Source organism: Aphelocoma coerulescens, chromosome 2, assembly GCF_041296385.1.
Source record: "Aphelocoma coerulescens isolate FSJ_1873_10779 chromosome 2, UR_Acoe_1.0, whole genome shotgun sequence".
Taxonomy (NCBI): domain Eukaryota; kingdom Metazoa; phylum Chordata; class Aves; order Passeriformes; family Corvidae; genus Aphelocoma; species Aphelocoma coerulescens.
In genome coordinates, this window is record NC_091015.1 from 153910752 (window position 1) to 153982840 (window position 72089).

Consider the following 72089-nt stretch of genomic DNA (forward strand, 5'->3'; position numbering starts at 1 on the left):
TGTCATAATTAGCACAGAGGGTAATTAGTTTTTGCATAGGCATTTTCCTTCGTCTAGATAAAAGTCATCTAAATTGTTTTCATTTGCTTATGGAAATGAGAACACCACATTTTTATTTCTCCTTCAATTGCTCCCTGGTGATTACCTTAATTGGAATTACTATTTCTCTACCGCTGTTGTGAAGTTGAACCCTCCAGGAGCTGTCGTGGTGGACAAGGAGCCCAGAGCCTTTGGTGGATGGCAAATGAACTGGTCCTGCATGGACCTAAACATTCAATTGCCACGTCAAATAGCCATGGCAAGATTTTGGGGGTCACAGGGACCCCTGTGACTGTGGGGTAGTCTCTGGGGAGGGAGCACAGCTCTGCAGCCCCGTGTGCTGCCTGTGGGAGGCAACTCGTGTCCATCACTGGTGTCCCAGGATTGTTCTCCTGACTCCAACAAGGGAAATCACAAGACCTGAGCAACAGCCATTGTTCTGCCTGCTTCAAATCCATTGCCGTAGAAACTGCAGTCTTCAGGATGCCCCAACTCACAGCACTGCATCTGTAAACAGAGCAAGAGGAGAAGGTGAGGTGAGGCAGCAAAGGCTTTACCCAGTGAAGGCTCAGCTCCACCATGGGGCTCTGTTTGCCTTCAAGGGACTTTCAAGGGACCTGTCTGCATTGCTGCTGAAACACTCTCTGTTTGCTCAGGAAGATTGTTGTAAAAATGAAAAAAAACATATACATATATACCTCCAATTCACAGATTTTGATATAGTTTCACATGTAATATAGTGTCACATAAAACCCTCTATTCGCATTTAATAAATATCTATTTTCTACAATGTCTTTTATTTGAGACAATATTTGCACAGAAATATTAAGTAAAATAAATTAGAATTGAATTATAAATTGCAATAAAAATTATTATAAAATATGATTATTTATTTAGTAACAAGAATATTTAAATTTGCATTCCAGTTTCTGAACCAAATGGGCTAAAAGGAATTCAGGACCCAAATTTATTCCTGTCTCTTTCTTTTGATATGAAATGAAAATTTCTATTTTATCAAAAACAATGTAAAAAATTTTCAGATTTCAAAAATATTTTTCTTTTATTATGACCACTTTTAATTCATTACTAATATTTCAGGGACACCAAGTCCCTGATTGTTGTTAGTACAATTTTGCTGCTCCTTCATGGCATTCTGCAAACTGTGATATCAGAGGCTCCAAGAGAGCAGAAAGGTTTGTGGAAAACAGGAAAGATAAAATTGAAAAATATTGAATAATTTAATTTTTTCCACACTTTTAAATAAGAATTTGTTTTAAACAACACAAGATATTACCTGTGTGGGATAAATATAATCTGTCATTGCAGAAAATATATTATTTAATCTTAAATGTTTCCAAGACTGTTTACTCTCACTCTTAATTTTGAGTGCATTGCCTGAGACTTATCATAATAATATCTTTTGCTATTTTAATTTTTGAACTCATGTGATCTGTCAGGGCTTTTTAAAGACATGGATGCTTATTCAAGTATTTCATTTAATTACTAAGGAGCAAGTAATTTTCTGTTCTTGTTGAATAATGAAGATAATAAAATGTTACTTCTTATGACTTGATTTAACATCTATTTGACATCTTTATGTCATAGACTTAGTGGTATCTTTTCTTTAATATTAAGGTCATTAGAAACTCACATGTCGACCCTTCTCACATCAGGAAAAACACTTCCAAAGTTAAGGTAGTAAAACCAGGAGTGCAAGAAAAAAAAAGACCTATAAAAATTAGGCACAAAATTAAAAACCTGGGCAAGCACATTTGCTCAGAAACCAGCCCTGGTGTGTACCCAAGGGCACATCTAAGAAAGGAAAAGATTTTCCAGGTGATGGCCACTATTAACCCTTCACTATGGAACAAAGCTAGCTGTGATGCATCTGCTTCATACTTACAAGTCCAATGAGTAGAAAACAAGTTATCAATGATTGAATCCTATAAACTTTGTTGCTGAGGAAGAAGAAAGGGCACAGATTTCAAATACTCAGATTTCAGATGTTAAAAAACCTCTTCTAAGATGTTAAAACCTCTTCTAAGATGTTAAAAAACCTCTTTCAGCTATGAAGGTGAAAACTCAATAAGGAAACCAAATAGATACAAAAATTTGGCATATGGAATAACAGCTCAGAATCACCCCTCAGAGCCAAACTTCACTTTGGAGACTTGTCTGCTTATAATTTAAAACAAACAAACCCAAACAAACCTCCAAATCTATCCTGAGTATTAAATATTTAAGCTGTGTAATCACTGGAATATCCTATTCTGGATTCCTGCACACTGTTTCAGGGACCAATTAAAAGCACAACATCTTCATTCCAGTCCTGCAGGTTTCATCATCTCAGCCACCAGGAGTCAGGGGGTGCCAGCTGTCAAACACACAAAGCCAAATACTGAATGGGATACCTATGGCAAGAAGCAGGCAAGAGAAGGAGGAAGTGAAAGAAACATGCTTGCTGCAATTATTCATACAAGTAAAGCACTTTAATATTCATCTTCCTAACTAGAATAACTAGCAACATTCCCGGCCAATGCACAGTGCAGTAAGAAATGGGGAAGGCCAACACACAGAGCTAAAAGTGCTTCATCCCCTGTATCCTTGGGTAGGAATGGGTGCACTTAGAGTGATGATGTGTTTCTGTCACACCAGTCAAAGGACCCGAGGAAATGGAATGAAGTTGCATCAGGCAAAGTCCAAACTGAGCATTAGGAGGAAGTTCACTGGGAGGGTGGTCAGTCACTGGAACAGGCTCCTCAGGGAAAGTGGTTGCTGCAGTAAGCCTGTCAGAGTTCAAGGGGTGTCTGGACAATGCTTTTAGTCATATGGTTTAATTTTAGGAAGTACTGTGAGGAATAGGGTGTTGGACTTAATGATATTTATGGGTCCCTTTCAATTTGAGATCTTCTATGACTCTAGAAGAATCATGGGTGGAAGAGCTAGAGAGACCAGCTTGCTACCTACTGCACCTGCCTCGAGTCAGACAATCTGCATAATAGGTCCTGTTCCAGATGACAGCAATGGATCATCAGTTGTCAAATATGCTATGTCTCAAACTCATGGGTTACTTCATAACCTTATCTTCAGACAATTTACTTTCTGATCCTTCTAAAAAGTCACAAGTTATTTCAATACATGACAAAAATCTATCTTACCCAAAGCCCATCCAACATCCACTACTTCCATTTATCTTTATGAGACACCCTTCACACAGCTGCATCTCCCCACGCTTCATAACAAAAATCACTTTCCATGTCAGCATCTACTAATGAATCTTCTTTAATTGCTTACAGCAGAATATGCAACATCAGTTTCTTCTGTGAAGCCAAATCCAGCTCATGTTGCTCATTCTTCATAGCTGCTAAAGTAAATGGCAAACACAGCAGCCACAATGATTTGGTACATCAAGTTTAAGCTGATGTGCCAGGTAATTTTTCTGCTGCAACTGATTTGGTATTTTCTTGCCTGCAAGTAAAAGTCTGTTTTCCTTAGACTTTTGTATGGTAACCTCACTGTGTCAGGGATGCTCTAGATGGTCAGAGAGTGCTAAGACAAGGGGCACTGTGCAGTTTCTGTGCACATACAGGAATAGCTGGATATGAAACCTTTAAAGCCCACCTCCCCTCCCAGACTGCTGCTCAATACACCTAGCAAAAATACATATTCATAGGAGAAATGCAATTGATCACTGCTGTGCAGGATGAGTCTGTTAAACAAACAAAAAAAAAATTAAAAAAAAAAAAAAGAGCAGTACTTGGGTAAATTTAATGTAAAATTCATATACTGTAATGAAGGAATATATTTGAGTTACTGAATAGTAATAGTAACGTCCATGGACTTCCAAAGATGATCTTATTTCTTCTTCACTCCTTTGCTAGTTCTATTATTTATCTCTCTGACCCATCATTTTCATTTCATGTGGTCTCCCCCTTCTGTCTTACTGCTTTATGCAATTCAATTTCCAGTCCTCTATGTAATTTCAACAACTGCCATTCCCACTTCCCCGGTTTTCTGCCATATAAAATATGGATTTTCCATAGATAAAGATGTTAAAAAACTTGGAGTACATTTCTTGATCTCATTGTGCCCTGCAAGTTTTAGAAATGTAGAAAGAAAACTACTAAGAAGATTTTTCAGTCAATTAATTCAATATTGTTGAAGTTTTCGCTCCTTTCTCTTAACCTTTTCTAATATGTAGCCATATAGAAAAGACACATTTTGGTGAGCTTAATGCAAAATATTTTTACTCTGCCAGAAGATGATGTTTCAATATTTTTTCATTAAAAAATCTAAGCAACAAATACATCTAATTAGCATTATTATTTCCTAAAATTAGCACATTCTAATAGAAACTATTGGCCACGTCTACATATATTTAATATTACCCTGTTGGAGTGTCGTCAATAGCAACAGTAATTTATTCTCTTTTAGAGACTGGAACCAGAACCTGAATAGCAGGTGTTAAGCCTGGATAACACCATGACCCAACCAGCGCAAGCTGGAAAACATGGATGTTCTGTACTTCTTCAGGCCAAATCAAAGCTCTCTGAAGTTTTCTGCTGTACTTGAGGCAGGCAGATCACAAAGTTCAGAACTATTCTTATTTTCCTCAGCTGTTTGCTTGCTAATTGGTGTAAAATCAACTTTGTTTAGGATAAGATCTTGACATCGGAGACTCGGAGGCAGAGATTATACCTGGAGATTTTCCTTGTTTTGAGGCTTATGTGCCGGTGTCTCATACTGACTTCAAATTAGTTAGGAAAATGTTTAGCTCCTAAAAGCCTTTCATAGCTCGGGTCAGGAAGGAGCAGCTGCTGCTTCCGAAAAAAAAGAAATTAAACTCGGAGGGGTTGGACTTCTGGACAGCAAAGGGATTTTTCCTACACGCTGTTTTAGTGAATTTATTTTCATTAAGCTGCTGTTAGGCTGCTGGGTGACGTGCCCCGCCGCCATCCCCTCGGTCTCCCGAGGCATCCATGCCCGTCCCGATGCGGGCAGGGCTGGCACCAGGTGGCACCACCGGCCCGCGGTTCTGCCGCCGCAGCGCTCGCCTCCAGCGCGGGGGCTGCGGGGCCACCCCGGGGCTCGGCCCGGCTCGGAAACAACACTTAGGTTCCGGCAAGGTAATCGCAGAGAAGCCTGTACGCTAATTCAGATTACTGTTCTGTATCTCAGTGTGAGGGTGTAAAATACACAATGTATATAACTTGCAAGGACATACCAGTGAATAGGACCTCATACTTATTTCTGCGGTTATTATTTCTCTTTGTACTACTGTTAGACGTTCATCCCTAAAGAGGAGAGAAAAGAGACACACTAACAGTTTTCAGGTACATAAGAAATTCTTACAAAGCACTGCAGGGATACACTGCCCTTTGCATTCACTGTTGATGCCATGAAGATTTTTGCCCTTTCCTTTATACTCCTGTTATACCTTTTTACAACTTCTGTATTCCTAGTGCTTTTTTGCCTACATTCTTGGACTTGTTTGTTAAGCTAAGAGACTAAACATTTTAGAAGCTTCGTAGCCAGAGATCAGTGTGCCCCAGACCCCAAGGTCCTCTCCAGAACACATTCTGTAAACCAAGATAGAACCATCCAGGGGAGAGTTCCTTGGGGAGGGGGGCTCACTTGAGCCTCTTATTGGGGAATCTTTGATAGATATGCTAATTAGTAAAACCTATAATGCTATACCCAATGCTGGGGGGGGGGAGAGAGAGGTGTGGAGACAGAAGACGAAGACAGAGATAGACTCAGTGGGGTACATCTCGATGTATATGACCTGGACATGTACACCTAAGGATCCTTAAAATAAATACCAAGGTAAAATCCCTTTTCCCCTTCTAACCGTGTGTGACTCCTGATTTTAAGACCAGGAAAAGGCATCACTGTGAATAGGAAAAAAAAGTAACATAAATGGATATTTAGGTTAGACAATAACGAAAATGCTGTAACAAAGAGATTAAAGCACTGGAAATTATTGCACAAGGTGACTCTGGAGAACTCATCACACTGGTTTTCAGGAACAAGTGAGGCTGGTTTAGGATGAAGAGCAGTGAAGGAACGTCTGGAGGACTTGTCAGGGTCTCTTCTAGTGCTGTTTTCTATAATTAGGTGAGATAAAAATTATACTCAGGTACTCAAACAGCATCTTGCCCAATGGTACAAGTTCCATAAAGCCTGATAAAATTTTCATAAGCTTTCCTCAGATCCAAAGGCACTGATTGAAAAGCTAACTCTGGTATATCAATACTAACGGCAATCACTCTTTTCAATTGCACCGTTCTCACCCTTAGATTTGACATTCAAAGAGAGATTGGAGTAAAGAAGCATCTCCTTCCTCTTGTAAAGAGTTTCTACCTTTCCCTTTGGAGATGTTTCTTTTTTAAGAGCATATTTTAAAACACATGCTTGCCTTATTGGGTTGGTTTGTTTCTTCAAGCCTTACAAGCTTAGAAAAAACTTTGTTGTAATTAGAAAAGACTCATATTTCACGAACAATATCTTCTAACATTCCTACATACCACACGTGGACATTTTTCATACAGTGACAAATTTGGAAATAGTAAGATAATTTTCCGAGATTAAGGAGGTAAAAGTATCTTCATTTTACTACATGATTGTGATGTTTCTGGATTGGATAGAAATTCAAGATTAACTGATAGTTTCTGGCTTATTTTAAAGGGTGGAAGGAGGCGTACATCCTCTTAAAATTTGGTAGAGCCTTCTGAATTGAGATCCTTGGTAGCTTTTTCACACTGTTAATGACTTTTATTAAATGAGAATCTGAATTTGCTTTCAGTGGAGAGTTTTCTCTTTTAGCACAGTGACTTTCCAGCAGGCGTGCGTCTTTCCTCATGGAGAAACTTCCAGCACTGTGATGCCCCTTCTTCTGTGAGAGCTGCTCTGTGGTACCCCAGGAATGAACCTCATGTTAAATATTTCTGTTTGTGACTGTCTTCTCCTTAAAAATGACTGAATAGGAGTGAGACAAAATGATACAATATAATATGAATCTGCAAATAGCAAAATGGTGTCTAGTTTAAGGTATTGGGAATTCTGATACTTCCAAGTGCATTCAAGATATTGACTAATCCACAGCAAAGTATATGACACAGATAGAGACTCTAATTTACAAGTTGTAAGCCTCAGGCTACCTGGAGTAAAATAGTCACTACAGGCTCTATGTGCTCCAGTTACATTATGTGGAGCTACAATGAGTACTAGAAATCATGCCTGGATCTGTCCACCTTTCATTTCTGCTGTCTTTCTGGGTGTATGTCAAACTGCCCACAACAAAGTGAAAATACCTCTGTTCCTCTTCATGATTTATTTCCCCACAAGCACATGCATGCAAGGAAGTACAAGGTAAAGCTTCCTCCTATTAAAGATGCTCTCATGCTGTGTTTCAGTTCTACACATTGGTTTTCTTGTGTGTCCTTCCAATTTCACCTTAGTAAACTGATCACTACTATACTTCACTAGGCTAGGAATCAGCTCCAGGTTGACTGGAAATCTGCAATAAAATAAAAAGTGAAAAGCATTTACTTTTATTATGAATAATACATTTTTCATTAAGATTCCTCCCATCTCTCAGTTCCCTTCTGGATGGATTAACCATGTCACCCATGTAGTTTGCTGATATGTTGTCTCTGATATCTGAAATGGGAAGAAATGTAATAGAGCGGTGCCAGGGAACACTTGACTACAGTAAAGTGGCAGATTACAGCTATCAAGAGATTTTCCCATCAGATGCAGTAACCAGCCACCTTGAAAATGGTTAATAAAAGGACTTGACAAGAAATTCACATTAGTAGATGGACTTCAGAGAAGCAAGCACATTTGCCGGTATGCCTACAGCCATTTTAGTCTTAATTCTGAAGTCCCACATTCTGGTACACCCTCCCTCACTAACATTCTTGTATCTTTTAAGAAAACCATCTCACTTTCTCACCTTTCTTAACACTAGTCATTCCAATAGTCACACAGATAAAACTATAGCAAGTTTATAAATTTTTATGTACTGTAGAAGAAGATAAAGTTCCTTGGTGCAGACTAAAAACATACTGGGAAAACCAGTCTGGATTATTCCTGGTTCAGGCAAAGGCAAACCCATCCATGGGATTGCTTTTGCTCGCAAACCTGGGTGCACTTGGTGGGTAATGCAGGAGGCTGGGGAAGTCTGGTGTACTCTCAAGGGAATTTGATTTTGGGTGAAAATGCCAAATTAAACTGTATTATCTTAATAATTATCCAACACTGTGTATTACCACTTTAGTGGTGACTACATGTGCATCACTTCACTGAGCACCTCACGGCATCGATCTTAACCACAAGCGTTCTGGGGATCCCAGCCTGACTTCCCTCTGACCACTGCACCCACACCAATGGAGAATGAACTTTGATAAAATTGAACAGCAGCAGCACTGGAATCACAATGAAGTCAAATGTGCAGCATGCCACAATCCAAAACCTTACACCATCTTTCCTGCTTGAAAGACTGTTACCAAGGATAAAGGCCAAAAATCAGGTGCTAAATGAATTCTACAAACATTTTTTTTGGCATGTGTGAATGCTTTATGAACATTTGACAGAGGCCTTCCACAGACTAAGAGAATGATGTTTGTATATCTATCAAAATAGATAAATAGGAAAGGTGATGGGATATTGAGGAGTGTGAAACTTGGTATGACATAAATGGTATGGAGTAAAGGGTGGATATTGTCCTGGTTTCAGCTAGGAGAGAGTTAACTTCTTCCCAGCAGCTGTTACAGTGCTGTGTTTTTGAATGAGAATGGTGTTGATAACACACTGATGATCTGGGTTTTCCTACATCATGTTTATTCTAAGTCAAGGACTCTTTTTTTCCCTTGCCTCACACTCTGCCAGTCAGGAAGTACACAAGAGAAACTGGGAGGGAGCATAGGCAGGACAGGTGATCCAAACTGACCCAGGGGATATTCCACACCACAGAACATCATGCCCAGGATATAAACTGGGGGGACTTACCCAAAAGTGCAGCTGATCTGGGTTAGGGAAGGGAGGTCAGGCATTGGTCAGTAGGTAGTGAGCAATTGCATCGTGCTCCACTTGATTATTTCCTTTTTACTGTGATTATTTAACATGATTATTATTGAATTTTACTTAATTTTCAATTATTAAACTGCTCTTAACATACAAGTTTTATGTCAATTCTCCTTTTCATTCCACCAGGGTGGGGAAGGAGAGGGGAGGGAGTTAAATGAGTGGCTGCATGGTGCTTAATTTCCATCTGGGCTTAAACCATGACAACAGCACACCAGTTCAGATTTTTAAATAAGTAGAAGTTACCCATATTCGTCAGTGAATCAGTTTGCAAGGAGATGTAACAAACTTTATTAGACCAGATGGTGCAATTAAGAAAAAAAAAAAGAAGCCTGGGTACAATGTAAAAATTGAACATTTCTCATTTGGAGCAATAAATGCATTAGTTTTACTTTTCAAATCACACTGATCTTTAAACAAATTCTGGAAAATTAAGATTGTCAAAACTCACATCATATTTCTTATTTCACTGAAAAGAGATGTGTTAGTGGACCAAAATAAAATATTTTTTATTAATGGAAACTTTTTTTAATTTGCCATTTTTATTCTGATTTTAAATTAAAAAATAAAATACCTGGTAAATCAATTCTGTACAGCTCTACCTATCCTCATTCAACAACATCAGGAAATTTATAGGCAAAACCCACTAAACCTGAAAGGAAAATTATTCTGCTTTTTAGTCTTAAACAATAAGTAATATTTCGGTTGAAACAGAGTGATAGGTTGTTACTGTTTTTAAATGAAAGCAGTGAAAATTTAAGAAAAGAATCAGTAAGGGAACTAAGGCCTGGCAAACAGATTTTCAAACCTGTGGAGAGGCTGCAGAGGAGGAGGAGTAATAGTAGTAATAAAGTGATAAGCCACATTCTGAAATGCAAAAGGTGAATCACTTTTGTTGTCAGTCAGCAAAGTGATAAGGACAAACAAGACATTCAATAGCACCAAACTTCTCTGAAAAGTTTGAAAGATCTGAAAATTGATGGTGCTCTGAGATTCAGGCTATAGGAAACTGAGAATATTTAAAACAAACAAGAATAGAAGGCGGAGGAGTTTTGGCTGACATTTTCAGAAATGCACTTAGTACAGGAACGAGTCCCTTTGGAGTAGAAAGTAACTAACATAACCTTTTAGAAAAAGAGTCAAGGGACCCGACAGGAAAATACAGAGCAGTCACATTCACAATCTATTTTCTGAGATCAAAAGGAAGAATAGTTAAAATAGCCAGACTTCCCTTGCTTCAAATGCATTCTTTGTTAACACTTCTTTGAAGATCCCTCTGACGTGCTGCTCATGAGAGATACAGCCTTTAGCTAAGATGTCCTAGTGCACTTGATAACACAGCCCACCAGCAACAAATGTCTAATGTGAAGAAAGAAGTATCAACAGATAAGGCAGAAAGTGGAACAATGGGGTAAGAATAACAGGTTGTCATAAACAAATCCTTTGCCTGCTGAAAAGAATGCCTGCATACCTTAGAGACCAGCTTTAGAACCAGCTCATTGCTTTGTCAACTAGTAAAGAGAAAAATAAAGAATTTAAATAGTTTATGCATCTTGTATGATAGCAGAAGAAAATGCACATTAAGACCGAAAAAAATAAAGTATATTAACAGTGATTTAGTCTCTGACCTAGCTGTCCTGGAAATGGTATGCAAGGGGTATTTCACCTTCTTCTGCCAGATAAATTACAAATAAACCCTAGTGACATCAGATAAAACGGCACAAATGTTTGCAGATGTCTCTTCAGAACTCAGCTAAGGTAGGTAGTTTGTGGGTTTCTATTTTTTGGGACAGATCCTCAGATGATGTAAGCTGGCTCAGGTCTACTGAAGTCAAGATGCCAAAAGTTAAAACTGAGCGCATAGTTAAGACCTTATTTTGCAGCACAACAGCAGTACACACTATGCACTGTTAAGGCTTGAACAGAAGATCTGTTGAGGACTCAGCTGTTAAATCCAGCTCTCTGGGGCTGCAGTCCAAAGACTACCCACAGTCACCATAAAGGACATCCTTAAGGCCAACAATGCTGTGTCTTTGCTGCTTCCATGAAACCTTGTCTGACTCAGTTCCTCTTCAGTGTTATTTGCCCCTACACCTGGATGTGTCCACGAATTTTTTATACATCATAGCAAACTAAACTAGCCACTGCAAGTGGTTCAGTGGAGGGCCTTAATCTGCTAATTTGTTAGTAAAGTGCTATGTGTACCTTTAGTACTATATAAATAATTAATAAGGCTAACAAGGATGACTCTAACCACAGGAACCTAAAAGTCAGACAATCTTAACATTAACATCAATCTTCCAGTGAATTATTAGCAGCCAGTGAAGCTTGCAGATTCCTGGCCTAATGTACATATGCCAGCCAGTTTCAGTTGGCAGCTTGGCTGCAGGTGACAAAACATCTTTTCTGACTTGCATAAAAATATGTCTGGAAGCAACGAAAACCCCAAGAAAATAATATCCACTGTAAAGAAAAATGATACAGAACAACAAAGACATTTAGAAACTGGGAGGGGGGTGGTTTATGAAGTCCATGATGATTCAAAAGTGCAGAAAGATGTTGGGTTCAGTGATGCTGATAGTGATAGATCGGGCATTTGGCAACATGTATCTCCTGTTTTTCCAAGTTGCTTGTCTGAATTCCTGTTGCCTTGGCTTTGTCTCTTTCATCTGAAATGATCTGTCAATACAGGGAGCATGGGAATGGAAACTGAATCCCTTACATGACTGAAAGTGCACTGCCAGGAGAGGGAAGAGGCAGGACAGGCAGGGGGTATGCAGGCTTTGGTGGGGTGCATCAGTTAAATAATAAAAACATGCTAAAAAACACAAACTGTGTCCTTTGTTTAGCACCACAGGAACTACACTCAAGATCCTGTTTCAAACTTCAAAATTCATCAAACTCTCAGAGCTGGCTTTTAGAATTACTGGATTTGAGGACTTCTAACCACTGGCACACAAAAGGCTAGTACACATAGAGAGGAGCACTTCACCCCTCCTGAAAGAGATTTGAGGGTGGGTGTATTATCAATGAATCAAATCACACCCTTAGACCCCTTAAGACATCCTTGAGACAAAACATTTTGTGATACAAGACAAGGGAAGTGAAACAAAGGCTGGACAAGGTACGGGTAATGACACTGGTATAAAGGAAATCCTCGTGTGAAAAAACCTGTTCCACAGAAAACAAAATTGAATGTAAGGACATGGCAAGGCAGACAGTACCAGAAAACAAATAAAATTATATCAAAGAAACCATTCCTGTCTAAAAATCAAATCTTACTCAGATATGAATTCCATTAACTTCAGCTCATGCAGGAATTTACGTTTTTCAGATTAAAGAAGACTGCTGTAGACATTTCTGTAAATAGGTTCTATTTTATCACAGATAAACCTAAAATGGTTTACTAATTCTTTTCCTTTTGTTACTCTTTCATTGACATTTTTATTTTTTGACATCTTCACTCGCCTTTGTCCTGCCTACAGTTCATCCTGAGAATAGAGACTAGGTAGCAAAGTGCCTTTTTTCCTTTGGTACGACAGCCTTTCACCTTTGCAATCCTTTGGAGGACAACAGGTCTTATGTTTAAATCACTAATCCCCTTTGGATGAAGTCTCACTTTCTGGGTGGCTTCATCAGTCAGACTCACAAAGCAACCGCTTCTCAATTTATATTTTTTCGAATGACACTCCCTTATCTGTCATTGTCATATGGCACAGTGGGACATCTTTGGAAGATGAGGTGGACTGTCTCTTTTGTCACATTCAGCTCTCTGCTGAAATTAAAACCTGCTTGTCTGCTAACTAATCACACTTTCTCTTCGTTACAGACACATTTTCACTTCTTCACTTTCCATACAGCCTTCATATTAATTTCAATCTTTGAAATGGATATGATTTCTCAAGATTAAGCTCCAGATCTAACTGATGAACCCAGTTTTTCCTCAGCAGAAATCTTTCACTTTGATCCTTCTTTTTCATCAAACATTCATCTTTAAACATAAATAATGGTATTGCACACAAGACACAGTATTCTGGATACCTGCTTCCAATTTTTAACTATGACACAGCCTTCTCCAGGAGGTTTGCCTCTGGCACTGGGAATGGGGCATGGCTTCCCTGACTCAGCTGTTCAGTCTAAGTTCTTCTCTACAATCAAGACAGATGCATGACAGTGGTCCTAGGGACATCATTTGCTGTAGGTATCTTTCACTCTCCTTTGACACGTGGGAGAGTCTGGACAACAGGGTTGGCCTCCACATCACGGCTTTCAGATGGCCAATATTTACAAAGGAATGCTATCCCTACCCGCTCTCCACCCCAGGTCTCTACTATGGTAATAAAAACCTATGAACTTCTTCCACCTGTTATCAGCCATCTCTGTTCAGGATATATAATGTTGTAACTCTTATATTCTGTGTTCAAACAGCGCCCAGTTAGATAAATCAGGAACCATGCATGCTTCCACCACAGGAAAGTTTGCAGCACCACTCCAGGTCCTGTTAAACATCAGGCCAAACAGAGGAGGACACATCCACCCTCCAAGGGCAGCTGGAAAGCTCTGCCAGCAGCTGGCCACATGCATCCAGCTTTCTTCTGTTAGCCATTAGGAAGGTTACTTGAGAATTATTTTCAATGTCCTTTCAGTTTGGTTATATTCAGCTTATATTCTGAAAATCTTTCATATTGGCTTAATTTGTTAGTATCACAGTACAGATTCAGCATTCCAATGTATGGAATTGTTTGGTCTGCTATGCTCAACTGTCACTCTCACCACTTTCACCTTCTAGCCTCATATTTCCTCATCTTGACATTAAGATCTTGAGCAGAAGAAATCCACAAAGGACGTTCAGAGACACCTATAACTGAGCTTTTTAATTCCAATGATGGTGAAAATTGAGCTTAAAAATGAAATTCATATCCACACCAGGTATCTGACTGTAAATATCCAAAATTCAGAAATGCCCACATAACACATTATTAAGTTATTCAAGAGTTAGTTCCTAAGAACAAATCCAGAATGCTTTGGATTTATCCACCATACCTTAGAATTTCCCACTAGCTCCTGATTTACCCTTTAAATCAGAAGGTAAGAAGGTAGGGTAGATCAGATCTTGAGACCTGTTAATGTCACAAGGATCAGGAGCCTCGGGCAGTTTGGCCTGAGCTGACCTCCACTCTGGGTCCAGTGTTGAGAAGACATAGGAATCCAGAAACAGCAATTACCACTGCAACAAAGTTTATGGCAGCAGGAACAACATAATAAGGAGAGGCTGCTGAAGCAATGCACTCACTTTTTGCCAGGAAGACAATCTGTTCCTGGCTCATATGAAGGCTGTGTTCAAATTTAGGTCTAGCCTTATATGGTCAAATAAGGATTCTGTCCGTGCCTAAGGAACATTTAGTCTGAAGCTATTTTCTACTCTTCCTTTCTTCTTTAGCTAAGGAACACGTCAGTTAAATTCATTCTGAGAATGTTCTCCCCTTTATAAACACAACCAGTATGCACTGGCATCTTCTCATGATACACACATCACTGCATGGGCATTACCAGCAGTACCACAATTCTTATAGACCAATTATCCTTCTGACATTTACTAAATAATCACCAGACAAGATAAGAGCTGCTATCATTCTCCTAGTGTGAAGACAGATGGACAATTCTCAGAATTTCAGTCAAGCAGTTGAAATACATGAGGTGTCAGAAAGCATTATTTATTTCATCTACATTTTTAATACAATGGTTTGCAACACATAGATGACTGGATGACTGGGCAAATGTATACATTTCATATGGATAAAGTTACATACAAACAGGTACAGACACACATACATACACATTTAGCATGCTACACAGAATATGAAATATTAACTTATATGGTTCATATGCTTTTATAAACATATTCTCCTAAATGTAGATTTGTGTATTGTATATATTATTAAAATGTGGCATTCAGATCCCTGTAACTAATTTTAAATTTATTTATGTTGTCTGTTTCTTCCGTTTTTTCAGAAATCACTTTTGTCCTGAATGACTTTACAACATACCTTATTTAGTAGGTCAATACTAATCAAAATTTTGTATCAACCTTACACGACAAAGCATGTCAATTTCAATAACAAAATCGGTTATTATTTTTACAGCTCTCCAAAGTGTGATGTTAGTCTGAGTTTGGAATGTCAATAAACTCAAAGCTAAGAACATGCTTCAGTACTTGCCTGGATCGGAGCCAACAAAACCAGCTGAGATGGGGGATTCATTAAAGGTAGATTTATAAATCATTATCATGGAACTGGCCACTGAACATTTTTTAGTAGATTACATGGAGAGACTGGACACAAAGAGAAGATAAGAGACACCAATAACTGCCCCTGTTGGACATGACAGGAAGCTGAGGTCAGGAGAAGGATCTGCCAAAGGCATCCCAGTAAGAACCTATCTCTGTTCTGTCAGACCATATGTAAAAGTAAGACTGTCACTGTTATCTGCTGACCTTCATATGGCCCTAACAATGGGGAAGGGGCCAAGCTGGGAGATTCAGATGCAGTCTTGCAGTTTTGGGGACTGCATATGTGTTTCCACCACTTATGTCCATATTAAGGGACTGCAGAAACATTAGCATGTTGACAGAAACTAAGTCTGGAGTTCCCTCAGAAAATAAAAACCCACTGCAGATGTGCAGCTGGAGTGATGCAACAGCATCACCTATCAGTCAATATAAACAGTTTTGTAAATACATGTTATAAAATTATCAGCTATGTTCTCCAAACTGGTTTAACAGATTAATTATGGTTTAACAGATTAATGCAGCATTAATTCAGTGTTTTCAGTACAACAGCTGCCAGCACTGCCCTTAGCCTGGATTCCTGCCTTGTGCTTAGAGCTCCCATGTTCTTCCTGTTGTAAATTTACTGCAACACTGAAAAGCCCAGAGTTAGGGATATGCATATTAAAAAAATGGTGAAAATGATGGCAAATTGAATGAACTAAAACATGCTCTTCCCAAAAGATCTGTTCATATGAAACACAGCTTCTTGATATTTAAATTCTAAGGCTAAAGACTGAGGCATAGCAAACTACGGACTCCTAGGATATTTAATCTATAAGGATGAAAGATTGTTGGTCCCTGTGGGATTATGAGTCTGGGAAGTGCTGTTATTTCAGACCTGATGTTTAGACCATTAATGATTCAATGCAGTCTTTTCCTTTACTTCAGTAGCAGCAGTTCTGTCCCTAATGTCATTTTTTTTCCCATATAGCCTGAGGATTTGATGTGATTAACATCTGAAACGTATTACTTGGGTTGGTGCTAATTAATTTAGCTGAAATACTACAACTTTTAAACTCTACTGGTCATGGAAGGCTGAATGATAATTAATTCTGAACAATTTTAACAGTAAACAAAAGTATTTTAAAAATAAAAGAATGTAAAATCAGAGAAAGACTTTTCTCTGCCAAACTTTATTAGGATTCACCAGTGGCTAGATGCCCTGTAAAGAATTATTCTCCCACTAAATTTGTGTTAGCTGGATAATATAGGAAGAATGTGCTCTCAGTCTGGGTTTCAAATTGTTATCCCGGCAAAGATAAGCATCTTAAAAATGGCCCTGTATTTACTGGAGCTGGACCAAGTTCATCAATCCCACATTCCAAAATCTCCCACACTAAGGCTTAAATTCTGCAGTTCACATTTTGAGTCTGTGTGAATCAAATCTTTTTAAGTTTCTCCCTCATTAGTTTTCAGTCAGGATTGTCAGTTAATAAAATACAGGATGGCACAGATGCTCAACTCATGTAAATTTTCTCAACTCCTGCCACTTGATAGCTGTCTCTTTGACGTCAGTGGAACCATGACAATTGCCATCAACCCAATATTCATTTTCTTCCCTCCTGTTATCCACTTCCCTGAAGACATGAATCACTAGATGCTGCCACTGCTGTCATATAGTGCCATGCAGACAAAAGATAAGTCACCTAGAAAACTTCACATTTCATGCTATCAGAGGATATGGATTTGAAAAACTAGTTTGGCTCAAATGACAAATGATGAAATACTGAATTGACCTTTGCACTGTAGTTTTCTTCTTTTAATGTTTGAGTATAAGCTTTTAATTCTCATGCCTGCAGCTTTACTAAGCAGATATCAGCTGCTGAAGGACCTCTTCCCACGCCCTCAATATGCATGTTTACTCTGTCACTTCTGGTACTAATGGGAGCAGTATCCCTAAGTACATTTTTATCATTAAGACCAAGAAGAAAGATAGGATGGCAGTGTTGCATCTCCAGTGGGAAGAAGAAAAAAGAATATTTGAAAGATGTATGTTTACAGGTCCAAGGGAAGGACTATCCTAGAGTGTGTGGAACACATGCAGGTAAATTACAATCTTTCTACATAAAACTAAAAATTCCTTAAACTCAGCTGCAGAAGTAGCAACGGGACAGAGATTTTATCTGTAAGCATTCTTTCTAGACCCAGACTTCCATTCTGTAAAGGCTGCAAAAAGGATTTCAGAGATTTTTCTGAATTAAAATAATATAATCCTTTCCGTATTATGTAACCCTTCTTTCTATACAGTAATTTGTCACCTATACATGAAAAATAAAGACATTTGGGTCTGAAGATCTTCAGCTCAAACAATGAGAGCTAAGGATAATACCTCTAGAAATTAAAAATAGAAAAAAATGTCTACAAAGTCTACAATAACATTACTTTCATCTTTTCTGTTTTACAACGATGCATGGATTGTTATTATTGTTGCCAGCCTCACACCAAGAGAGCATACTGAGTCTTTCTTCTGTTGATAACACATGGATGATATTAGCTAGTGCTTTCTAAAAAGGCATTTTCTAAAGGGCTAGTATTGGTTAAAATACTAGCCCTTTAATACATTATTTAGAAGCCCCATTTCTTACTCCCAAAGCTGCAATACTCTTTACATGTGCCAACAATGCCATTATAGCATTAAAATGGAAGAGTTTTCAGATTTTTAGTTGACCTATAAATTCTAAGCTTGGGGAGTTTGGTAATCTTGCTTTATTGTGGTTTCTTTGCTTGAACAATCAAACTAATCAGTCATGTTCTCCTTTTCAGTCTACTACTTTCTGGTCTTTCAGACTTTTTCTCTTATTATTATCACAGAGCTATGTGATATGTCATTCAGATAGTGCTGGCCATAAATTTTCCATCAAAAATGTTCATTTAATGAAAAGCTTCTATTCAGCTAAATGAAAACATCTGTAGCTATTCCTCACATTATATATTAAAAGATGAGCACTTTCAAAAAGAAACCTCCCTCTTGCACATTTCAGAACTAAAAAACAAATCCTTGAAAAACAAACAAAAATAATTTTAACCATTTTACTGGAGTAACTCAAGATCAGTTGGAAGGAGCTGGGAATGAGGAGAATATGTTTTTTTAACAAATTCTGCTTGCTATCACCACATATGCAGTTCTCTCTAAATATTGAAAATACCTGGTGGAAGCATCTTAATTGACTTTTGGCATAGTTTGTTTTTCTAAGGCCTACATTTATGGCCTTTATAATTATTTTAATGGTTTTTTTAATGATGTCTTTTAAAATCTAGATCAAACCTCCCCATGTTATCAGAAGCAGGTAATTGCAGCTGAAGAGCCCCATGATGGTTGTTTTCAGTTTGATGAAGGAGGCACAGGAGGGTAGCACCTTGCTGCAACAGGCACAGTATACAGTGATGAAGCCAAGGTGATTTGTCAACACTGACAGTGCAAATAAAAACCATGTCATGCCACCTGCTAATGCAGCAAGATTTCAGGTAGTTCTGCAGAGGAGCTGAAGACCTGTTTGAAGGACTCATAGTAAGGCTTTACATGAGAGGAGACTTGTGCTTTTCTGTTTCTCCTTGTCTTTGACAATTCATTGCATTGGTTTAAAACAGTTGCTTTTCTCAGAATCCTTTACTACAGTACCATGTAATTTTAATGTATTCTGCCTCTCCACCCTTACAGTTTGTCTGTCTGCACTCTTGCTTTTCACATATCTGTAAAGACAGATGCAGCCATGAGTTTTCTTAGGTTTGAGGCAGCTTCTCTGCTGTGCCTGTCAAAGCACTATAACCCGCAAGTCTGTGGCACCTCCCTTCAAGGAACATTACTGTACTTCTCATCTGCAACAGCCTTATACAGCAGCAGACTGATCTGTGAGCTCTGTAGAGCTGACACTCCTTTCTTCCTCTTCTTGGAATTATTTTCAGTAAAAGCATTGCTACTAGCTATGGTCGAGTCTCTACTTACAAATGACTGGAAGTAAGCCATCCAAAGCAGGAATTCTCCAAATTCTGCGAGCATTACCATGTTTGGAGATCCTAATGCTGTCACATGGCATCTGACAGTATGTTCACTCTGCTAATAAGCATTTTTGAGCTGTAACCCCAGAACATGCTTAGATCTCAGATCACTAATTATCATCTTCATTCCAGGAAAAGTCTTGTTCCAGATACTGACAAACTTGTGAAACTGAAATAACACCAGACTTCTCACTCACTTCACACAGTTCATGGAGAAAGCACTTGCTCATGCCACATTTCATGTTAAAAAGAACTCACTATAACAATTAAAAAAACAAACAAGTTCACCAAATTCCATTATCCTTTTAAATATGACATGGATTACAAGATTATGAAGTTTCTTCTTTAGTAGCTTGCTTCTCCTCCATCCCATTTTTCTTGGTCTTAAAAGAAAGTTTAGAAATGCATTTGTTATGGTGCACACAATGCTAAGACTGCATTGCAAAAAGAACAGTAGACTACCCTGGTGAGTAGCACTCTACCACCAACAGTCTGGGAGGCACCAGGAGAGAGCAATCCTTTCCAGTAGGCAGCATGTCTGTTGCTACACTTTTCCCAAGTTTAAAAGAGTCAAATAGTATTTATATGAACAGTTCAACGCAACTGGCCTTGCACCCAGAGAACAGCCTGATAAGAATTTATTTTATTAGTACAGCTGCAGCCATACAGAGTCTATTGAACATCTGCTTCACAACATACCATACCCAACAAGCTACAAAAAACTTTCCAATGTGCTGTAATAAAATTAGGATACACAGTGTTTAAGAGAGAAGTTTAAAAGCTAATGTGCAATTAGTACAGGTCCAGCAAGATGATGAGTTTTGCCATCATCCAAGCCTGCACCAAATGGGAATGGGGTCAGTAAAAGTGTCCAGATGTTGTATATAGATTCAGGTTATAATGACAAATATACTGCTTCTAGTAATTGTGATATACATCTGGAAGGTTATATAGGAACAGGATGGAAAACTCTGGGGAAATAGAGGACATCCTCCATTCTGTAATATATTGCTTGTAATATTGCACAGAGGGAATGTGGCCAGAAGTTTTGCATAAATAATGTCAGTGAGTCAATCCAAGAACCCCGCAATAATGCATCAGCCTAGAGGGATGATTTGTGTTCTAACATCTGCCTCCAGCTATGCTTTTTTCCTATCTATTATTCCATTCCCTATTTCACATAGTCTTATATCACTGGGAAGACACAAATGGCATTTGACTTGGCATCGAGCGATGATGGCTTTTGTGGACATGACCTGCACTATACATCTTTCATGCCCTTATTATTTTTTCTGCATTGTCATCTATACTGCTGATGACTTTCATGGTAAATTAGGACACTCTGACCTCCTTATCCAGGAACTATTAGGTCCCTTTTTAATCTATAAACATCTTTGCTGTGAAATATACAATCTCTGAATCGTAAACCATCAAGGACAAGGACTGTTTTCTTCTGCACTCACACAGCAGAATGAGGTTATACTCTTGCCTTAAGTCTTCTGCTGCTACCATAATGCATCTGACATGATCACATAATGTATATCTGTGTTTGTTTAAATTATTCTAAATCTACTAAGAAGAAAACAAGTAAAGCAAAATGTATCTTGGGATGAATAGATTGTATGAATGAATGTCCAAATGAGGGAGTGAAGGACACAGAATGAGTCCATGAATGGTCATACACATAGGGGAGCTACTGACCAGAAAGCAAAAATTCCCAGGACCAGATTTGTAGCACCAGAACGGCTGATCTTACCACCTCATTAATACCTGTTTTACATGCCATCCATGTTTACATGCAATATCTGATTCACAGGCAGAAAGGGTTGTGGAACCTTTGAATAAGAAACAAGGCTAGAGAATATAGACTGACACTGAATAAATCACAATTTTGCTCATAAGAAGGAAGTTAAGGCGAAAGAAAACATCTTTTGCCAGAGATACAGGAAACAAAAGTGAGCATTATAATACTTCAAGAATACAAATGTTCTTTGCAATCAGCTGATGGGTACTCAGTGCTCCTCCAAATAACAGTGGGGTGGGTTTGTTTCTATAACGTCACAGAGGAAGTTTTCATCTACTGCTAGGGGTTTACAGAAAGAGAAATAAAACATCAACAGAGGCAGATGAAGAGAGAAATCCTGGGCTGCTGCACCTTTCAGGATAGAAGACAAAAAAACATGTACTACAGAGCACAGCAAGGATCCCCTCACACATGTTTTAGGAAGGAAACAAACACAGGACCTCTCTGTCTGTCCTACTATGCATCGAGTTACAGGAATGTCATCTGTCAACACCTTAATGAGAACTATGCCTCCAACTGTGGAGCAACAATGGGAAACTGCATACTGGCAATGACCCCTGAAGGGAAAAAACACCCTTGCACTCCTGATTATAATGCTAATAGCACATAAGCAGTTAAACCACAGGGCAGACTAGCTTTTCTCCGGAATTAACTACTGTGAAGTCCACCACAAAGTCATTTGTCACCAACATACTTTCAGCATTGTAACAGCTGTGAAAATACAATTAGTCCCTCCATCTCTATCCCACTGGGTACCAGTCACTGCTTCAGTGGCCTCTTTGGATATGTTTCTGTCCTCTGCTGGCCAGAGGTCAAGTTTTCCAGAAGCTAGTTGCCTGTATAAATTACAGTGCACATATTTTACATCTCATTGTAATGCTTTCTTTTGCCAGCATCCGCTTCTTTGCAAATGTTCCATTTCCAAGCCATTTTTCTGCAAGCCCCAAGAGAAGTCATCAAACAAGCAGGCTGAAAATTTATCCACAGGCATCAAAAATGCACATTTGGCTGATGAAGACATAGAGTTCATATAAACTTCAATTTGGAATGCTTCTTCTTCCAAACAGCTAGTCCCATATGACACCATGTGCTCAGGAAAAATAAGACCAGGGGAAATGTCCGAAAGCCCAGTACAAGAAGACACAGACTGCCCTCAACTATTTTGGGGCAAGGAGACAAACTTGGTATTGTTTAAATAATTTTCAGTGTCAGCATTTGGAATACCAGTACAATTGAAGGCTGCAGGAGAGGTGCTGGGTAGTGAGAGACCAAAGGAGACATGATATGTCTGCTTCTGGGTTTGGGTCTGAAGTCACAATGCCAAGATTATGCTGAGACTTCCAGATGTCTCTTTAGAGACAAGCAACTGAACAACTGCAAAAGTGGAAAAATTATCAGGATGATGTTTCTGCATTGTGATACCCTGGAATAAGTCCCGTTACTCCTTCTTCTTCTGTCACAGTTACAGGGAGAGTACCAGCTGCTAGACATAACAGCCCATCACAGTCTTCAAGCCAGAAACAACTGACTGCGAAACTAGTTCTTTGGTGTTTAAAGGAATATGAAATGGGCCAACGGCAACGTTCCTGTGCTGAATGTCAAGATGGAAACTCCAGACAAGTAGAGAATTGATGATACAACATGCCTGCCAAGATCAAAAAGTGGTGTGTAGGACCCACTGCAAAGTGAGAACCAAAAAGCCACATCATGTTTTAAGCACCTCACATGTAGGCTGGACAATCACACTGCACCTGACTTCCCCATATTCTGTTAATGCTTGTTTTTATACAATGGGAAATAGTAAACCCATATAGTTATTATAGTAACCCACACACTAACCCTGGCTTATGGAGGCAATGCGAGTCCCAACAGTGTCTAAGCTGTTACAGTGCCATTTGGATCAGTCAGCAGGAGGACTGTGCTTCCACATGCAGGTCTCAACCCATGAGCTTTTCATCCTATTTTCTCCCCGTGTACTGCTCAGGAGGGAGAGGAGGAGAGTGAACGAGCATGATGGTGGAGTGGTGTGGTGGGCACCAGGTGGCCACCACACCACACAAAGCCATTCTGAAATCGGTGGTTTCCTGATCAATTTTTCTGTTCACTCTGTGAACATTCACAGGTTGGGCTGTGGCAAACTGCTGAAGTTGGTTACTACCTGTATGAAACCCAGCAGGTATGACACCCCGCTTCTCTGTGCCCCAGCAGACTGTGCCATTAACACATACAACGTATAGACAGTGTTACAGTGACGATACTGCAACACGTGTATCAGACAACGAGGCCCATGGAAAAGAAATATATATGGACCGATTCTTGATAGATGTTTCAGAGATGTTTATTTCTCCAGCCGCATGGCCGGGGCTCTGCCGAAGAACTCTTACAATCCCAGGACCCGAGGGTCCCTCCCCGCACAGGGGAACACAAACCAACCAATGGGGAACGAGGCTGACCAGGGACAGGGAAACCCCGTGCCTCCCCCCCAGGGCCCCTCTCCCAGGACCACATGGCAGGGGGGAAGGGACCCCGACATTTCACCCGTTTATTTTTAACAAAAGGTGGTTTAAAACTTAACATTGAAAACAACTGGATAAACATAACAAGAACAGTTTCAAAACAAAACAAGCCACCCCCCTGAGTCTTTAAATGTCCAAACAGATTCTCTGGAACATCTTAAGGCTGACAGAAGGGAGACAGGACTCTCCAAGCATGCTTTATGGGGAAACTGAGGCAGGAGAGGGTTTCTTCCATTTGTACCTGTTGGAACTCTAAACAACAATAGTTAATTGCTTCCCTCTTCCTCTTCATCCCCCACTCGGCATTGGAAAGGGATTTTTGGGGAAACAATTGGTAAAGGTATGTGAGGGAAACCATGGGTGAAAAAACGGATTGGGAATACACTGGGGGTAATAGGATATAGGGTAAAAGGGAAAGGTGGGATTAGGAAAGGGAGACTGTAGGGACTGTTTATAATGTGGATATTGTCTAACATGACTACGATTTTTAGCATATATACTGCCTTTTACAGGAACACCATCAGGCCCAGTGACCTCTGCTGCTTATAAACCTTTCCTACCTTGCACAATTTTGAACTCTACTGCTTCTCCATCTCCTAAACTTGGGATGCATTTTTCAGGGTTATTCTTTTTAATAGCAGTTTGATGAACGAATATGTCTTCTTGGTTGTCACATCTTGTTATAAAACCATAATTTTGTTTACATTATACCATTTTACTATTCCTAAAACCTTAGCTATGGTGATTTTTTCCTTTTTCCGAGTGGCTGCTGTTTTCTGTCTCGTTGCGTTTTTGCTTTCTCTTTCGCTTTCACTCGCTCCCATGTTGGAATTGCCAGGGTTGTCAGTGCTGCCGGGGCCAGTGGGGCTGCTCGTGCCTGTGCACTCTTCCCGGGGTCGCATTCGAGGCCGCGCGGGCTGGGCCAGGCTGCGCCGCTCAGCTCCCCGCGCACCACCGCCTCTGCTCTCAGCTGCGCTGCCGCTGCCTGGGGCCGTGCCCACGTCTCAGCCGGGCCCCCGAGCGACGACCCCTCCGCGCCCTGCTCCAGCACGCGTTTCGGCTGGGCACGGCTCCGCTCCACCGCCAGCTGCCGCCCGCCCACTGCTCCTCTCACAGGGCTCGCTCCACCATGTGCTGCGCGAGGCTGGGTGGGCTCCTGCCGCACCTTGCTCCGCTGCCGACACTGCAGCTCGCATCGCTCCACCCGTGCGTGGGAACTGCCTCACTGCTGCTCAGAGAGCGCTCGGGGCATGTGGGTGAGGCCGCACAGTCCCTGAGGCAGACTTCCGTTCACCAAGACACAGCTGACATTGCTCAACAGTCTCAGTAATTAAATAATATTCATGAAAATATTCTTCCATTGGCACGTATTTTGACTCAGAAATTAACTGTGTCCAAACGGTCTTCCAAAAGTCTTTGGTAAGAATCAAATCCCAAGAAATGTAGAAAAAGTTCTTAAGCAACCATGCCAGGAAGTGTTTCAGTTCCTTTTGAGCTTGAATTAAGCTAAAATTTACAAATCGTTGTTCAAGAATCTTTTCAAGTTTAAGATAAATGTCCATACGCGGCTCGGAGAGCCAAGAGTCTTCCCACGGTTCCTCCATAGTTTAGATATGGAACAGCAAAACAAAAACAAGAAGAGAAATCCGGAGTTTACTCACAAATCAGTCGCTGTCCTTATGGATCGGGGATCGTTCTGCCCGCATTACCCACCATTTGTTACAGTGGGGGTACTGCAACACGTGTATTAGACAACGAGGCCCGTGGAAAGAATATATATATGGACTGATTTTTGATAGATGTTTCAGAGATGTTTATTTCTCCAGCCTCATGGCCAGAGCTCTGCCGAGGAACTGAGGCAATCACGGGGCCTGAGGGTCCTTGCCCGCGCAGGGGAACACAAAACAACCAATGGGGAACGAGGCTGACCAGGGGCAGGGAAACCCCGTGCCTCCCCTCAGGACCCCTCTCCCAGCACCACATGGCAGGGGGGAAGGGACCCCAACAGACAAGTTTGCTTATGGTTATACAGATGATGGAAATGAGGCAAGCAGGGATGCTGAGCCCCATCCATCTTGCTCTCCTTGCTGTTCTTCTACCACCTACAGTACCAAAGGGCTGTGCAAGAGAATCCTGTAAAGGCACAGAGGTCTTCATTGCTCAGTCCAAGCTTCCCCTTGGTCCAGAAAGCAGCTGTGTTCACCCCTTACTGAGCAAGGGCATGGAGTATCACTCTCTGCTGTGATGCTCTGGGCTCTGATCCTATCTAATTTATCCCATCTTATCTAGCACTACCACTACTACTTATCTAGCACTACCTGCTTCCCTCTCTATGGATGCTTTCATAGTTCATGGAAACACCTGCTTGGATGAGGAAAACACCATTGCAAAAACCCTCCTGTCACACAAAAAGACTCCCCAAGCACATAGTCCTCCTCACCTAATCACAGCCATTAACTGTTTCCTCTGGCCTATAAATACAATCTCTGTTGAATTAAACTCCACCTATCTTAAGTGTCTGTGTTGGCCACATACTAAATATGTTATGTGCCATGTTGTTATCTACCACAGCTTGGTAACAGTAAAACTGTACCTTGTCTGTTTATTGTTGGCAAAAGTTCCACGAAGTCCCATTATTTCTCCTTGAATGAACACATAAACACTGAACGGGACAGGGTGGAGAATGAAACTCCTTCCGTGGTTAACACATTTCCCCTAAGCCCATCTGTCACCCTCAGAGCAGTATCAAAGCACTACTGCTTAAGAAATAGTGTGAAGAGACTTGTGAGGGAGTAAACTCTTCTTTATTTGAGGAAAACAGAGGATAATCCAGCAATTTCACCAGTTCTGTTTATTTTTAAACAGAATGATTCATATTGCCTTGCAAATGTATAGACTGATTTAGAGAAAATTATTTGAACAAAAGCAACAATTATCCTCTTCCCTCACTTCTGAGGATTTTTACTCTCCTTATAGAGCACAGGAAAACCATTTTTGGAGTTGCTCAGGGTATATGAGTGAGAACATCATAAAATACAAAAAAATTCATAAGCCATTATTATGGTGAAAATTATAATCACTGAAGTAGTTACTCTTTAAAGAGTCCTAATTTCAAATTTAGGTTAAAGTTGGTTGGACTAGAACATTACATGCAGACACAGGCTCTTTGCTAGGTTTTTGGTAGCTTCTCTGCAACCCAACAACAAAGGCAACAGAATCCTAAGACACTGGTTTAAACTGATATCACAGAAATGGAAATGGATATGAAAGATGATCTCTGATTTCGACATGTTCCAGATGAAAGCACTTGGCCCAAACTGAAGCCAGAGAGTAGTTGCTTAATAGATTGCTTTTAAAACCAAATTCATCATTTTCTCTTTCAATCAGGAAAATGTTCTTATCTAAAAGGAGATTCCTTTGTCTGGGAATGAAATCCCAGATTTAGACAGTTCCACAGACTGGCAATGAAGAATATTAGGCCTCCTAGCAACATTCTTCAGCACTCTTCACATGCAGACTTGGCTCTGTATTTCAACTGCCTACTGTACATGTGTCTTGGGGTGACGTTATGATGTGTATCCCATATCGCTGCCTATGCCCAGAAATTAATTTTTGTGCCTTTTCTGTGCCTCTAAACTGAGCCTGAGAGGGAGAAGAAAAAACTGAGCAAAACTTTCTCAAAGCAGTTTGCAGCTTGTTCAAGGTCACATAAAGATAGGAGGCTTTTTTTTTTCTTCCCAGCCGCAGCAGGGGAGCGAGGAAGCACCCGGCTTGCTGCTTTCCAGTCAGCTTTTGGCCAGTTGTTTCAGTTTCTGGTTCTCCGGAGAGAGACTGAGAGTTGGACTTTGCTTTTCCTTCTCTGGAATTCCGGATTTTCTCCCTTTTCTACTGGACTGCTTTCAACCTCAGAGCACATCGGGAGGACTTTTCATCGGGCACAGAGGGCCTGGCCCTGGGCCAAGCCCCAGCTCCGAGGAGACCAAAGGGAGGACTCTAACGCTATCCCAGGTTTTTCCTCCACAGCGAAAGATTTTACCATTTAACCTCATTTTCCTTTCCCGTGTGTTTGTTAAATAAATAGTTTTATCTTCTTCACTTTCCTTCGAGGAAAATTTTTTTTTTTTTTCCCGAACCTGGTGGGGGAGGGGTGGTTGTGCCTTCTCTCAGAGTATATATTTCTAAATTTGGCCAAACCGGTACAAATTTAGTGGCGCCCAACTGTGTGGCTCGAAGGAAAGTGAAAACCTGTGCTAATTACATTTTGGTTTGAATTTACTTATTCTGTGCTGGAGTAAAATAGTCATCATGTTGGTTGAGTTCATAACATTTCTCTGGCTTGATATATTCATGTGTTTCTGGTCCGTAGGCTTGTTTAAGGTACTAGTGCCTTTCTGGTCCCTAGGCTTATTTGCCTATCCACAACTTGGTCCGATCTTATCCTTGATAAGGAATTTTTGCAGAGCAGGGACATGAGTTCGGATTTCTATTTTGCTGTGCTCGGTGATAATGATTTATAAGAAGTTGACAGAGGTACAGGCAGCTGTTCAAAGTGTGTATGATAAATGGTTTCTCCCTCCTAACCCCAGTCCTAGCTTCAGTAGCCTGTTTTGGGAATTTATTAGTAACTGCACCCAGATTGTTAGAGGAGGAGGAGTCGGGGTTTCCCTTCCCTTTAAATTTGATAGGTTTTCTTTTGAGAGTGTTCAGTTTCCCCTGGATGTTAAAGAGACCACCCTCCTGGTATTTAATCTGGTAAGCTTCCTCTATGTGCTCTGTATGTCTTGCAGCTTGTCTAGAATAAGAGCTCAGATTTCCCGGGCGACTGCCGAGACACCTGACCCAGAGGTGGAGCATCCTGAGTGGTGTGGGGAATGGGAGGATATAGGCCAAATCCTGAAGAAATTCTCTGACCCCATGGTTTGCAATTTTTCCCCTGAACAAGTTCAGAAACCAGCTGAGGTGGCAAAATATCTGAAAGAGAAATACAATGACAATTCCAATGAGAACAAGCTCCTTGCAATATGTTGGGCTTTGGCATATGCCTATCGCACACTGCAGCCGGTAAGGGTAGAGAGGCAGGAAGATCAATCAGCAAAACCTGCAGATACCCCAGTCACTCAGGCTGCAGATAAACCAGACAGCAAGCCCAAACCAGATGGAGAGTCTAAGCCACTGACAGTGGCTCCTGTTACAAGGAAAAAGCACATAACCAAAACTGATCGCCCAGTGAAAGATGAGGATAATGCAGGGGAAGGAACCTCAAAAGATGCAGGGGAAGGAACATCAAAACCACCAACTGACTCAGGCACAGAAACCATTACAGAGTCCATGTCCATAAAGGACCTTCACAGCCTAAGAAAGGATTACACCCGACGGTCCGACGAATCCATAATAAGTTGGATGGTCCGTATTTGGGATGCGGCAGGTGATGATGTGATGCTGGACGGTGCTGAAGCAAGGCATTTGGGATCCCTGTCACATAATCCAGTGATCGACCAAGCAATGAAAAGGGGGGCTGACTCTACCAGTGTCTGGAGACGGGTTCTGACAGGCGTGATTGAAAGATATATGTGTGGAGATGATCTCTACATGCAGCAAACCCCGTGGAAGACCATAGAGCAAGGGATCCAACGCCTGACAGAACTAGGGGTGGTAGAGGTTGTCTTTGCAAATGACCCAGGATTGAGGAGTCCAGACCGGGCCAGAGTTATTCCATACATGTGGCGAAAACTCATACAACTTGGGCCACCAGAATATGCTTCTGCTTTAGCAATAATGAAACCGGACTACAGCGCGAATGAGACTGTGAAGGATATGGCAGTGAAGCTCCGAGCATATGCAGACTCTGTGCATGGCCCAACACATGCAAGAATAGCAGCTGTGGAAACACAGGTGCAGAAAATGGAGAAGAGTCTCCAGGAGATTAAAGAGGGCCTTCTCCGTGGACGTTCCCCAGAGAGAAGGCACATCCCACGAAGTGAGCTGTGGGATTTCCTGTGTGACAGTGGGGAAAACATGAAGAACTGGGGTAGACAACCCACTTCTGCTTTGGCAGCACGAGTGCGTGAATTGAAGGAGCGCAAGTCTCAGAAAGGAGGATCTACCAAAAAGGAAGTAGCCCCAGTTGCCTGTAGCCAAACTGCTGGAAATGATGGAAAAGAGGATGACATGTCCAATTCCCATGAAGGAACCTCTAAGATACAGGCCCAGGGAAAGAAGGATAACCAGGCATAGAGGGGCCCTGCCTCTAGCCAGGTAGAGGTTAGGGAAAACCGTGGTTTTTGGACTGTGTGGATAAATTCTGCCTCGAGTACAGACAAACCCACCCGTGGGGTTGTCTTTACTCAGGGACCTGGTTGCACATGGTGGGTAATGCAGAAAGATGGAACAACACGTTGTGTACCACAGGGAGATCTGATTGTTGTGTGAAAACCACCTGTAGTGTGAAATGCTTGTATACCCCTGCTTGCTGATTGTTACTGTCACTGTTCGTATATAGCTGTGTATATATATATATATGTATTAATGTGTGTGTAGAAGTAGAATTAGAATTAGAATATCTTAGTTTGGGCATTGAGCCAACAATATGGGATAAGGGGTGGAATGTCTTGGGGTGACGTTATGATGTGTATCCCATATCGCTGCCTATGCCCAGAAATTAATTTTTGTGCCTTTTCTGTGCCTCTAAACTGAGCCTGAGAGGGAGAAGAAAAAAACTGAGCAAAACTTTCTCAAAGCAGTTTGCAGCTTGTTCAAGGTCACATAAAGATAGGAGGCTTTTTTTTTTCTTCCCAGCCTGTTGGGGTTTTTAGTTTAGTCCTAGTTTTTTTTCTGTTAAAGGAATTTTTTCCCATAGCATGTTGCTAGGAGATAAATGGCCATACTTGAGAGGAGATAGCCATACTTAAGAAAGACAAAAGGGCCCAGCCAGGCTTTTGTTCTCACCTGGCGGGCAGTTCAGTTCGCTCTCAGCGTCTGGAGGGAGAAGGTGCAGAGAAAGGAGCTGCTGGTTCCCGTTTTTTCGGCGTCTTTCCTTTCTGCTGGAAACAACACCGGGGATCCCAAAGCTGCTTTCCCTGCCCTGCTGGAGCGTGGGCTGCGGCCGCCCTACTCCGCTGCTGCTTTGAGCCTTCGTTACGCTGTAGCCGTGCTCACCCTGCCTGCCTGGAGCCCCGGGGGGGTTCCCCTTTTGGATACATCTCATCTGCCACCCGGGATTTGTGTTTGTGCCTGCCGCTCCAGCCTACCAGTCCAGCCTGCTGTTTCCGGGAACCCGGGACCAGCTGCCCACCGGTTTGTGAAGCTCCTTTGTTCCATCCTTCCCCGGGATCCCAGGGCACCAGAGCCGCGTGCTCCCCGAGCTCGCTCCGGAGCGCCCCCTGCAGCCGCGGGGGAACCATCGCACCTGCCCTGCTCACTGGGAGCCGCCAGCGATCCCTGCCGGCTGCGAGCGGAACTGCACCTGAGGGGAAAGGGCCCGACAGCCGAGAAGGCTGGGACTGGGTTTGTGTTTGCTGTTACTGTCATAGTTGTTGTTGTTTTGTTTGACTAGTTATATATTTTTATATATATATATATATATATATATATATAGTAAAGAACTGTTATTCCTATTTCCCACATCTTTGCCTAAAGACCCTTGATTTTCAAAATTATAATAACTCAGAGGGAAAGGGGTTATATCTGCCACTCCAAGGGAGGCTCCTGCCTTCCTTAGCAGACACCTGTCTTTCAAACCGAGACACAGCCGCAGCAGGGGAGCGAGGAAGCACCCGGCTTGCTGCTTTCCAGTCAGCTTTTGGCCAGTTGTTTCAGTTTCTGGTTCTCCGGAGAGAGACTGAGAGTTGGACTTTGCTTTTCCTTCTCTGGAATTCTGGATTTTCTCCCTTTTCTACTGGACTGCTTTCAGCCTCAGAGCACATCGGGAGGACTTTTCATCGGGCACAGAGGGCCTGGCCCTGGGCCAAGCCCCAGCTCCGAGGAGACCAAAGGGAGGACTCTAACGCTATCCCAGGTTTTTCCTCCACAGCGAAAGATTTTACCATTTAACCTCATTTTCCTTTCCCGTGTGTTTGTTAAATAAATAGTTTTATCTTCTTCACTTTCCTTCGAGGAAAATTTTTTTTTTTTTTCCCGAACCTGGTGGGGGAGGGGTGGTTGTGCCTTCTCTCAGAGTATATATTTCTAAATTTGGCCAAACCGGTACAACATGCCAGCCCTGTACTGCAGGATACAACTCTACATGGGGTCTGTCTGGCAGCCCTGAACAGTAGGTGGTGTGAATCCCTCATTACTCGTATGCCAGTGGATTTGGGGCAGCAAGTTAAGCATTGTGAACAGAGCTCTTGGGCATGCAATCAGAAGATGAAAACATTATCCTTTGTGCTCAACACTTGAACAGTTCTTGTATAATTTTCTTAGTGTACAGTGAAATGAGAAGCAACCTTCAAACAAGCCCTTTGAAGTTCTCCAGAGGTTGCTCTTCCCAAGCATTGTCTAGCTAGACACCATAGGATGTTCTTTTGCTGTCTGAAAATATCCTCCTCTTATTTTTATAAACCATTTTTTCCTCTCTGCTTAAGAAACCACTTTTGTATCCTTTATGCTAAGATCTTTGCTAAAATATGGTTATTTATATTGTACCTTGAGTAAGGCAGAGTGCTAGGGAGAACTTAGCCAGGCAGCAAAAAGCTCCAGTTTAGGACAGGGGATGCTCTTTCCCCTCAGTAGTCTGTTTCTGAGGTAAAAAATGTTTTCTGAAGCAAAATGACAGCAAGTTTGTATGGTTCTGTTCCTGAATACTCCTTGACTGCTTTCTTCTTTCTTTAACAAAGGCTGTATACCACACATCAAACTTCTGATTTATTTTTACAGCGTTACAAATGCAAAGCATTTGCCACGAAAGATCATTTGTGACATCAGTTTTAATACAGCACAACTACCTTTACTGTGCTAAGAATTCATAAGAAGTTGCAGGTATATAAAGGTCCTCTTCTGCATATTTAGATACTTATTGTCCCAATCACTCAAATAGAGTCCTAGGTCTGATGTTAATTGAAAAAGAAACTTTGGTATTTACTGATTTTTGCATATGAAGAAATTTTTGTTAGGCAGACAGTAAGCATTAGCTACTGTATGAACAGCTCATATCTGTCAGGCCTCACAGAACCTTCCTGGTTTCTTTTTGAGGGTGTTCCTTCCCCCTCACATAGGAGGCCTTGTCTGTACTTCGAAAATGCCTCAATTGTATTACTATGGTACAAGCACTCAGAGCTGTTTTATATCCACACAAATACTGTGGCACAGGAAGGCCAAAGTGTTAAGGTTTTTTTGTATTAGCAATAATGTACCTGTGCAAGAAAGAATAGCAGTACATCCATAAAGCTATATAATTAGCACAGGTGTCACAGTGTATACTGACAATACATACTTATCCCACAAAACAGATATTCAGCCATTTATCAGTGTGATGGGACTAGAGCATCTCTCCTACAAAGACAGGCAGAGAGAGCTGGGGCTGTTCAGTCTGGAGAAAAGAAAGAGACCTCATAGAAGTCTTCCAGTATCTGATGGGGCCTACAGGGAAGGTGGAGGGGGACTCTTCATCCTGAACTGTAGTGATAAGAAAGGGTGAATGGCTTCAAACTGAAAACCAGTAGGTTTAGGTGTTAGGAAGAAATCCTTTACTGTGAGGGTGGTGGCACACTGGAACAGGGTGCCTGGAGAAGTTGGGGCTGCCCCATCCCTGGCAGTGCTCAAGGCCAGGCTGGATGGAGCACCTGGCCTAGTGGAAGGCGTCCCTGCCCGTGGGTGGGGACCTGACCTTAAATGATCTTAAAGGTCACTTCCAACCCGAACTGTTCAATGATTCTACGATCTGACAGGGGAGTGGTGGGACTGTATGAACATGCCTGGGGATTTTGACCAAACCTTTCAACCTCAAGAGCCCGCATGCTGGCTGACCTGCCCGCAAACCCGCATTGGATTCAGCAAGACAGAAAAACGCCCCGATTCCCGAGCGAGACGTTCGACGGAGAGCAGCTGCACAGGGGCGGCCCGAAGCCGGCGTGACAGAGCCCCGGCCCCGCCCGCCGCTCCCGCCTCGCCGGCTGTGACGGCGCCGGCCGCCGGGAAGTGCTTCCGCCCGCGCGGGTCCGGGGGCCGCGGCGCCGCGGCTCCGTGAGTGCGGCGCGTCCGGGGCGGCTGCAGCGCGGGGCGGGGCCGGGCACGGGCGGGAGCGTGGGGTCGGGGGTGGGCTGAGGGTCCGGGGCACCGCTTCGCCCCGGCCCCGGGAGCGGGTGGGTCAGGGTCGGGCAGGTGCCGGTCCCGGAGCCCAGGGCTGCGATTCTGCCTGCTGGAGCTTGGCAGAAACCTCTGTCGTGTTCCCCTTGGGACGGATCGGGCAGGGGCGCGCCCGCTCTGAGGGGAGGGAGGTGCGTGAGGGGCACCCGCAGTTCCACCGCTCGGCAAAGCTGCGGTGGGTCAGGGAGCGGTGTCCGGACCAAGGGGTGCTGCGCTGAGCCGGCCTCATCCGTTGGACAGAGCCGCGTACAGGGAAAAGGAGTGGGATGGCCGCTCTACAGAAGTTTGCTAGGATAGACTCAAACAAGTATTTGGCTGTTCATCATCACTTTTTTTGTGCAGCTCGCCCCAGTGTGACTGGGTAACGCCAGGAGATGTCGACCCCCCCTCTGGCTGGGGCGGGGATGCCGCCGGGAGCTTTCTCTGGGACGCAGGCTCAGGCTGCCAGGGAGGTGAACACGGCTTCCCTCTGCCGCATCGGCCAGGAGACCGTGCAGGACATTGTCTTTCGAACCATGGAAATCTTCCAGTTACTGAGGAATATGCAGGTGAGAAACAACTATTCATTATGCACTCAACTTGCCGTGTTTTTATCACCGACTGCCAGTATATATAGACTCAGGAGATGCCTTAGGTCATCTAGAAAACTCGATCAAACTGCTCTGAAAAGGAGGATTGGTTGAAGAAGTGAGTACTACTCTTAATATATTTGCTTACTCCTGTACATTAAGTGAAGATTGTGAAAATTCAGAAATGCTGAATTGTCATTGCCCCCACAATAAAAAAACTCTAAATACGCTTAGTAACCGTGTTTCTTTTTATGTATAATGAAGTCTGTTCGTATGTCAGTTACGTTTCTCTGTTTATGTTAACATATGGGGAGTAAATGTACAGGAATTTTCGTTGATCTTTTTCTGTAATATTTTCCACGTAAAACTTTTTTTTTTTGTTAGGAAAATGGACATAATCCTTGTTTGTGTCTACTTACTGAGAAAACATAGAAACTTTTGTTGTGTTCTCTCTGTGGAGTGTACAAGATAAATAATCACTCTCACTCCTTCTGTATTTTCATGACTCTTGTGTCACTGAGTTGAGTGGCCTGGGGTTGAAACACAAAATCTCAAAGCATAATACTTGGATCACAATGGCGTCATATTTAAGCATTGTGAAGACACTCACTGAAAAGTCAGAGCTATTGACAATGACCAAAGTGTAGAATACATGAGGGTGTTTGACAGCAGTGATTGAGTACATAAAATACATAATTTTGCTTGTAAAGAAAATAAAAATTTCAGTGATTGCTATGGGAAAAGTGTGATTGTCTTATTTTAAAATATACAAAAACCTGTCTGATATCTTTGAGTTTATTTATTTCATGTGACAGAAGCTTTATTGTAATATTTTTAATGTTTTGGTTCTCTAAGTTACCAAATGGTGTTACTTATCATACTGCAACATATCAAGACAGACTGGCAAAGCTGCAGGAACATCTCCGTCAGCTATCAATACTCTTCAGAAAACTGAGATTAGTCTATGACAAATGCAATGAAAACTGTGCTGGGCTCGATCCCGTTCCCATAGAAGTAAGTATCTTTATTTATGTATAAATTGCAAATCAGAATAACCACTCTGGATAGCAAATCATCCATCCATCTCAGTTGCAGGAGACTCATAACAAGTTTTCATGATACTGGAATTTTTCAGTGAACTGAATTCTGTTTATTAATTAGAGCTCATTGAAAGATTGTGAAACTTAGTGTCTAGTTGACACGGTGTTCTGTCGTAAGCTGGACTTGATCTCAAAGGTCTTTACCAGCCTAATTGATTCTGTGATTCTGAGAAAGCAAACTTACTTTAAAATTTTAGTCTTTTTTCCTCTGGCTTCTTGGTATCTTCACCAATTTGTTTCCCCTAGGAAAAAAAAAGAGGATCAGGGCAAATTTTTTGAAAAAAGTGGGAAAAGGCCTGCTTTAAGCTCTCACCTGTCAGCCTGGCTCCTGAATAATAAGTATTATTTACTCTCTCTGGCCATTAGTCTGTGCCTCCATAATTCCCTCACTCAGCTATTCCTAACCTGCTGGCCAGTATGAACCAAACCTAAATGTGCAGTGGTGATAGAAAAGTTACAACATAAAACTTCCTGGGAGGAGGATTGACCAGAGTTTTTCTTAACAAAACTGCTGTTGCTCATAAAATCTAAATGTCATCTTCCCTCCTCATAAGTTGTTTCTAATTTCTAGTAATACTCTTAAACTCTGGGTTTTGTTACAATTTGAGTTTCTACCACTCTATATTAACCAGAACTTTGAAATTCCTTACTTACTGACCTCTGGATCCTGAGACAATTTATTGATGGACTTTTGACTGTCCATTGAATTTTAATTATTTAGACATTGTATTTGAAGTTTGAGTCTCTTAACGGAATAGGAATAAATAAATGAAGAAGTCCATTCTGTACAGTTCATTCTAGACTACTATTTCAGTTAGCAGCCGCTGACTTTTGACAAGGGTTTCAGAGAAATATATGTGGAAACCTGACAGCAAGCAAGGTAATAAGTTAATTTTCCCATTTAAGAAAATAAAACCTGTTTTCATGGTGTGTTGACTTGTGTGCAATAACCAAATACTTGTGCCCTCTTTAAAAGTTTTTCATGTGTCTTATTTTCCAATATCAATGGAATGAGGTGGGGTTGGGGTTTTTTTATAACTTTTCACATTTTTTTGCCGTTACCAGGATGAAAAAGAATCTCCATAGCGAAAATGTGTAGTCACTTCAGGCTTTTTTAATGCAAGATTTCACTGATAACTTAGTCACAGCAGAGTTTTTTATGGATAGTTGGAGTATTTTGTTTTTAATCTGCTTAGTCTTTTCTGCTCTGAAGTTAGTAGATGCCTGCCTCCTCATGTTTTTCTTGGTTAGAGTCAATGGCAGTGGCACACCATTCCCCTTGGATCAGTTTTCTTAAATTCTTCTTACAGTATTTCAATAGTAGTCTCAATTGTATTATTTAATGGCCAATATTCTAATCATGTCTTTACAGAATATCAACAAAACTCTTTTTTTTTGCACAGTCTAGAGAAGTCTATACCTACTAGTATTCCATTATTACTGATATTTTAAATGTTCTCATACTTTCTGTTAATGTGTACTAATGTGTAATAGGTGTTACTAACTTTCTGTTAACCAACATAGCAAGGCATGAGATAATTGTGAAGGAGATCTGCCTACAAGGATTACATTTCCGGCTTCTTTTGTGTATTAGGTATAGTTCAACTTTTCTTTGTGGGTTTGTTGTTTGGTTCTTTTTTTAATCTATTACCTTTTCTGAAAGACAGGGAGGTCTTCAAAGGAAATGTTCTACTTTGAGTGCTACTTAATTTTTCCATCGGAGAGAGTTTTTTTCCAGGAGCGTATAGCAGCCCCACTACTTCTTCTTTATGGTCTGCAAATGTAGTAAGTGATCAACATTTACTACTTTTTCACGGCAGACTTTATTGTGGTAGCTTTTGTCCATTTTGCTAAGTTTAGTAAGAATGGCTGCAAAAATTTTTGGAGAGAAAGGAATTAAATTTTCAGTGGGTTAAATCAAAGTAAGTTTTCCATCAGAGTGCTGAAGGCACTGAACATTTTGTAACATTACATTGCAACCTAAGTAACAAGTTAATATGCACTTGATGAGCAGCTTGCTCCCAGGCTTTTAAATGAATGTCTTCTTGCTCACTTTTATCAATACTAGTCTTCCATTTTTCTGTAGTGTGTATGTGAACATGGATATAATTTTGCATAGTCCAGGACAGAAAAAACAATGCCAGACTATGGACTTCATGGGTGTATTATTTTTTTGGAAATTTTTAGTAGCTTGGGAGTGTTCTGACACAGAAGCAAGTATTTGTTTTGTATCTAGTATGTTTCTTTTTTGATTTATTTTTTTTTTTAGGAAGGAAACATACAGTAGTATTCATTAAGAAATTCTTCATCAAGGATTTTTGGCTTTGTTGAAGCTTACAAAACAGACAGTGCACTATGGTCTTCTCCAGCCGAAACCAAACTATGATACTGTGTGTCTGAGGAGATTACAGTGAGAAATACTTCAAGAAAAACTCTTGGGTAACTGTGGGCCTCGTCTTAAGAGTAGCCAAACAGAGGCTCATTAAAATAGCAAGTCATAACTAGAGTATTAACCAAATAGCTATGTAAAGCCAGTCATAATTATATTTAGTATATCACTAAAATGCTTTATAAAAATGATAACTTTATGTTTGCAGTTTCATTTCTTAGTGTGGAATAGTAAATTTAAAAATCCCAATCTGCGGAATTCAAAACTACAAGGATTATCCATGATAAACATCTTAAAATGAAAAGACTGACTTCTGCCTGCAGTTACGAAATATCTTTGGTCTAGGCTTGGTAATGTGTGAGAATGTGTCTTTTTGAAGCTCATTGTTTTCCTGGAGAACCAACTGAGGTCATTCCAAGGCCCTTAGGTTTGAGGTGGCAAGCAGGCTTGTCTCCACTTTCTCTTGGGCAGTTAGAACCTGTGGAGAAAATGGTAGTACCTTATGTATTTCCTGGATTTGATTTTTGAATTTTTTTCTTCTCTTTTTTTTTTCTTTTTTTTTCCCTTTCTTCGTTTTTTTTTTCTCTAAAGCTGATGTTTCTTGTCTTCACAGCAACTTATTCCATATGTTGAAGAAGATGGCTCCAAGCATGATGATCGTGGTGCTGCAAGTCAGCTTCGTTTTGCTAGTGAAGAGAGAAGGGAAATCATGGAAGTAAATAAGGTAACAAAGTTGTAATTTATTTGCATAAAATGAGAAATGTCATTTTCACGCTACAAAGCTTAAATTTCAAGATTGCTGTGCTAAATACAGAATGTGTGATGACTACTATCAAAATTGTAGATAAATACTTTTTGCATATAAATACTTCAGAATTGACCTTTTAGTTAAACAACTATTTTTTAGCTGTACCACTGGCAGTGGAGTTTAGGTTTCCTAACAATTTTAATTCGCCTCTCTTTTAAAATGACATATATTCTTATGAATACAGTGTGTTATGTTTATATGTAACCCACTAGATATTGAAAGTACAAATTGAGCTAAGGTGCTTGTTGAACTTACTTATCTTCAAAACTTACCTTAGCTGTTAAAATAATTGATATTGAACACCAGATGTGTAAATATTATTACAATTCTGTGAGAAATTTCAGGGCTACCTTCTGTATTTCGACAGTTTGAGGCATACTGTAAAGAGGAACATTTATTGAATCTTCACACATTCAGAGAAAATGTACTATGAATTATAAATGCTAAATGAGTTAAAATGTTAAATTTTCAGTTTGAGTGGCATTGTGTAACTGGATACAATTAGTAAAGAGTGATTCAAATCTAAAAGTAATTATGCTGTAGTAAATGCTAATATAATATTGAGATTAAAAATATGTTGTTTTACCAGACCACAATTTTGAACATTGTTTCTTCAATCTGTAAAATACAAATATACAATTAAATAAATATTTATATAGATGTAATATCTGTAAATGCTCAGTAAAAATTAGTTATAATCTACAAAAATAACTGAACAAAAGAAATAAATGAATAAAATGTTTATTTGTGAAATGAATAATTGATGGATTTTTGGCTTTTAAAATATTTCCAATATTTTAATTTGTCTTCCACAATCGTACATGTATTGAATTTTTCATAACCCATTTATTTAGAAAAATGCATGTGTATTGTATAGGAGAAAATGAGGACTACGTGAATTTAGAGAAATGCAGCTGTCAGCTTTCGTCTTGTAATCTTTCTCTTCAGTGCTGATGTAGCAGGGCTGTATCTATTATATTGTATGTAATATTGTACTGTGAATTTATGCACATTTATTTGCAATCTTAAAGTGTTAATAAGCTTAACTGTCCGTATTTGCTGTGGTTTTAATAGTTCTATGACATAGTTTTGCCCTTGTTGTTGTATTTGTATGCTAATATGGTTTTAAACCTCCTTGGCGTGATCTTGTGAAAATAATTTCATAAATTTTTATGAAGAGTTCTGAACCTTAAAAAGGTTGATGGTGTTACCATTGATAGCAAACTGGTAATTAAGGATGCATTGAAACCTTCACTTAAATATGGTCTGAAATCCTGTATTTATACTTAAATGCCTAGGCCTAATTTCCAGATTTTCCACAGTAAATCTTTACGAGATAGTTGAACTTTCTCTAGTATTCTTGTGGGCAAATGCTTAGTAACTGCAGCAAAAGGAAGTTAAACTTGTTTTTTGAAAGTTCACTGATTTTTTTTTGTCTCCCTCCAGTTGCATGAGCACATCTACTACCATTTTCAAAGTTCAAGTTTTAATACATTACAGATGAGGAAATGCTTTTATGACTAGAAATACATAAATTCTTTCTTTTTGCAAAGAAAAATCACTAGAATTAGATAATCAGTCTAATTTCTAACACTGGCTGCTGGGCTCAAGGAGGGCTTACTCTGATTCTTAGCTCGCAAACTTGACAGCTCTTCAGTCCTCTGTAGTGTGTAATGTCCACCTCCAACTCAATTTGATTAATTCATTTTAGGAAAACTTTAGTAATACAAAATATTGATGAAAATGCTGTGACAGGGAAACCAACATGATAGTTAAAGAAGCTTTTTATATTCTTGACCATATCTTTTCTTCCTTCAGCTTCTTGTCCTGTTCTCTCCTAATCCTTTTTGCTGTAATAGGCATTATTTTTTCAGTGTTGCATGTTATTGGTACCAAAAAATCACTATTGCAATAACCCAATACTTTGACACTATTGCAATCTTTGAAATAATTCTTAGACCTGCCCTGGCTCTTAATTTTTCCCTTCTTGCTGTGGTATCCCAGCCTGATTTTCTTTAGTGGCTCTGGATGTATGTGAAAGGTACTAACTGCCCCACAGTGTGGAGCACTGCCAAAGCTAGCAGTAGCTCTAACAAACCTTGTGGATCATATGTTCTCACACAAAAATATCCTCATTCCATGAAACACTGACTTGAAAAATAGCAGCTTTGATTTGCTACTGCAGTTGTCTGAGAAGGGAGCATCCTCAGTGGAGAAGGGGAGCATAAGGTATTTCCTATACTCACCATCTTGTTCATGGGGCAAGAGAACCTGTTAATGTATCAGAGTTCCTAAAAACTGCAGGAGCTTTTTGATGTTGGTTTACTGTGACATCTTTTGGTCTTAATTAATTATTCTGCTACATTAGAGTTACCTTTTAGGTCAGAAAGTTTAATGTGCTGACCTTGGCTATGTAAGTACTTGTCTGTTAATTTAAAATATAGATTAGTTTACAAGGCAATGAATTTCTGTCCTAGCAATTCAGTAATAATTAGCAACTGTAGGTTTAAGTAAAACCTATTAAGCTTTATAACACAAGGGAGTTTTGCCTGCAATAAGAAGTTTGTACCATTATTATAAAACAAACCATTTCTTGAGCACTGACTACCTCTGTCTCGTCTTAAACAATTCTCTCCTGCAGTTCCCAAAAATGTAGCTTATTCCTTTTTATTTGTATATGCTTTCTGGGCTTGTAAATTGTTGAGGTGGTTGACTTTATTTTGGAATAAATTACTGTTACAGAATCAGTTTAGCATTTGCATTGGTCTTCTAGTACTTGTCTTGATCCAGTTTTCATTGAAATTAATGTATTTGCAGCAAATGGGAGATGGTACCAAGATTTCCTCTCTTCTATTCATGTTCTTCTAGTGTTTAATATTCTATCTATTAAGTTTTCACCTTTTAAGTGTTGAAGCATCAGTAGTATTTTCAAGATTTCAGTCTCACCTTCAGTCTGTGGTCTTATAGCACATTTGACAAGACTTGAAACAGAAAATGCAAATCAAAAATTGAGAATTATTTAATCTGTATTGCTGCCTTATCAATGGTTTTCTTTACTGCTTGCTTTTAGAAGTGGAGCAAGTACAGCTTAGGTTTCATTCATGCTGTAGGTCTGGTTTTAGTGAAGCACTTAGGAAAACCATCACATAATTAGTAGGGTAAGTACGTTTGGATGAAAATGAAGCAAAATAGCAGTAGAACATTCCAAGTGACCCTTTAGAAAACAATAATATTTGATATTCTTAACTAGTGTTCGTTAAGTGTTTAACAGTGATCTTGCTAAGAGAGGAAAAGACAATCTACGTGACAGATTTTTAAGTTAAGCTGTAACAAGTTTAGCTCTGGGCTTTTTTTGATAACACAAACATTATGCCTTGCAGCTGAGGTTTTTTAGGACTATGCCAAAAACCTAAATTCCTTTTAAACTACCTTTCACACCATTTGCATGTATTTTAATTTGTTTTGTATGTGTAGAGTCCTTTTTTACCCAAAATATGAGCGTGCACCAAGGAATACTTTGGCAAGAGGGGAAGAATTCATTACTTGGACACCTTCTGGGAAGATTAATCTGCACTGGAGGCAGTTCCATCATTTTTTGAGTACCCAAACTGACTATCTGCAATGGCAGAATCAGAGGAATTTAGGCTCAGTGGGAGGTCTGGAGACTACCTGGTTCAGGCCCCTGCTCAAAACAGGACCAACCAGCAAAGTTATATCCAGCTGCTCGAGCTCATATCTGGTAGTATTTCAAATATCTGTAAGGACTGAAATTCCATCTTTTCTGGACCCTTCTTAAGGGTTGACTTTTACTGTGAAAGTTTTCGTAATGTTGCTTTGGAATTTTCTTTGTCGTAACTTGTATATTCACTGCCCCTCATCCTTTTGCTGTGTACACTCAAGAAGAGTCCAGCTTTGTCTTTTCTGTGAGCTTCATTAGGTAGCTGAAGATAGCACTGTGGTCCTGCCCTATGGCCTTCTCTGCTTGAGATTGAACAAACACAGATTTAATCATTGTGGTGGCCTTCCACTAGGCATTATCCAGTCTGATAGAGCTTTGTATTGATCCCCAAAGTGGACAATCATTCTCCAGAGACAAATAGAGTAGAGTATAATAGTTTCACCTGACCTGAGAGGTACACTCCAGCTAATATAGGGCAGAGTGCAGTTTGTCTTCCTTGTTGCAAAGCAGATCTGCTGATGTCTCATGTTCAACTTGTCAGAAATTATCAAAAAGGACCTCAGATCCTTTTTTGCAAATTTTATTTCTATTCAGTCAGCCCTCTGCCTGTGCTGTTGTATGGGTTTATTCTGTGAGCAGATGCAGGATGTTGCTTTAATTGACGTTCCTGAGATAGGTGTTAGCCTGCCTTTCCTACCTGTTGAGGTCCATCTGAATCCAACATCCCACCACTGAGTATATTTTTCACTTCCCCCGGTTTGTCACTGTCCACCAATTTGATAACTTTGGTATGGTGATTGAGTCATTATGTGTGGATTAGTCATTAATGAGGATATTAAGAATGTTTACCTTAGTATCAGTCGTGAGAAACTTCAAGAGTGACCAACTAGCACTTGGTCTTAATACTGATGATCCCAGCATTTAGAATGCCGTAGTCCAGCCAGTTTTCCGTCAACCCAGTAATTCACCTATCCAAACCACATCTCTCCAATATGGCTACAAGGCAATGAGAGACTGTGTCAAAAGTCTGACTAATGAATTATTTTACTTTATGAAAGTGAAGAAAATGTTCTGCTCTCCCTTTGCCACACAGTCATTTCTTGATAGAAAGCTGTCATGCTGGTCAGGCACAAGGCATCTTTAGGAAATCCAGTATGACTGTTTCCAGTCACCTTATCATTTCTGTGTCTAGATGTGACCTCCAGAAGAATTTGCTGCATAGTCTTTCAGGAGTCAGGGGTTAGGCTGTCTAGCCTGTAATTTTCTGGATCTACCTCCTCGCCTTTCTTGCAGATGAGTTGAAATGTTTCCTTTTTCATCAGAAGCATCCCCCCCTCTCCAATAGAAAATTAAGTAGAGTGGTCTTGTTATGTCATAAAACAGCTTTCTCAGCATTCAGACACATTTTTGTTCCAGATAATTACTTCCTTTCCAGTTTTGTATAAAATGTTGCCCACAAAGTTTTTCACGTTGCATCCTATATCCAAACCATATCATGCTTACAAAGTTGAAAAAAGTTTGGAAAAAGTGAACATAAAGCTGCCTGTAAAATCCCAATTGTCCCCTTTTGTCCTCATACAGATGTATATTATACAACCTTTATTGCATTATCATATTTGATTCCTCTTCCCCCCTTCCCACTTTATTTTCTGGAAGAATCCTTTGAGCTATTCTGCTTTTGTTGCAGACTAGGTACTATTTAGATTGAATCAGTATTGTAGTAAATAAGATTATAAAAATCCTGGTTTGTGTATTGCGTAACTGGCATTACGCTATTGAGCAAGCAGGGAATTTGGGAATGAGAAAGAAGGATTTGTTGTGTGTAGTGAGTAACTAACTAAGGCAGCTCTTGGGAGCTGAATTTTTTTTTCTCTGCCACAAATTATCTGTGGTGGTTGTTCATTCTTCCCTTTATGGCTCATGGTAGCTTTGAATATGTGGGAAGCTGTTAAAATATGAAGTTTGGAGATGAACATGAATCTTAAATGTCTTTGGACAAAGTTGGCAGCACTGCGGTTTTATCTGTAGTGTTCGTGTGACTGAGTTTGCCATCTGTAACTGAGGATCATACATCTGTGGGATTTTCATGTTAAGAATGGGGATGTAACACTGAGAAGTGTGGTGGAGAAGCACGTTGGGGATTGAATAATTCCATTACAAGCTACAGAGCTTAGTTGGTACTCAGTAAATAAGACCTCAGACCTCATTGCTGAACGATAAATAATTGGTATGAAGCAAACATCCATCTATTTGAATGAATGTGTTTATTCCTCTCAGAACAACAGTATGGGTCAGTAGGTGAAAAGTACTGAGCTTGCAGCAGAGCATAGGCTGTCACTGGTGCTTGTGTTTGTTTCAGGAACACAGGGTTACACATGCAGAAGAAGCAGTTTTCCTTTCAGCTGTCAGGTGAGGAGCAAGGCTGAAAACTAAGTCTCTCATTTCTGCTAAGTGTAGAACAGTCACGCCTGTGGATGACATCAGGAAAAGCTGTAGATACTGGACAATGAGTGTGTTAATATTTAATTGCACAGCAGTTACTGTATTAGTGATGAATGTTTTTTATACCCTTGGGAAAAATTGTAACTAGATTGATATATGAGTTTATTATGATGGAAAGTGAGCCTTGGTATCAATTGAGCAGCCGTAAGTTAAGACATCACTTGGCAGCTTTAAGACAGTTCAAGCAAAGTGTTGAGGGCATTTTTTCCATATTTTTTTCCAGCTAAATGCTTATAATGTTGTAATAGTCTCTTGACTACTGAAGGAAAAAAGAAAAAAGCAGGTTTTTCCACCTTCTTACTTCAGAGATTTCATTAAGCATTCATTTAAAAAAAGAACCATATAAATGTCACCCTCCTATTACACACATTGTTTTTCTCTAGAAATTTATTGGGCTTGACTTACCTGGAAACATGGAGGCCACTGTCACCTTCATAAGACTTTCAAGAATCACTTCCTACAGCAGTTTAATAGTCAGAAGGAGTAACATGAGTATTGTGTCCAGTTCTGGGTTCCTCAGCACAGGAAAGACATGGACCTATTGGAGTGGGTTCAGAAGAGGGCTACAAAAATTATCAGAACAATGGAACAGCACTCCTATGAGGAAAGGCTGACAGAGTTGAGGCTGTTCAGTCTGAAGGAGAGAAGACACTGGGAAGATCTTACAGCAGCCCTTCAGTACCGAAGGGGGGCTTATAAGAAAGATGGGGACAAACTTTATAGCAGGGCCTGTTGCAATAGGGCAAGGGGTAATGGCTTTAAACTAAAAGAAGGCCAATTTAGATTAAATATAAGGAAGACATTTTTTAGGCTGAGGGTGATAAAACACTTGTCCTGAGACATGGTAGATGCCCCATCCCTGGGAACATTCACAGTTAGGCTGGACAGGGCTCTCAGCAACCTGATGTAGTTGAAGATGTCCCTGCTTATTGTGGGGTTGAACTAGATGACCTTTAGAAGTCCCTTCCAACCCAAATTGTTCCATGATTCTATGCTCATGGGAAAGAATGTGATGCGAATTCTCTTGCATCTCTTGTAGTAGAGTCTTAATCAACAAAGTAAACATAATTTTTTAAAAATTTTGTTAAGATTTATGCAAGTAAAGGTACTGCAGTTATTAATATTTAATGTTACACTGAGGTATCCTTCTGGCCTGTACTATTGTAGATCTTGAATGGAGCAGATAAAAACTATAGCTGGCACAGCATTCAGGAGAATGGTCTTCTGCATAAGATTTTCAACTTGGAAACAGATCTTTGCTTCTTTTTTTTCTTAAGCAAAAGAAGAGCCTGTACAATATCAGCAAGTACTGTTGATGTTTTTACAGGCACCAGTTAGAACATGATCTTACTCTTCCACAGTGTTTACATTATTTTCTTTGCCTGAAGAAAGGATTTCTAACAAATGGATTGAGTGCAGCATAATGACTCACAATGATGTTTTAGTTTTAAAATTTGAAGAATACATGAGCTTAAAATGAGGAGGGAATCAAGAACAGTGCGCAAAAGAAGGTTCTGATACATCTCTGATTGTATGCTGTGAATTGGTTTAGACAGCACTGATTTCTAATGAAATGCAAGTGAAGCAAAAATGACTTTTAGTAAAAAATTTATTTCGGTCAAAGTTGAAATTACTGTGTCCTACTGAACCCAAATCTGCCTGTAACACGACGGGTTCTTTATGGCAGCTTTTTTCCTTGAAAGACAGCTATTTTCTGGATGTATGTTATGGTTCTCCCACTTTGTTTCATTTATGGGGGTTTTGTGCTTCAGTAAGTGTTTTCATAAATGACCTACCTGACCTAAGCCAACTAAGGTTTCATTGGTTACTGGAAGGTGCAGTCCTTGCCAACTCCATCATGATGGCCTTAATACTTGCAAGGTCAGTCAAAATGGATCCTATTGAATATTAGTATCACCAAAGGGCTGGTTTTCAGTCAGATCACTTTTGTGACAGAGAGGGACTAACTGAAACATGCCTCACAGATGTAACTTGAATTTAGGTCTCTTAAACTCATTATAAACAGCCTCATAGAATTTCTCTGTGCTATCTTAAAACAGATAAAGTCAGAAGATAAAATCATGTATGTAGGATGAAGTAGTTTTTCTTGTTGCATACAACTGTTAATGCTGAGAAGCAGTCTAGAGTTCAATTAAGTCATTTCAACAGAAGGAGGAAAGAGTGGGAGACAACTTGCGAGCAATCTGTTCAAATGAAAATTTGTCATTGCTGCAGAAGCTGCTTAAAGATCTCACCCATTTCCCAAGAAAGCCATTTCACCTATCTTTTCAAGGTTAGACTTGAGTTGAGATGTTCTTACTGGCTCAGCAAAGTCTTAAGCAGAGGCCAGCACTTCCAGTGGTGCAGAACATATTAATTATGTAGTACTTTGTGGTGTGGACCACTGCCTGTCAAAGATCAGTAACGAAGATCACTATATGCATTTCAATTAGGAGACTCTGCTCTCTGTAGTGGATTTTTTTCTCATCTCTTTATTCTTTCAACAGCCTAGCAACCCAGGGATGGTGCTTCATCTTAGATGTTTTTTCTAGCTCTAGAAAAAGTAGAAGAACTAAGAAATTAGCTCTTCACTAAAGATGAGGATCTAAAATTATCTTCAGATAAATAAAGAAACAATTTTATACTTCTTGTCCTTACAGATGCTTTGAAAACAAATTAAATCCAGCCTGAAGGTTCCCTTGTCTAGCATCAAATAAAGATCAAACAATTTACAGTGTCAATACTTTCACTAGAAAGGAAAACAGTTTTACAGAATGAGTCTTTTGGGCATAACTTACACAAAGTTCATGTGAGTAACAGTACAATGAGACATGGATGGAGAGAGAACACAGTCTGCTTATCAGAGAGAGGTCAGTGATTCTTATTTCTGTCTGTGATTTGAATTACCATCACCAACTGTTCAGCCTTCATTTCCATTGATAAAGGTTTTGAAATAGCTTGGAATGGCATGCCCTCCATATGAGGGAGTTAGAGCTTGCATTAAACTAGTAGTTTTGATGTAGCAGCCACTGATTCCTCTAGAATTGAATGTTGAGGATGGCAAACAGAATTATGTTAAAAAATGCCACAGGTAGGAACATGCTTGTTTATCTCATCCCTCTTGTGCTTTCTCAAGCATCAAGATCTTGTGTTTATGACCTTTTGTAGGAAGACACTTGCAACTCTGTCATTTGGATGCTGTGATAACTACATGCTTCTTAGCTTTCACTCTTGTCTTTAGGGGCTGAATCTCTGCTGTATGTTGTGAAGTCTTTGGATCAGCAAACAGAAAAGAAAGAAGCATTAGATAAATGCACAGTTATCTTTAAAACACTTTTTAGTCTGTCAAATGCTTGATTAGAAATTCCATGTTAGTGCACATGAACTGTCCTACATCTGGTTTTGTATCCTTCTTGGGAGTCTGGATCTGACTGTTGTCTCTTCTTCCAGGGAATGTGTCCCGCAAAGTCTGTGTTCAGGAGTATTTCCCTTACTATGTTTCCCATGCAATCTAAGCCTAATTGCCATATTACTTCAAACTGTTTTTACAGGTCTGAAGTGAATAGCCTTCCTTTTTTTCTCTGGACTTCTTTCCCAGATGACCAGCTGGCAACTTAAAAATATTGTTGTGTTGTCTGCATCAAAATTCAGGAGACTAATTTTCAGGATATTGCTTCAGTTTACCTCTGTTCCAGTAATACTTCAGTTGTATTACTGGTTTGAGTTACGCTTTTAATGTGTTGCCATTTGTGTAGTACAAATAACAGTTACATCAAACCTGAAACATTTTGTTCTGTTTTGATGGTAGCAAATCTTTCCTGTGCTTTCACTTCACTTGGAACTCCGGACTTCCCTAATGAATAAGTAGTTTGATCTCTAATGTAAGAAGGCTGACATCTTATCAAATCCGAATGAAATAAAGGACAGACTGTGTACTGTCAACAACAACCTAACTTAGTTCTCAACGGCTTTGATTTGAGCAGGAAAATGCATAAATGAGACAATAAATATGGGTATTATTGTGAAACATGACAGGTTAGGGAAATTGTGTGATGTCTTAGTGCCCTGATCTTTTTTCTGTAGAGACATAATTTTTAAGTTTTGGCAATGCAACCAATAAAAGCTAGTCTGCCGTTCTTCTGTTCCTCCAAATGCTTCTGCAGTTTGTAAAAACAGATACACAATTTTAAAGAATTCAGCATGATTGGGAAAACCTTTTTCAAGACAGGACTCTTAATGCATCACAGTTGACCTATATAGCAGAGGGGCTGTAAAAGCTTGATTTGCTTCACCTGTACCTTGTGCTTTGTTCAAATATGTACTGTTAATCCCTCATTTTTCTCTAAACTCAATTTATAAAACATAGATTATAGATTAAAACATAGATTAAAACATAAATTTACCTTCTCCCCAAATTCTTTCTTCCAACTTAGGATGCTCTCTTTTGGACTTTTCAAAGTGAGGACTGATCCCCACAAGCCTCCAGCTTTTGAAGGTGTCAGGTGTTTTGATAAAAGGCTGCTGTGAAAAGAAACAGTATTCCCCCTCTAGCAATGGTCCTTAACTTTTGAGGCTTTCTTGTATTTTTAGAATGTGCTTTAAAGGAGATGTATTATCCCACTAATAGGGCTCACTGACAGCTGAGAAAAAGATTCATATAGCATTTCATAGCACTGTAACTTTTGTTGAATTTTTGAGTGCGCTATTTGAACTGGTCACAAAAAAACTTCTAATAAACTCTTCCCACAGAAACTGAAACAGAAGAATCAGCAGCTGAAGCAGATCATGGATCAGTTACGAAATCTTATTTGGGATATAAATGCCATGTTGGCAATGAGGAACTGAACAAGGAAAATCAAACTTTGTAACTGAAGAAGATACAAATTTGTTTGGATATACTTAACTTCCTTCTAAGAAGTAACATGTTTTTCCACAATGATCTTGCAGTAATGTTTGAAAAGTCTTCAAGATTAAAATGTTGGGTTGTTTTCTAATAACTTAAATGGTGTTGGGTTTGTTTTTATAGAAGATTCATCCTATAAGTTTTACCTGCATGGTTCACTTGGGCTGTACAGCCTCAGTAATTTACAGTAGTAGTTTGGATTGCTATGCAAATAGGGGAGTTTATAAAGAAAGTGTTTCTGGATTTTCTTTATAATACAATTAAAAATTTTAAAAGCTTGTGTTTGTATGCCATTCTGCAGTGCAAACAGCCTCTTTAGAGAGGAAAAGTTGCAAGACAAGAAAGTTGCTCCAGTAAGCTAGAGGGCTGAAATCAGCAATCAGATACTGCAATTCAGTCTGCAGTATTTTTTATAGTATCTGCAGTGCAGAGCAGAGCGGGACAATCTCCTCTCTTGCCCAGCTGGTGATGCTGTCCTGATGCCTCCTAGGTCAGGGTTGGCCCTCCTGGCTGCCAGGGCACTGCTGACTCATGTTCAACTTTCCACTGACCAGTACCCCCCGGTCCCTTTCCACAGCTCTGCTCCAGCCCCTCATACCCCAGGCTATACACACAGCCAGGGCTGTCACATCCCAGGTGCAGAATCAGGCACTTGCCCTTGTTAAACTTCACACAGTTGGAGATTGCCCAGCCCTTTAATTTGTTGTGGTCTCTCTGCAGGGCCTTTTTGACCCCGAGGGAGTCATCAGTTCCTCCCAATTCAGTGTCACCAACAAATTTACTTAGCATTCCTTCCAGTCCTGCGTTGAAGAGCACAGGGCTGAGGATGGAGCCTTGCAGAACCCCACCAGTGACAGGTCGCCAGTCTGACGTCACCCCATTCACTGTAACCTTATTGTGGTGGTCAGCAGCTGGCCTGAAGGCCTCACAATAATAATTAATCCCAGTTTATAACTCCCTGTTTTATAACTGAAATAATGAAGATATAACTGCAATTATATAAGCACCTTGACAGTAGGTTACATAATCGGAGCAGTGTGGACTGTTGGAGAGCAGGCCCAGGCCATTGGGGACACAAGCAGCTCTTGGCTGGTTGGCCGGGTGGCCACTGGTTCAGCCCACAGGGATCGACCGCGCGGACCTTCAACTCTGTGTAAGTAAAGGAGGACTCAATGAAAGCGGGCTGTTGTGCATGAACACGGTGTGTCTTGTCGCTTGTCTGTCTGCAAAACTGCGACAATTGGTGACCCCTGGACATGATGCAACAGCTGCTGCAGGTATAGCGGGGAGACAGCCAGGGCAGCGGGGAGAGCTGCCCGCAGCCTTTGAGCTGTGAAGAACGGCGGGATAGTCGTACTTGGTCCGGACCTTCCCTTCTATTTTTTTTTGCTTTTTCCCTTTTTGTGATTGGGAGACATTGCCAGCATGGGTGCATGGATTTCAGCACCGGAGGACCCCATACTACAGGTATGGACTTCCTTTTTAACAAAAAAAAAGGGATAAAATACGGCAAACAGGCTTTAAGAGCCTTAATCACATGGTGTAAGAGCCACAGACTCCGAGGGTATTGCTCTAGACTTGGAAAAGTGGAAGTGGGCTGGCAAAATTATAATCGAAGCGGCCTCCATAGGAGACGAGACAGCCATTAATGTGATAAAGCCTTGGAGGCTTATAGTGGACTTGCTAAAACAATTGAAAACTGAGAATAATGCAAGGATGACGGTGGGAACACTGCGGGTGCCGCCCACGGAGGCCGGCAGCGAGGAGGGGGCAGCGGGAGGTGGACGCTGCGCCGGGCGCGCAAGAGAGCACCTCGGCCGAGCAGGGCCGCGCCGCCGGGCCGTGCCGGGGCGTCTCCCCCGCGCAGCGCCGTGCGGCCGTGCGGAGCCTCCCCGCCTGCCCGTGCCGGGACGTACCGCTGCCGAAAAGCGCTGCCGGCGAGCCGAACGGTGGAGGCGCCCCGCGTGGCCGCACTGCGTTAAACAAGTGTCCCCCAGCCCCTCCGTGCCCTGCCTCCGACAGCTGCAGAGCAGCGCTTGACGCTGGCCGCTGCAGGACCATGTCCAGCTGCTGCCAAGTCTCTGGCCACTGCCAAGCCGCTGCTAGCAGGCATCCTGTGACCATGCCTGGCGGTGCTGGCCGCGAAGCTTCTGTGGAAACAGAGCGTCCTGCAGCTACATCGAACGCGCCTGCACAGCCATCACAAAAACGCTCGCCCAAGACAGACACGCTGTCAGAGGCACCCGATCCCCGCTTAAGCGTCATGCTTGGAAATAGCGGTGGACCACGAAGTCTTAATGTTGCCGCTGCCACAGCAGCAGGCACGCCGCTATTACCGGAGCTGGAGCTGTCCCTAGAATGTATACCAAAAAAGGACGTGAGAGAGACCAGAAGAGAGACCCAGAGCCATCGTCCCCCTTCGGAACACCGCGATATCGTCACCGTCGCTACACTGCTGACAGCCCTGCCTGGACAGCGCCACAACCAGACACACCTGCACAGGCAAAAGCCTCGCACGCCTTCTTCCATCAAGGCGTTCCAGCTCTCAGTTTCCCATGGTTCTAAAGTTTCCTGTTCATAGAGTTAAGTTGTTAAGTTGTAACTTTTCAGTTAAGAAGCCTGCCGCATGCCACTTTGAGAGTTTGTATCACTGGTAATCCCATTTGACAGCTTTTGGATATGATTGTTATGTCGCCAATGATACAGTGGGATACATCTCTGGCCGAAGGGCCTAGGCCCTTGAGCCGTGTTTGTCACCCTGGCTCCAAGGGCCCTGGAGACAGAGGATGACAGATGCTGCTTTTATATTTAAAAACAAAAAAGGGGAATTATTGTGGTGGTCAGCAGCTGGTCTGAAGGCCTCACAATTGTAGACACAAAAATGCTTCTAGCAAGGATTTTCTTGCTATTTTCTAAGTCTGTGAGAGACTTTTCTCTCACGGAGAAGAGGTAGCAGGGAATGTAAACAACCAAGCCACCTCCAACCTTGAAAAGTCTTGTTTATGGTATAGTAGAAAAATATTTTGACAATGGATGTTTAGGATTTTAGCCAATCACCCCCAAGGGGTGGCTGGCTCTTTGTCCAATTAGACTATGAAGAAAAAAGTCTATAAAAGAGTTTGTAAAATAATTAAATAAATCAATCTTGCTGCACAATTCCTGCCTGCTGGATCTTCTCTCCTCCTCCTCCCTATGGCTGTGGGACATGGTGATATACCCTAGGGCCCAGGCCTGCAGTAATACACAATAATAATTAATCTCAGTTTATAACTCCCTGGTTTATAACCGAAATAATAAAGATATAACTGCAATTATATAAGCACCTTGACAGTAGGTTACGTAATCGGACCAGTGTGGACTGTTGGAGAGCAGGCCCAGGCCACTGGGGACACAAGCAGCTCTTGGCTGGTTGGCCGGGTGGCCACTGGTTCAGCCCACAGGGATCGACCGCGCGGACCTTCAACTCTGTGTAATGAAAGCGGGCTGTTGTGCATGAACACGGTGCCTTGTCACTTGTCTGTCTGCAAAACTGCGACATAACCTTTTGTGCCCAACCAGCCAGCCAGTTGCTTACCTATCACATAACTCAGTTACCCAGCTGTGTGCTGGACATTTTGTCCAGAAGGCTTTTGTGAGAAACAGTATCCAAACGGTTTGCTGAAGTCCAAAAACATTACATGTACTGGCTTTCCTAGATCAGCTAGGTGGGTTACCCTGTTGTAGAAAGAAATCAGGTTTAAAAAGCAGGATTTCCGCCTCATGAAGCGATGCTGGCTGTGACCAACTCTGACCAGTGGTGTATTTCTGTAGCATTATGTATGGTTAGAATATTTTGGTTTTGTTTATGAGAATGCACTGAGTAAAGACCTCATTAATCTTTTCCCTATGACTGTCAGTCCTAGTAAACTTTGGAGTATATGAGCAGTTCATTATTTTGAGTTAATCATGAACCTTCATCTCTCTTTGTTCTAACTTTGTTACTCCTCACAATTTTTGTTTGCCCTGAAAATAATCTTGAAAATTTTTGTTATCCACAGATGCTGCCAGTGCACTATGTGTCTCTTTTTCCAGATGAAAAAATACGTAAAACAACAGTTTCAGTACAAATCCACAGGGCACTTTACTCTTAATATTTGTCAAGTTAAAACTAACGATCCTCAATGAATTGCTTCTTGTGTATCACTTTTAACTCTCATTCCATCCCAGTCAGACTCCATAGTAGTTTTGTGTGAAACATTTGTTCAGAACCTCCTGAATCATCCAGTTAAATGGTATCCTTTTAAAAGACACCCTTTTGGCAGTCTGATGGTTTGATACTGAACACTTACTGATTTGAGGTTCATGGATTTAAAAATGTTATGCTGATCTTCATAGAATCATTGAATTGTTCGTGTTGGAAGAAACCCTAAAAATCATCTTGTTCCAATGCCTCTGTCATGGACAGGGTTGCTCAGAGCCCCATCCAGCCTCACCTTGAACACTGCCACGAACAGGACATCTGCAGCTTCTCTGGGCAACCTGTTCCAGTGTCTCACCACCCTCACAGGTGTTTTGTTGTTCTATCAGTCTCTTTAATTCTGTTTTTTAATAATTTCAACCCATTTGTCTACTGCTTGAGGTAAAAATCATAGATCCCATCACACCCAGTTAACAATATGTGACTTTTCCCTGAAAACAGGTACAATATAGTTGTCTTTTGTTTTTCTTTTTAAAGGCTGTAAACATTAACAGATAAATGGATGTCCAGTCTTATAATTGAAAATAAAGTGATAGAAAATGTTGGTTTTGATTAGTTTAACCAGTGTTGAAAGTGATCTGTAAATATGACAATACTTAGATGTGAGTAGATGTCAAAACACCTTACAAATAAGCTCTCTCTCTTTTCTCCCACGTTGGAAATGCAAGAGTGGATATCTTATTCCGTGGCAAAGGCAGCAGCAGAATTGTTTGTTCCCTGTTTAGATTGGCCACTATGGCAGATTTGCTGGTCAGAAATAACAGTTTTTTCTTCAGCTGTGAGAGTCATAACTATTTTGTATGCAAAGCTTTTGAAAAGGAGATGACTGCAAGTAGAGATTTTACTTTGTTATTGGTTTAAAATGCAAATGCATTTTTCTATTTGCAAGCTGTAGTGGCAGCTTTCTATTTAGTGCATGATACGCATGCAAGCACCCTAGAAAAGTATTTGAAGTGGATTTTGAAATGGAACCATCATCTTAATTATGGGTGTAAAATTCTCAGTTCTTCATATTTTTGTTCTATTTTTGGAACAATTATGGAAAATGGAGATTAGTCTAGACTTCACTGTGCTGCTTGTATGGTATCTAGGTCTTCTTACTAAATGTGTTTAAAGTTTGGTGACTTTTTTATTACACGCAAGCAGTACAAAGTTACCTAAAATGTGAATAAGAGTCCAGGTATTGCAAGTAGATGTCTGAGTGATAAAATATTCAGCCTTCTCTGTGCAGCTGCTAGCAGTAGCCAAGGTCTGTACTACAGTTTTTCATCTGGGAGAGAGGAGAAACTCTTCAAACCACTACCAGAATAGATGTGCAGTAGCTAAATTGCAAAGTGCAGAAATTGACAGAATTGTAAATTATCACAGTAAATACTGTCAAGGCAGGACTGTGCAAGGTGTTGGACCAAAACCATACACTTTGACTTACACAGATGAAAGTAAGGGTAGTGAACATAATTCAAATGCTACCAGATCCGTGAATAAGTATAGGATTTGGCCAAGAAGATGACAGTTTCAAGAAAAGTGGCAGTTCCTCAGCTGTAAAACACTTGAATGAATTACTGGGCATCAGCATGTGCTGAAATTTAATATTTTAGTTAATGCTGACTGAACTTTAACTGCTGGTTAATGAAATGGCACCAGATGAAGTATTTATAAATACCAGTAAAGCAATACAAACACAGATGTTCCAGTGTTTGTTTTATGTATCACTGACTGTTATATCATTATATATCATTGAAATTATCTTCATGCTTCTGGTGTTCCCCTACTTTCCTCACCAGGCTGGTGGCTCTCAAAATTACTGCCTGCAACAGTGCTGGACATGTTATCCCTCCTAAACACGCAGAGCTCTGACTGGCTCTGGAAGTGCCCCCTCTTCACTTCAAGGGTCATTTTCATGTGACTAGTAATAAGTAATAGCTGCTTACTAATGGTTAGACTCAATGATTGTAAAGGTCTTTTCCAACTTAAATTGTTCTATGATTCTATGGCTATTTTTATATTTTTGATAAGGCAGAAGCTGGATAAACATGCTGACACTTCCAAAAGCAAATACCAGAGCATAAGACTGTAATATTTTTGGAATATAAAAATATTTGAGAGGTTTGGATTTCTTGGAGCTTTGTTTTGCCCAGATAGGACTTGGGAGTGTGGAGCTACAATGCTCCAGAATGCTACAGAATACTGTATAGCATATTTGTGGGAATACTCCAAGTTAACACACACTCTCAAAATGCAACCATTAATCCAACACTTTTGGAGACAAAATAATGGATACTGAATGTGTGGTTCAGTGTCACAGCACAGAAGGTACCTGCTAGGCAGTTGCAAAAGTCCAAGGTTTTTCTTACATAAGAAGACAAAAGTCCAGAGCAGATTTATGCCTTGTTAGGAAAGATGAAAGGAGCTTATCTTTCCTCTTGTCTTCCATAGAGGCAGCAAGGCCATATCCATGACCATTCTTCTTGTCCCACAGAGAAAAACCTTGCTCCGATTGTAGTATTTCTTACTGACGGAGAAGCTGGAACTTGTGCACAAATGCTACTCAAAGTAATCACTAGAGGGTGGATTTAGAGGGAGGAAGACAAGGATTCTGGTCTCATAGGAACCAAGACTTCATCTGTCCTGCACAAGCCAAAAACACTACAGCTGAAGGGTAGCTGACCACTGCTGTGGAAGCAGTAAACTCCAGATGTAGATTAGAAGACCTGAAGATAAAAAAAAAAAAAAAAATTAAAAAAAAATCTGCAATGACACCCAAAGACACTATGAGTCAGCTGGGGTTGACAGAGGATGGATTAGTTTAATTGCTTCATGCTAGCAGAGGAAATGGAAGATTTATAAATGAATTTACAAATACATCGGTGCAGAAAAAATATTTGAGGAAGGAAGTGAGTAGTTTTCTCATTCCCTTTATGTAATAGTAATGAAGACTGATGTGGTAGAACATCAGGGCTTTAAAGGGGAAGGGGATTTTCCTGACTTGGAAGGTTATTTGATACGTTAAAGGAACAAGCTGACTGATATGTATTGCAAGATATTAATTAAAGTGACAAAAAATATGTACCAGTGCCAGTTTTTATTTAATAAAATGTAATGGATAAGTGGAATATAAGAGGTAAATAGATACAATATAGAGAAACTTTTGTCTTGTTAAATCTAACTTCTGTGTAATTTTTAAGGCTTTTTTTTTGTTCATATTGCATGAGGGACACATTCTGGCATTTGTTTCAACACAACAGAACAAACAACATTATGACCAGTCTGCAAGAGTGTTTGTATTGATTGAATGTAGTCAGAAGCCGAATCTGTGTTTTCCAGCACTTCTCACCAGACTAGGCCCAGTAAAGACCACCAGTGTACCTGAGGGAAATAAGCAGAGGCACGTTTCCCTGTGCCTCCTTAACTCTGGGAGCATCACAGCTCATTGAATGCCTCCATGTTCAACTTGCAAGCTGTCTGGTTCATTGGAGTTCTGCTTCTGCATGTGTTCCCAGCCGCTGATGATATCTGATAATCACTGCTGAAGTTGTATAAACTGTGATTTTTCAGCCTGAACCCTATAAGAGACCTGATGTGCTTAGGCCCTCTTTGGCCCCTTGTGCTCTCACTTTCAGCTGACTGCACATACTACAAAGCTACAGAGCAATGTTCTGGATTACATACATGTCTGTGCTAAAATTTTCTCCTAGGCCTGTGTGTGCTTATCATGAAATCTTGCTTGAAAAATAAATTCAGATTTGCCTAAATAGGAAGAAAGATTGGTGGTTTTAAAGTTGTCTGAGTAGCAATGGATAGTAATGCAGTTGTTTTTATAGCCATAAAGAGGGTTTAATGGTATTTACAGTCCTGGAGAGGGGGGAGGAAGTTCATGAAGACAGTCTGTTGCTGAAATACATTGTTAGAATGGGAAGACTTTCAAACAATAAGGGGAAAATATAAAGAAATATAGCAACAATCAAAACTTGGGTGAGTATACACTGGCCATAAAATAGAGGCAATGACAGGGGATTTGGGAAAACACATTTTAAACCTGCATTAAAGAGATAAATTTGGATGCAGTGAGAGGAAAAAAGCCACTGCAGTTTTGGGGTGCATGTCCAAATATTGCATAGTACAGAGCGTGAGAGCTCTTGCTCTGTAACCAGTAATTCTGATACTGTAATTCTGCATGAAATACTGAATTAGTTTTGGGGTCAGCATGATACTAACACAGTAGAAGAGAGGAATACTGATGTGCTCCCATATGAATAATCTTTAGAATAACTTGTGAATGTGAATACAAGGCTTAAATGTAGAAATTCTTGGGTAGATGCAAAGGGGAGGTAATTAGAGTGATTTGGAGTGTCTGTAGAATAGAACAGTGAAAGAAGGTAAACAAGAACTTATTTCACCAAACAGCAGTGAAGAGGGAAACCTCTTAGCATTAAGATACAAAATACTGATTTCCCTAGCAGTTTAGAAGATGCCTCTTGGGTTGTGTGGAAATTTTAAAACTAAACAGCACAAAAAGGCTAAACAAATGCATTAGGAAAAGGAAAAAAAGAATCCTGTCTTGGACTGGCAGAGCGAGAGGTGGACTGAGCTGACCTGACTGGTTTTTCCACCTTTGGATTGTACAGTTGTAAAGCATGTTTATCAGATGACTGTCAGATGATGAGCTCCTGAGAGCACCTGGACTGGATGCCACCTGCAAGTATTAAAGAGGCCTTCGTGGCTTCTTTGTGATGATTTGCTGCTGAAATTCCTCTTCAGGTTAACACGCCCTCATGGAATTTCTATTAGAGGAATTAGAGCAGACAAAGAAATGAAGCAGTACCTTGTTTCTCACTCCCTGCTTCCCCACCTCACATCCCAAGCCTCCCACTCCTAGTTTTGATGCATCTCCTAGTGAAGTAGCTGGTACCTGATTACTGTCTGTTGATTCAATAGAACCTAGGAAGCCTTTTACTAATGGGACATGCATTATTATTTGTCCACCCTTCCCCATCTCATAACAAAACCAGCTGTAGTGCTTGCATGCCTTGCAGTGTTAGCTGGTGTCACAGTCTGCACTAAGGGAACACAGACACAGAGGGCTGTTCTAAGCGTGTAAAATATCTGATCATATTTTGCCTCAGATATGAAGCAGCATTATAAATTGTCATGTAAACCACGTTACTTTTATAGCATTTACACACGTTACATATAGTTTTGTTTGGTGTGGGAGTTTTCAATTATTTTCTAGGAAACAAGAACCTTTTTTGAAGATCTTGAATAGTCTGAGCAACCACATCTAAAATGCCCTCCAGCACTCTCAGAAGTAAGGGATAGAAATAGAACATAGGGATTGTTCTCCTCACAGGGAAGAAAATGGGTTTTTACATGTGTAATTATGATTGCCACAGTCCCAATTTCTCATCAAAATCATTTGGTAGCTTAGATTTTATAAAAACTATCAGCCCCACCATACCATTTGGAAAGTAATAAGCAAATTCACGGTAGTTAAGCTAAATGCAGTTAGATTTATGTATTTTACAGCATGAAGTTGCAGAGACCACTATAATTTAAATTAGTTTTACAAAGCCAGAGTGGAGCTGGAATAAATTCAAGCAAAGACTATGTGGCTTTCATATCAGAGCTTTTGAACTTGACTTGAACAATTCAGCTAGTTTTCCTGCTGAACAAAAAATTAGGCAGAGAAACAGTAAATCCTTCAGATGTGCAAACTTCTGTCACAGACAGGAATAAGGAAAACAGGTGGAAATTTCAGCCTGCTGATACTCTGAAATACAATTTTCAAGCAGATTATGGAATGTACCATTATACCATTTTGCCACACATTAACACAGCAGCTACCAAAAAAAGTGGTTTCAGTGACAGAGCCCAGACTTGTAGCATAAGGCCAGCAACATTCATGTTGTGTGCTGGCTGTGTTCAGGTCTGAGGCACAAATATTTATTCCCAAACTCAATTGCTTCCCTGTGCCATGTATATAAAATTTCAGAAGCCCCTTGTATTATGGTTTGTGTGCTTTTTTAAAGGCCTTTCACTGACACATAATAAGTCAAGTCTCTGGTGATCAACCATATACTGGTATGCCAATGAAGATCTCTATTTGTGTGGGTGGAGATGTACAAAACCAAGAGGTACCTCTGCCCCTGAAGTGCAGGTTAGATAAACAGGAGGGATTAATGACAGAAACAGACAGCAAAGAAATGTTTCCCCCTGGACTGAAGGGTTTGGGTTTTGTTTGTCAGCTTTTTATTTAAATATGTGAATAACTGTCTCTGTTCAGTGCATGCAAGTTTCCATTTCCAGCTCCAAGACAATTTGCATTTGAAGTTTGGGTTCAGGCTTTTGAGAGGCAGAAATTATCTACAGTGTGCAAATGTGAATGTGGAGTGCAACTGCCCAGCAGACTGGTGATACATCATCTCCAGGGTTTTTGTCAAGGTCTTATATTTTAGCAGTGTCAGCCTTCCCAGTCTATTGCAAGCACAATTTACACCCCTTCTTTCTTCCAAAGAGGAGAGGAAAGGCGACAGAGATGTTCCCAGAGGAGTGACTAATTTTTACCCTTCAGGAGTGTTCAAGGATAGCCATCCCTAGTAATCATTAAATTGTTGTTTTTAAAACAAGGAAAAGAAAAAAGCAAATCAGTTAATCCCATTTCCCAAGTGTTCTGCAGTGCACATCATTATCTATTCTGCTTCTTGTAGTCATTACCAGAAAAAAATTAGGTCTAGCAATGAATGGTCAGTACGATGCTGTGAGCAACACAGAGTTCAATTTGAAATTTAAAATAGACTCTGTTGTCTGCCTATATCAGCTATTAACTTTAGTGTCATTGTCACAAAGCCATCAATCTGTGTCTGTCCCAAACCCATTTTCTGTGTAGAGTCAGCCCATCTTCCTTATTTCCTACACATGCAGATTTTAAATCATGTTGTAAACCTTGTACTGCATGAAAGGTTGAAGGCTGAAAGACTTGGCAGGTTGGGGTTTTTTTAATTCCCCTGCCTCCCCCCAACATACATTCAGTATCCAACAGATGACAGATTGCAGCTACTCTTTGAACTGGATCATGCCAGAAATAGGAAAACAGAAAAAAAACAACCCTAAAGCTGGTATGAAATGGATGAAAGCCTGGTTCCACTGAAGCTAATGGCAAATGCAGTAGAACTTAATTTCCAAGTAATTGCTACTGCTAAAAAATGTTTCAGGGAAACGGTGCACAAAGTGGCCTTTGTAGGCTGGATCTTGTGCATTTTAGAGATGATCTCTGCTTGTGTAGCACCAAAGCAGCTGAGCACATCAGAAATGCCTCAGTTAGTTGTCATCTAGTTTAATGTGGGGGTGTTTGCTACTGGAACATTTTAAGCATGTAATTGAGAGAGTCTTCTGTTCTGGATTTTGCCTCTCTTCTGTGTCTAACGATGTCTAAGAACATTGACTTTTAAGGCCCATAAATTTCCTCAAAATTTCCAGAAGGCACAGCTTTAGGAACATATATGTGATTTGTAAAGGATAGCTGTAATAGGAAGAATTGCTTCACTGGAGAGCCTATTCTGATCTTCATTTTATTCTGTCAACATGAATCCTTCAAGCAAGGGTCATTTAAAAATACCTACAGAGAAGTTTCTGCCTCTTGAGTCCATGCCAGAATGTTGCTTCATTAGCCTACATCTCTCTGGAGCAACTGTAAAGGGACCAATTTGTAAACTACAATAACTGTGATGTTGTGTTGCATTAGTACATAACACAGCAAATAATGAAACCTGGCTAATTCTGGCCATTTATGTGTGCAATTACTTTATTGTTAAAGTGTTGGACACCTGGAACCTGAGTACTTCAAAAGCTGCTTTGAGTGCCGTGTCGAACAACTACAGTGACACTAATACTTGTTGCAAGTCTTGTGTTCAAATCCCATTTCAGCCTGTAGATGTCTATGTTACTGTAATACTGGAGCCTAGGTTTTGCTTACAGGAGCTCACAAGCTTGCTAAGCCTTGATGTAACTGAGCTGCTGTGATCCCTAGATAGGATCTAAGCATTGGCAAAACTCCTGTGCTGACCCATTTATCACCTCTCACTCTTGGGAACTGGCAGTAGTAGGCATTTTGTAAGTGAGGCACAAGAGACTATACAGTGGGATGCAACACCTGTCCCACTGGTGTTTGAAGCACTTCCTCGGAAGACCCAAACTCAGGTCTTCAAACTTTGGGAGCACATCAGGCTCAGACTGAGGCAAAGAGGGGTGCAGCAGAGTGAGTCATGCCTGAAAGGAGCCAGCTTTGTGTCTGGAAGGTGTTCTCTCATATGCAAGCCTCTTTTTTTGCATACGTAGAAGCCCCACTGCAGAGAGAGAAGGCAAATATGTATTTCATGAAAACAGAGATAACACAGAGTACGTGCATAATTTATATTTGTTGGAAGATACAGCTTCTGAGTGCAAATCAAATAGCTGCATCCAGAAAAGGGAAGAGTAGAAAATACTGCTGTGTTGGGGTTTTGTGGCAGAGTTTCAGCAGTGGGTGGCTACAGGGGTTGCTTCTATGAGAAGCTGCTGGAAGCTTCCCTCTGTCTGACAGAGCCAACACCAGCTGGCTCCAAGATGGACCTGCTGCGTGCCAAGGCTGAGACCATCAGCCTGTGGCAGCACCTCTGGGATAATGTAATCAAGAAGGGAAGAAACTTTTTGGAGGAGTGAGAATATGTGAGAGAAACAGCCCTGCAGCCCCCAAGGTCAGTGAGGAAGGAGAGGCAGGAGGAGCTCCAGGTGCTGTAGCAGAGTTTCCTCTGCAGCCCATGATGCAGCTCATGGTGAGGCAGCTGTGCCCCTGCAGCCCATGGAGGTCCATGGTGGAGCAGAGATCCACCTGCAGCCCCTGGAGGAGCCTATGCTGGAGCAGGTGGGTGCCCAAAGGAGACTGTGACTCCATGGGTAGCCTGTGCTGGAGCAGGCTCCTGGAAGGGACCTGTGGACCCATGGAGAGAGGAGCCCACACTGGAGCAAGTTCTGTGGCAGCACTTGAGACCCTGTGAGGGACCGCCATTGGAGCAGTCTGTTCCTGAAGGACTGCACCCTACGGAAGGGGCCCACGGTGGAGCAGGGGAGGAATGTGAGGAGTCCTCCCATTGAGGATGAAGGAGTAGCCGAAACAAGGTGTGATGACCTGACCACAGCCCCCATTCCTTGTCCCCCTGTACTGCTGAGAGGAAGATTGAGAGAACTTAGATATAAAGTAGAGCCTGGGAAAAAGGGGGGAGTGTGGGGAAAGTGATTTAAGATTTTTCTCTCACTACTTCACTCTGATTTTTTATTGGCAATAAATTAAACTAATTTTCCCAAGCTGAGTCTTTTTTGCCTGTGATGAGAACCGGTGAGTGATGTCTCCCCATCCTTACCTCAATCCATGAGCCTTTTGTTATATCTTCTCTTCCCTGTCCAGCTGAGGAGAGGAGTGATAGAGTGGCTTTGGTGGGTACCTGGCATCCAGGCAGGGTCAACCCAAAATTTCAGAAAGAGAATAAGCAAATGCTTATAAGCAAGGGCAAAGGAAAAAGATACAGTATTTGCATAAGTCCAACACTGCTTCTGTGATGCCAGTGAATTTGCAGTTATGGGCTTAAGCGTGAGATATGGTTGCAACACATTCTCACCAGATCCTTGCAAAATTGCCAGATAATACTCCATTGTAGAAAATATACAACACATCCTATTTCTTATGCTCTCTTCACAGTCTTCTATATGGTGCATAAGAAACAGAGTCCTATAACTCTTCTCACTACAAACACACTGTGCTGGTTTTAAGCCCAGGTGGACACATATATTCACAAACCCAACCTCACATGATTCATATTTTGTATGGCTGGAGAAAACATCCTTTTTCAATGGCTAAGCCACTAGGTTTGATGGAACTCCAATACCCAAGTGAGATCCTCCACCACTTGTTGGAACCATGAGACTGCAGTGCCTCTTGTCTTCTAGGAGTTCTCTAAGTAAGGAAGACAGCTAGGACTGTCTATGAAATATGAAAGACACCTTATGGCAGGAGAACAAAAGTGTGCTGGGCACAGAGGACACTCAGCCAGCCAGTTAAGGATAGAGGAGGTCCCAGGAAACCCTGATCTAAACTTTGCCTATTTTTGTACCTCGGAAGGGATTTTGATTTGAAAAATGTAACAGGACTCCATCTGTAGAATAAGAAAGACAATAAAACTTTATTCCAGGCCTCTTGATTCTATCAGTTATTGATGTCTAGAAGTAGGTTGGTACTGTACAGGGCTTGAAAAATGCTGCTACCTCCAGGGGCTTTTAACCAATGAATTGTAAACACAAGCCTGGTGCTCATTAGTGGCCAGAGTATGATAGTTTTGGCAATGTTTGGCTTTGTCTGAATGTCATAATGGAGTAGGAAGGGCTGGAGGAGCACATATCCACAGAGAAAGATGTGCTTTGAGAAAGGATGTATGAAAACAGAAGTGGATTCCTTTCTAAACTGCATAAAAGAAGAATTCAGTTTTTGAGGATGGTCTGGAGCATGGAGGAGACAATAAAGGCATCACTGAGGTGTGATGTACTGGCGGAGTGGAAATGAGAGCAAGAAATATTGCAGTTGGTGCTATAAGTCAGGGCAGTGTTCTGGGGATCCTTGAAGGGAAGCACAAGGAGCTGAAATTTAATGCAGGAGGCCAAAGGAAGATGATGGAAGAATTCAGAGGTGCCGCTGTTGAGGCAGATGATTTACTGAGACATTTGAAATAGGTTGCAAAGGAAAAAGGTGAAAATGAAGAGGAGGCTGTGGTAGTCTTGCAGAGAAATGATCAGGGCATGACCACAATTTTTGTTCACATGGCTGACACGGGTGAGACTTAGAGAAGTTGTGCATTGTGAAATGATGTAATTTGGCAAATGTCTGGCTCTTGTTTCAGACTGGGAGAGATGACTCTCAGGAGGTTTAATTAACATGTAGGACTCCTTGTAGGAAATTGCTAAGTATTGCTATGCCCAGAAGTTTCTCAGGAAATTGAGAGCAAAATGAAACACAATTACAATTTCCTCACTCCACAAAGAAATTCTGCAAGAGTTGCAATCTGTGCTTGCTGTCCAGGAGATGAATATTCAAGTCTGTTGTCTCCTTCTGAATAGAAAGCTCTAGAAAGATCAAGTACTTCTTTCTTGGGCCTCCAGAAGGTTTATGCTGAGTGATGTTTGAAACATAGCTCAATAAATGTTTATGAAGAGATAAAGTATAAATTCTATCTTGATTTCATATTGACTCGTTATAGACAAGCAACTGTTCTGAAAATGTTTCCACATAATCATTCATCTCCCGTTAGAGAATGCAGTGTGCCAGCTTCTGAGAGAGAAGAAAATTATCATGTATTATTTTTAGATGAAAGCAATTTGTGGTTAATGTTACTCTGCCAGAACAGGGTACCAAACCCCCAGCTTCAAAACCATGCAAGTTTATTGGATAGCTATAAAACTCCATGTGAAGGAAAGAGGAGAGATTTTCACCTAACTCAAATAATCTGACATGTACTTCCAGTCTACAGATAAGACTGAAGCTGGAGTAGCTCAACAAGAGAAGATGAAGAATATTAACACACTGTCTATATGTGGATGCAAGGAGCATGGAAAATAAGCAGCAGGCTCTAGGAAAGATACAAAACAATGAAGTTTATGAGCTAGTGGGCATAGGTGGGCTGATGCCTGTCAATGCTTTGAATGTCAATAGATTTTAATGTCAGTGTTTTGTCTGTCAAGACAGACAGTGTGCACAGATAGGCAGAGGCATGGTGGCAGGATGCAGCTGTTTTCTCACTGGTGGGGTGCATGCAATGGGCTCAAATGATGTTCTGTTTTCTCAAAGAAACTTTAACTTGGTAGATCAGCAGAAATAATGAACATGATGGATTCGGTGCAGGTTTTTTTCATTCATGAGCTCTTGGAAATCTATAGAGTCCAAAACAAACTGGATGTTTGTGATAAAAAACAGTTCAACCTTTTTTAGTTAAATTAACACTCACAGTTAAGTAGTGTAGCAAAGCTACAAAATGCTGGATGCCCTGTTTGAATGTTGGGTGTATTCTTGTGAAGCTTCCTAGTTACAATAATTAGTACCAGCCCTGGCACAGGCCACCCACTTCTCTTTCCCACTTTGATGTCAGCTGCTGAAGGGAAGAATGTAAATAGAAGCTGGACTGTAAACACAAACACTAACTGAGGTCTTTGGTCCCAGTATTGTAGCCCTGACTCATTGTTTTAGGTTTAACAGCCCAAGCATATAGGAAAGAGCTCTCCTATGAAATATGTAACCATAAAAAAGACATTTTAGCCACCTCCAAGCATAAGTAGTTTGACCATTTGTGTGTCCCTTTTGCACATGGAGTGTTAGCACTGAAATCCTGTGTCCATTATCTGAGCTGCAGTTCTCAAAACCAGCTAGCACTAGGTGAAGTCAGACTCAGCTTTCCAGGGGAGCTGGGAGCCACAGATGACCCAAACTGGTCAAAGGGATATTCCATACTGTATAGTGATTGATGTCCTCAGGAATAAAAATGGGTAGAGGAAGTAAACAGTGGAGTTTTGGCTTCCAAGGTGGTCATTGCTCAACTGGTCTGCCTGTGGGACAGGGTGAGTAATCTCCTTTGTCCCAATTGGTCTTTTTCTCTTCCCTCGCCTATTAAACTATCTCTCAACTCATGAGTTTTCTCATTTTTGTTCCACTTTTTCTCTCCCAGTGGAACTTGAATGCTCAAGGAGAAAGGTGGTCTTGTGAACATATCAATGTGAAAACAGCATCGTGGGGCATTGTGCCAGCCACAGGGTTAGAGCTGAGGCAGTTTCTGAGGCACATCAATAAAGACACCTTCAGCCTGCTTTAGCACCTACTTTTCTGCTCTGGAAGGGATGAGATGTCTCAAGAGCCTGTGTGAATTATGGAGTAAGAGGTGAGGTACCCAGGATGCCTCCTACTGCTAGGAAATGTGGCTCTCAGGTCCCTTTCAAGCTAGCTTCCCACAGATATATGTGCACTACTAAATGACTGTCTAAAGACAGTTCGTTCAGAGACACTTTTCCACAGGAATCCCCCAAGTTTGGATCTGTCCACCATCTATTAGTTACCACTATCCCAGAAAGTCTTGAAGCTTCCCTTCTCCTCCTCAAGCCAAAATATCACAGTGGAAAACAGTCTCACATCAGTTCAAACACTCTAGGAGGAAAACCACCAAAAATTATTATGTATTAGGTCCTCCATGGGGACCCTGGTGGAGACTGAGGCTGTATGCTAGATGTATGGATTTCCAGTTGCCCCCAGGAAAACCCCTGAAGTTTCAGGCTGCAATCCAAGTTGTGTGTATAGCTTGTTGCAAATGCCTGTAGGCAGGGAGGCACAGCCTAAGCCTTGTTTAAAACATGATAGGGAAAGACAGGCATCTGCTGCAGAATACCTGCATGTGCCTCCAAACGGGGAGTTGCTGTGGTGGAAGGTCCTGGTCTGAAGGAGAGAGTAATAGGAATTAAAACATTGTCCTCTGTCACCTATTCTGATTAGCATCCTGACTACCTAGTCTCCTTTCCTCCTTGAGATTTTATTTCATGACTGGTGGCTGTGGGGAAAACATGATGTGAAACCACCACATGGTGCCTGGACAGTACACTGAAATATAAAGAGGAAGATTTCTGGTAAAAGAGCTCACAGGTTATTTATCCAGGAGTGAGCTTAGTAAGCTTTTCCAAAGGTATCTGCAGCTAGCCTCTGTCTCCAGGCATGGTGTCCTGGCCTTGGGAGGCAGCAGTGCTGCTTGCAGGTGGCTGGGATGCTCATAGCCAGGGTGCTACTGCCATCCCTACCCAGCACTTTTTGTGACACATGGTGCAACCCAGAGCTGAGAGGGCAAAGCCACACTTGCACCTCGTGCTTCAGACTCTTGCAACACATTTCAGTTTCCACTCTTGTGGGGCTTGTTGCTCCCCTGTGCAGCTGCTTCCTACTGTCTCCCCATCACCCCAAAAGCTGATGCCTCTGTTCCTCTCCCAGAAGCCCTGAACCTCTCTCCTAGACTCTTTCAGTTTTGCTTCAATGCTTTTGAGTAGTAGATGCTTCCTTGCCTGGATCAATTGAAAGATGGAAAATTTTTGTTTGACCAAGCTAGCCCTTAATCCTTTAAAAGGAAGCTTTTATCCAGGCAGTGAAACGCACAGGACAAAGGCTTGTTAGCAGAAAACATTGCACTGTTGTGTTTTGTTTGGCAGCAGACTGCAACACTTTATAGACATGCATGTGTCCAAGGAAGCTTTGCCATGGGACTGGATGCAACCTGCTGGGAACAGGGGAGGGAGAGGAACTGGAGATGGGTCCGTGATGAGATATTGCAAACTCCAATTGCCCTACATGTGTCATTAAATCCACACTTCTAGATATAAAAACAGTGTGGGACTGTCAACACTAAATATGTCAGTCACAGGTAGAAATTGCCTGGTGTCCTGCAATTTATATTTGCATGAAATCAAAAATAGTAGGAGGAAATCTGCCCACAGCAGGCTTTCAATTTACGTCAGTCTGCCAAACTCTTCAGCAAAAGCAAGCCACTGTGTGAACACTTAGTCATCACCTTCATTTAACATCCAGTGGGTGTAATGTTTGGCAGCCTAGCCCTCTGAAGAGACAGCCCTGGCATCTCATTTTAGCACATTATCCCATTATATTGTGTGCTGTAGTATCCTGGTGTAAGGAAAGAAAGCAAAACATATAGCTCTGTGCACAAGGGCCGCACAATTAAAGCTGGCTTCTCTGGGGCAAGTAGGGTGTCTGTGATTAAAAACTGGAGGGTGGGAGATACAGTGGGTAAGTGAGGCAAGAGCTGTGACTGCCTGAGCAGGCTGAGGGTTGGAGACCAGCACCATCTACAGCTGAGGAACCTCTTTCCAAACCTGCTTCTGGACAGAAGGAAAAAAGACTGTCCATGTGACCTAATCTAGTGTCAGGTGTCCCTGCCCATGGCAGGGAGGTTGGAATGAGGAGATCTCTAAGGTCCCTTCTAACCCAAACCATTCTACTAATCTATGAATCTATGAAATAGGAGTGGCACTGCTCTGCTGCACTCAGCACAACTTGGAAACTTATTCTCAGTTCTTGCTTGTTTTGGTCTTCTGCATGCTCTTCTCTCCTCCATGCTGCTCAGGTGATTGGTGCTCCACCTACAAGGAGCATGGCTGGTTCCTCGGACTTTGCCAGTCCTTCCAGGGACATTGGCTGGGCCATCCCATGGCTCACAAGTCATCTGACTCATGAAGAATGGAGGTTGCCTAGTGCCTGAGCTGGGGGATCTTGGGTAGACTTTGGGTCTCAGAGTGGACTTAGAGATATTTGTAGACACCAAAACTCATTTGAAATCTGACTCCACTGGGAATCAAAGGTTTGCAAGGATACCTAGGTAGATGCGTAATGCCAAGTTCAAGTTTAGAAAGTACCGAAGTGCACAACATTGATGTTTACTAAATCAGTATCAGCTCTTTTTCAACAAACCCTATGATGTTATCTGCAAGTACTAAATATCTATTTTGGTCCTTAGGTGCTTAATATCTGTGTAATCAAAAATTCAAGGCCCGGATGGATTCTCAAGGGCAGGAAACTTTCAGAGGTATTCAGGTAGTTGACAATTAAGAGCCAGACTCCTGTGGTTACACATGAGACACCAAAACACCTTCCTTTTAGTTCTCCCTGGTGCAGAACCCAAAATAAGAGTGGTCATATAGAGATTGCAGCTGTCCAGTACATTAAACATAAACAGAGGCATGCTGTCACAAAGGCCAGCCAGCATCGGAGCTTGCAGAGGTGGGAGCCACATATAGACTGCCTCCCTGGGGAGGCCTGAGCATTCCTGCTCTCCCAGGTTGTGGCTAGGTGCTCTTTGGCAGTCTAAGAAGTGTTCAAGGCCAGGTTGGATGGGGCCCTGAGCAACCTGTTCTAGTGGTTGACATCCCTGACCATGGCAGAGGGGTTGGAACTAGATGATCTTTGAGGTCCCTTCCAACCCAAACCATTCTGTGATGCAGAGGCGGCACAAGCCAAAAAGGTTTCCAAGAAAAAAAAAGCACCTATGACTGAATTACACTTTCCCTTGATGTCCCCTGGCACTCTGTAGGTGACCAGCACAGAGAGAGTCACGAGCTGTCTGTACAGCCCTTGGCAGGGAGCAGCAATGGTGGAAGAAGAGGCCTTTCATCCGCCTTCGTCAGGTGCCCTGATTCCAAGGCTGGGCCATGGTGGGTTTGCTGTTGCACCCTCCTCCTGGCCCAAGGAACCTTGATTTTTTGTGCATGCAGCTGCTTTCTCTCTATTTGTCTCAACCTCAGACAACTCCATGCTTTGCTGGCCAGCCACTGTCTTAGACGTTTATCTGCCTCCAGGCACTGGAGGAAAACCTGAACACCACTGAGCATGAGGCAGAAAGTCCTGTGAGAGCTTCACAGCTGTGTGCTCAGATGAGCGACATCAAAATCCCTCCTTGCATGTTGCACCCTTTAAAATGTTATCCCTAGAAAAACTGGACGTAGTTAATGTGGTGCTTTTGATACCTTGTAACAGGCCGTGATGGCATGAGCATCCTTGAAATCCTACCCGAGCTGGGGGTGAGGAGCTGGATATTTTTATTTACAGACAGCCTGTGACCTGATCCTGTGAAAGAATGCTTGCTAATAGGCCTGATATGAGTGGGATTACTGTCATTACTCAGTAAAGAGTAAGCCCACCAGCAGAATAAACATTGGCAGGATCAAGTAGCAGATGAGTCATCTTTTCCAAATACAAAAAGACAGCGAGCCAGTAAATAAACATGTTAGTTAAATTAACTATCACACACAAACTCCAGATATATGTAAAACAACCTCAGAGGGATAGCCACCACTGCATACCAAAATACTGTTTAGGTCTCTGTCCTAACACAAGTGTCTTCAGCTAACACCTCCCTGTGCACAGCAGTGCCGCTGCTGCGGCTGTCCCCGGCCGGGGGAACGCTCCTCTTAATCCAAACCATGTGCCAGCTGAGCACCAGCAGATAAACTAATCGAGTCCAACAAGACAAACCTCTTCAGGGTTAACTTCTGCTCTCCTTTTCTTCCTCTGTGACCTATTTGAAGTCCATGGAGTTATACTGAGTAAATTAGAGGGGAATTGTGTTCTCAGTGTTTCTGGTGTAAACATAACACTACCATATTCCCCCATGGGCATTCAAATAACTTTAAAGAATCAGCATAAAAACATAACCATTAAATTAAAAAAATAATATTTAAGCTGATAACTATTCCCTGAGGCTTTAAAACCTTCTCCTTTTTTTAAATTTTTGTTTTTACTTAAAATTAAGTAGGTGAACATCTCCTGAGTAAACTGATCCTATCAGCATAAGGATGAAGCAAAGCAGAGCAGGATGCCTTGCCAATGCAGAACTCTTCTTTGTAGTAGTCTTTTTGGTATTTTTTTCCCAACCTTTTCCAGAGACTGAGCAAAAAACATCTGATAGGATCATGCCATGTCCAGTTAGACCTCACCAGTGCCAAAGTTTTTCCAACCTTCACATTTTTCTTGTTAAATTTTATCCTACTACTCCTCACAGGCTCCATCACTGGCATCCTTTAACTGATCACATCAACAGTGTCTTTAAAGGTGGGGTTCGGTGCCCACTGGAGCAGTGGGGCACTCTCAGTTACTACAGCATGGTTACTGCTCTGGGCATCCTGGGCCTGTCCTCTAGTCTTAGGTAGGTACAAGGTCTCATCCTCCAGCAGGAAGCTGGTGTGCTTATTTCCAAGGACTTCTGATTTAGAGTCATTCTGG

General features: G+C 41.1%; 1 protein-coding gene across 2 annotated transcripts; it reads left to right on the forward strand.

The window, feature by feature from the left end:
• Positions 1-33860: 33860 nt before the first annotated feature.
• Positions 33861-50122, forward strand: MED30 (mediator complex subunit 30). 2 transcript variants are annotated; one of them, XM_069005369.1, is made up of 6 exons: positions 33861-33949; positions 34415-34620; positions 35497-35655; positions 37405-37526; positions 38744-38854; positions 49869-49957. In XM_069005369.1, exons 2-5 carry the CDS (start codon positions 34447-34449, stop codon positions 38847-38849), a joined length of 561 nt encoding a protein of 186 aa, XP_068861470.1. In that variant the 5' UTR covers positions 33861-33949; positions 34415-34446; the 3' UTR covers positions 38850-38854; positions 49869-49957. The 2 variants fall into 2 exon arrangements, with proteins under 2 accessions (XP_068861470.1, XP_068861471.1); XM_069005370.1 differs by lacking the exon at positions 37405-37526 and having other exon boundaries at positions 49869-50122.
• The last annotated feature ends 21967 nt before the right edge of the window (positions 50123-72089 follow it).

Excerpts from the sequence above, each read along its gene's own strand:
- MED30 (XM_069005369.1), top strand. The coding sequence starts at position 34,447 with ATGTCGACCCCCCCTCTGGCTGGGGCGGGGATGCCGCCGGGAGCTTTC. Across the intron at positions 34,621-35,496 it reads AGTTACTGAGGAATATGCAG|TTACCAAATGGTGTTACTTA; the intron begins GTGAGAAACAAC and ends TGGTTCTCTAAG. Across the intron at positions 37,527-38,743 it reads CTTTATGGTCTGCAAATGTA|CAACTTATTCCATATGTTGA; the intron begins GTAAGTGATCAA and ends TTGTCTTCACAG.